We start from the raw sequence: 61,113 nt of genomic DNA, 5'->3' as shown, positions 1-61,113 counted from the left end.
CCCCCAGCCCCTAGCCTAGCTAACGTTAGCCAAAATAAATTTCAATACGTAGCATATTATACGAATTGCATTTTGAAACATATATGAAATGGACAACTACATATGAATAAAAACCATACGTAACATATGATACTCATTTGAATGTTACAGCTTTACGTTTACTATGTTCCGTCTACCCCTGAGTCCAGGTTGGAAGGACCTGTGGAAATGGAGGGGAGAGGGGCTGTCAAGATCAGGGATGGAGATGTTTTATGTGAGTCTGGAAGGAGAGTTTACAGTCAAACCAGACACCTAGGTATTTGTAGTTGTCGAGGAAGAGGAAGAGGCTAGGAAGAGTCTTGGTACTTCCAAACTTCTTCCATTCAAGAATGATGGAGGCCACTGTGTTCTTGGGAACCTTCAAAGCTGCATACATTTTTTGCTACCCTTCCCCAGATCTGTGCCTTGACACAATCCTGTCTCGGAGCTCTATGGACAATTCCTTCCACCACATGGCTTGGGTTTTTGCTCTGACATGCACTGTCAACTGTGGGCGCTTATATAGACAGGTGTGTGTGTGTGTGCCTTTCCAAATCATGTCCAATAAAAAAAATTATAATCAGATCCTCAGAGTTCTTTGCCATGAGGTGCCATGTTGAACTTCCAGTGACCAGTCAGTATGAGGGAGTGTGAGAGCGACGACACCAAATTTAACACACCTGCTCCCCATTCACACCTGAGACCTTGTAACACTAACGAGTCACATGACACCGGGGAGGGAAAATGGCTAATTGGGCCCAATTTGGACATGTTCACTTAGGGGTGTACTCACTTTTGTTGCCAGCGGTTTAGACATTAATGGCTGTGTTGAGTTATTTTGAGGGGACAGCCAATTTACACTGTTATACAAGCTGTACACTCTCTACTTTACATTGTAGCAAAGTATCATTTCTTCATTGTTGTCACATGAAAAGATATACTCAAATATTTACAAAAATGTGAGGGGTGTACTCACTTTTGTGATATACTGTATGTAAACAAAGTATTTCCGATTTTAATTTTATTAGATAGATAGATAGATATATATATATAGATATATAGATATATATCTATATATATATATATAGAAGAAAAACATTATTTAATCAATTTTGTAATATTTCTGTAACAACAAAATGTGGAAAAGTCAAGGGGTCTGAGTACTTTCTGAATTCACTATATTTATTATGCTGATCTCTTCAGATTTAGGATGAAACTATTTACTTTTTTCATTGAATAAACTATTATTTGCAGTTCACTGAAAGTCTACTTTCAATGTAGAAAGCTAACAGCCACAACGGGTTAAAACTATGATGTACAGTAGTCTCTATAACAGAACAAGGCATCTCTATAACAGAACAAGTCTTCTCTATAACAGAACAAGGCTTCTCTATAACAGAACAAGGCTTCTCTGTAACAGAACAAGGCATCTCTATAACAGAACAAGGCTACTCTAGAACAGAACAAGGCATCTCTATAACAGAACAAGGCTTCTCTATAACAGAACAAGGCATCTCTATAACAGAACAAGGCATCTCTAGAACAGAACAAGGCATCTCTATAACAGAACAAGGCATCTCGAGAACAGAACATCTCTATAACAGAACAAGGCATGTCTCTCACGTCCTGCTCTACAAGTCGGTACTGATCTGGATTCTCTCACGTCCTGCTCTACAAGTCGGTACCGGTCTGGTTTCGGCAAGAGAGCTGCGAGTGGTTCACATGTCTAGTTTTGACTATAAATCAACCACAGGAATGTTGATGCTATTCATTTCACACACCTTCCACAACACACCTTCCACAACACACCTTCCACAACACACCTTCCACAACAGCTTTCTCGTGTGTTGAAGTGTACTACCGCTCCAGGCAGACTAAGAAGTCTCAGTTTCTTATGTTGGTGTAATGTTTTAGTTGTCCTCCACGTCTGCTTATTACTGCACTATAGCATCCAACATTACTGTGATGCAGAAGTACAACGTGAAACGTGACACCATTCTGGTCTTGTGTTTCTCAGCGTCTGCTACGCTGCCCAGACCTCCCAACGTGACCGTGCAGTGAACACTCCATACATCCTGAGATTGGACCGCTCCCTTGACATCCAGGACAACGATACAAGGCGGCGTTAGCGGAAGAGGCCCTAAACATTTTAAAAGACTCCAGCCACACAAGTCATATATGGCACACGGCACGCGGTACCGGGAGCGCCAAGTCTGGGACCGAAAAGCTCCTGTGAAGTTTTTACCCCCCAAGCCATAAGACTGCTGAACAGTTCATCAAATGGCTACCCGGACTATTTACATTGACTCGCTTGTTATTTTGTTTTGCGCTAATTCTCATGCGCTGACCCTATTCACACTCACTGGACTTTACCCACTTACACATACTACACTGACACTCCTTCACACACACACACACACACACACACACACACACACACACACACACACTCTACACACGCTCACATACACAAAACAGGCACACTCATGCATATTGACGCGACACACTTTCACACTCTCCACATACACTGCTGTTATTCTGTTTATTATCTATCCTGATTGCCTAGTCACTTTTAGCCCTACCTACATGTACATATTACCTAAACTACCTGGTACCCCTGCACATTGATTCGGTACTGGTACTCCTTGTATATAGCCTCGTTATTTTATTGTTATTCACTTTTTAGCAAATTTTTCTTACTGTTTTTTAACTGGTATTGGGAAAGGGCTCGTAAGTTTGCATTTCACGGTAAAGTCTACACCTGTTGTATTTGGCACATGTGACAAATAACATTTGATGAACTTTGATTTGATTTGAATCACTCCCTAACCAATCACAATGTCACGTTCAATGTACCAAACACTTTGTGAATACACTCTTAGAAAAAAGCGTTCCAAAAAGAGAAACTCTTTGGTTCCGGGTGGAACCCTCTGTGAAAAAGGAACACATGGAACACAAAAGGGTTCTCCTATGGGGACAGTCGAAGAGCCTTTTCAGTTTCTAGATGGTACACTCTTATAAAAATTAAAAAAAGGTGCTAAGATCCTTTCTTACTCCGGGACTGTAAAGAGTACATGTTTATTTGAGGAAAACAGAGGAGAGGAGCGACTTCTCTGGGGAGATGGACAACTCTGGCTCATACAGCACGTACTGAGATTGAGGGCAAGGGTCAGATGTCTAGCTGGTCCTGGCTGAAGTTCTATCCTTATCAACACGGTGAGGCCAACAGCCTCCGTTACCTGGACAATCACACTGTGGCTGTGTCCAAGCTTTTGTTTCAGCCCAGCTCCAACACACCTGATTCTAATAACTGTGGTCTAAAATAAAGACTGTTTGTTGATCATTTGAATCAGGTGTGTAAGTGCTGGGCTGGAACAAAGCTAGCCGACAGTACAGACTAAAAACGGAGCTTGCTCACAACTGCCATATGTTGTTGTTCAGAAGGCTGGGGTGTAACCATGACAGCAGATTGTGTTCCTGTGTTACAGTGGCCCTAAAATTGTACATTTGGACAGATTTCCAACAGTCTAATGTCCATTGCCTGTATTTCTTGGCCCAAGCAAGTCTCTTCTTCTTATTGGTGTCCTTTAGTAGTGGTTTCTTTGCAGCAATTCAACCATGAATGTCTGATTCACGCAGTCTCCTCTGAACAGTTGATGTTGAGATGTGACTGTTACTTGAACTCTGTGAAGCATTTTTTGGGGCTGCAATCTGAGCGTATCCTCTGCAGCAGAGGTAACTCTGGGTCTGCCTTTCCTGTGTGGTCCTCGTGAGAGCCAGTTTCATCATAGCTGTTGATTGTTTTTGTGACTGCACTTGAAGAAACTTTCAAAGTTCTTGAAATGTTCTGCATTGACTGACCTTCATGTTTAAAGTAATAATGGACTGTCATTTCTCTTTGCTTACTTGAGCTGTTCTTGACATAATATGGACTTGGTATTTTACCAAATAGGGCAACCTTCTGTATTCCACCCCTACCTTGTCACAACACAACTGATTTGCTCAAACGCTTTAAGAAGGAAAGAAATTCCACATTCCAGGTGATAATGTGATCGTGAACGTGCTGCAGCAGGGTGAGAATTAGAACAGAACACAATGCAGCGGGTTGTTTTTTCAGAGCGCTTCTTGTCAACGTGACAGAAGGATCAGCCTGGCCTCAGACGAGACATAACATAGTAACGAAGTTGAATCAGACTTTTTACATCTGTTTTTTTTGTGCTATCTTGGACCACCATGCTTGAGTTTCCATCTGTATCATTTTAACAGTTTTTGTTTCCACAGGTCATCCATTTACTAAAATAGTCAATGTTGCCTGTTCTTTATGAGTATGATGTGTAAGTTACGGTTGATATGATTAGGGAGGTTGGTTGGGTGCATAATGTGAATGTCTAGCAACCCAAAGGTTTCATGTTTGAATCACATCATAGATAACATTTCAGCTAATTAGCAACTTTGCTTACCATAACCTGAGGTTTAATAGCCTAGCCTAGCTAATGTTTTTTTAAATTTTATTTTACCTTTATTTAACTAGCTCTGTCAGGTTGTAAGGGGAGCTTCGCTGCACAGCTATTATCAAGTCTCTCCAGAGATGTTCGATCCTGTGTCTGGCTGGGCCACTCAAGGACGTTCAGAGACTTGTCCCGAAGACACTCCTGCATTGTCTTGTCTGTGTGCTTAGGGTTTTTATCCTGTTGGGAGGTGAACCTTCGCCCCAGTCTGAGGTCCTGATACTCTGGAGTAGGTTTTCATCGAGGATATCGGGGTGAACAGGCAGTTGCTTGGGTGGTTGATGTCCTTGATTATCTTTTTTGGCCTTCCTGTGACATCGGGTGCTGTAGGTGTCCAAGAGGGCAGGTAGTTGGCCCCCGGTGATGCGTTGTGCATACCGCACTACCCTCTGGAGAGCCTTGCGGTTGATACAGGATGCTCTCAATTGCTCTCAATTGTGCATCTGTAAAAGCCTGTGAGGGTTTTAGGTGACAGCCTCCTGAGGTTGAAGAGGCACTGTTGTGCCTTCTTCACCACATAGTCTGTGTGGGTGGATCATTTCAGTTTGTCTGTGATGTGTACGCCAAGGAACTTAACTTTCCGCCTTCTCTAGCCTTCTCCATTACCGTCCCATTGATGTGGAGTGCTCCCTCTGCTGTTTCCTGAGGTACACAATCATCTCCTTTGATTTGTTGATGTTGAGTGAGAGGTTGTTTTTGAGTGCCCTCACCTCCTCCCTGTAGGCTGTCTCGTCAGTGTTGGTAATCAAGCCCAATACTGTTGGGGGAGAAGGGCCTTGGTCACCTCCCTGACTAAGGCCCTTCTCCCCCGATTGCTCAGTTTGGCCAGGCCTCCAGCTCTAGGAAGAGTCTTGGTGGTTCCAAACTTCTTCCATTTAAGAATGATGGAGGCCACTGTGTTCTTGGGAACTTTCAATGCTGCATACATTTTTTCGTACCCTTCCCCAGATCTGTGCCTTGACACAATCCTGTCTCGGAGTTCTACGGACAATTCCTTCCACCACATGGCTTGGTTTTTGCTCTGACATGCACTGTCAACTGTGGGACCTTATATAGACAGGTGTGTGCCTTTCCAAATCATGTCCAATCAATAGAATTTGCCACAGGTTAGTTGTAGAAACATCTCAAGGATGATCAATGGAAACAGGATGCGTCTGAGCTCAATTTCGAGTCTCAAATCAAAAGGGTCTGAATAATTATGTAAATAAAGCATTTCCGTTTTTTTTTTTTTAAACATTTGCAAAATTTTCGAAAAAACAGTTCATTATGAGGTATTGTGTGTGTGTGTGTGTACTTTTTTTCAGCGCTCTTTTTTCAGCGCTGATCTGATTGGTCAGTTAGTGAAAAAATATCAGAATTGAGCTGCGTGTCTAAACTGAGCCATCTTTACCCATGCTGTTATGAGTAAACTTGAAATTACTTTTTTTTCATGTCATCCTTCTGTCAATAGTGACATTTTCTCCAGTGTTGCAATGATTATTATTTTATTTTTTACAGAACTGAGAACCTCAGAAGCACATGTCTCATTCCGTCCGTTCCACTCCTTCCGTGGCCTCCAATTGCTCTTAAATACAAGTAAAACTAAATGCATGCTCTTCAACCGATCGCTACCTGCACCTACCCGCCTGTCCAACATCACTACTCTGGACGGCTCTGACTTAGAATACGTGGACAACTACAAATACTTAGGTGTCTGGTTAGACTGTAAACTCTCCTTCCAGACCCATATCAAACATCTCCAGTCCAAAGTTAAATCTAGAATTGGCTTCCTATTTCGCAACAAAGCATCCTTCACTCATGCTGCCAAACATACCCTTGTAAAACTGACCATCCTACCAATCCTCGACTTTGGCGATGTAATTTACAAAATAGCCTCCAATACCCTACTCAACAAATTGGATGCAGTCTATCACAGTGCAATCAGTTTTGTCACCAAAGCCCCATATACTACCCACCATTGCGACCTGTACGCTCTCGTTGGCTGGCCCTCGCTTCATACTCGTCGCCAAACCCACTGGCTCCATGTCATCTACAAGACCCTGCTAGGTAAAGTCCCCCCTTATCTCAGCTCGCTGGTCACCATAGCATCTCCCACCTGTAGCACACGCTCCAGCAGGTATATCTCTCTAGTCACCCCCAAAACCAATTCTTTCTTTGGCCGCCTCTCTTTCCAGTTCTCTGCTGCCAATGACTGGAACGAACTACAAAAATCTCTGAAACTGGAAACACTTATCTCCCTCACTAGCTTTAAGCACCAACTGTCAGAGCAGCTCACAGATTACTGCACCTGTACATAGCCCACCTATAATTTAGCCCTATCAACTACCTCTTTCCCAACTGTATTTAATTTATTTATTTTGCTCCTTTGCACCCCATTATTTTTATTTCTACTTTGCACATTCTTCCATTGCAAAACTACCATTCCAGTGTTTTACTTGCTATATTGTATTTACCTTGCCACCAAGGCCTTTTTTGCCTTTACCTCCCTTCTCACCTCATTTGCTCACATTGTATATAGACTTTATTATTGACTGTATGTTTGTTTTACTCCATGTGTAACTCTGTGTTGTTGTATCTGTCGAACTGCTTTGCTTTATCTTGGCCAGGTCGCAATTGTAAATGAGAACTTGTTCTCAACTTGCCTACCTGGTTAAATAAAGGTGAAATAAAATAAATAAATAAAATTACACAAGGCAATTGTCTATGTTAATTCCCATAACAGACGGATAATTAAGAGGCTGGTTTGTGTGTCATAATAGCCCTGTTATATACCAGTTTTTTTCCCCCCATGCGTCCTGTGTTCTGATCGTGCCCACATTCTGATTGTACACACATTTTCAGACGGGTGTAGACAATTAAAACACGCATTGGGAACCTATTGTGAACCGATCTTCTTGACCACCTCAGGAGGTAATCAGCGATGCTTCATGCATTGTATCTGGAAATCTAACCTCATCCTCAGGCTACATTGCTAACAAGAGAGAGCCGGCTGGTGGACGAGATTACTTCAATTGTATAATGAAAACCACATGTTAATGCAAAGGTGTAACCAGTGTTTATATAACTGTGGTTTGTCACACATATATATGTTCCATTAGCTATCTTGGCCTACTAACAGCTTGATTGCCTGCTGTGTCTTAGATTACTGGCCCTGAATAGTGGGTAAGAGCTGCTTGGTATGTACACCACACACAAAAACCTAATTTGGCTTCCTCAGGGTTAAGTGCTGTTGTCTTTAGTAATTATCTTTTTAGATCAGATATGCCATTTCAATTGGTACTGTATTTCTGTTAACAGGTGGCAGAATTTCAGTATCAGATTAAATCTCTCCAGAGCCAGCCACACAGCAGACACCTGCCTTCATACTAAGAGCAGAAAACCCCTGTCCACTGCTTGGATTAACCGAGGACTGGTAGACTTCCAACCCACATTCAGTGCCTCTGTAGCACATGGGGATGTGTGAAACTCACTCATCAGCCTGAAGTGTCCCGACTTGCGCTGCTGAATAGCTAGCTTTTCGGGGTGTCAGAACTGGGTGAGATGCTTCAGGAGGACGGTCATGTGTGTTTGCGAGGCAGAGCTCCTCGGTATGAGCTGAATCAGGTGGAAGTGGTAGGCCTATTCGCTAAGCAAGAAACTGGGCAAAAATGGGTTGTACTGTGATGTTGAACAAGGAAAACGACTTGGATTTGCAAAAAGTCATAAATGTGAATTTAGTCTTTTTTTCACCCAACTTTTAACCTAAATCCAATTTTTGGGGGGTTTGATTTCACCTTAGCTGATAACTTAACCAAATGTAAATCCAAACTAGACGTTGTGCCCACTGTGTTACACCTGTACTGTTTAGCATAATTATCATACAGTCCAGTTAGTGAACATTTCTAATACAAAGAAGTTATAGTGACGTGCTCTTCATGCTGTATGTGTCTAATCTTATCAGTAGTGGGGAAAGTACCCAAATGTCATACTTGAGTAAAAGTAAAGATGCATTAATAGAAAGTTACTCAAGTAAAAGTCACTGAGTAAAGTCATACTTGAATAAAAGTCTGAAAGGATTTGGTTTTAAATATACTTAAGTATTGAAGTAAACGTAATTGCTAAAATATACTTTAGTATCAAAAGTAAAAGTACAAATCATTTTAAATTCCTTATTTTAAGCAAACCAGACGGCACCATTTTTTTCTTGTTTTTATTTATTTATGGATCGCCAAGGGAACGCACCAACTAAACATAATTTACAAACAAAGCATGTGTTCAGTGAGTCCTCAAGATCAGAGGCAGTAGGGATGACCAGGGATGTTTTCTTCATAAGTGTGTGAATTAGACCATTTACCTGTCCTGCTAAGCATTCAACATGTAATGAGTACTTTTGGGTGTCAAGGTTAAATGTATGGAATAAAAAGTACATCATTTTCTTTAGGAATGTAGTGAAGTAAAAGTTGTCAACAACAAAAAAATAGTAGAGTACAGATACCCCCCAAAAAACGACTTAAGTAGTACTTTATAAAGTGTTTTTACTTAAATACTTTACACCACTGAGTCGTATTGTGCTGTTTATACTAGATGCTGGAGGTGTTACTTGTGTGGTTTGTTTGACTGTACCCCAGCCCTCATATATTCACCACGGAAACCACACTGATACCGCAGACTCCTCTCACTTAAGCATGAGGTGCATTGACTTACACTATTTGAAAACACATTTCTTTGTGTGGGAAACTGGTTCTATCAAAAAACGTATTTAATCTGAAAAACTGGGCACCTTTTTTTTCTTTGGAAGAGGGTTCTTTGTAAGTCAAAGGGTTCTACCTAAAAAACTCTTAAATGTTAATTCCCCTATTTTGTTTTGTCAAGGTAATTCGCTTAGAAATAACCGTATATTAAGGCCAAATCGCTTCATGACAGTTGTGGCTGACCGCCTCCTTTTCCTGCTTCAGTTTGCCTCGAATGATTCTGGGGTATCGGGTTACATATCCACAGCCATTGGAGGCTCGGGAGTCCTGTCTTAACTCTCATTCGCTGATCGGACTGTCCGTCAATTAGTGGTGATACAGCGGCATAGCGCTGCAAAACTGAGAGTGACAGGAAGTCGCACCACCGTTCTGTAACAAGCACAAATCGAATCAATTCAATCAGATACGCTTTAGCTGACATCCAAATCGAGGTTGTTTTGACGGTGTCGGGAACTGCGTTAGAGGTGTCAAATGTCTCCCGGTGTTGTGAACGGATGATGTGCTTACGTTTATACTGTTGTGGTTTAGTGGAGCAGGTGTACAACAGTTGTTGACAACTAGCATTGTAGCTAAACCTAACCCTTTACTAGCCTTAACCTCATTCCCCTAACCTGCTACCCTAACGTTGCCGCGTTAGTTATTATAACCTACTATGTAAACAAACCATCTCTGCCGACAAAATAATCAGTATCACCACACCTGTTTAACTTGATCTGATTTAATCTAGGGGTATTCAATCCATTTCGCGGTAATTCAGCGTTACAGCGTGAGTGATATGCAAAGGAAATGTTCTGCATTCACTGTAAACTCTGTGTAAATCGTCTCAGTCGGAAATTCCCTTTACATTTCTAGCACGCTGTCTCACTTTAGTGAAAGACTGAATAGAGCCCTGTTGATTTTTCAGTGTAAACTAGACCTTGAATTTACGAATGTGCCCAGTGTGTTACACCTTTACTGTTTAGCATAATTATCATATAGTCCAGTTAGTGAACATTTGATTCGGGATAAAAAAATAAACCAAGTATTGGTTTTAAAAACCAGAGTTGAGTGTGATTGTGTCATTTTTAATCTGTGTAGAGCAAAACACTCCAAACCACGCTCATCATTATCATATTTCCCAGCATGCTTCATTGCAGGTTGATTTTCAGAAGTGTTTGTTTCAATATCTGTGTTTTTCCAGGTAAATGGACTGGTTGATTAATCTTGAACTAAATTAGGATAACATATTTTTCTAAAATAAACCAATCTGTTAGTAGTTGGACATATTGCACCCCGTTACTGAGATGTTTGTTCCAGTTTAGAAGATTTAGGTAGTCTTAAAAATTCAATTTTCCCACACTGGCAGTAATTTTGTAAAAATTCTAATTGTTGGCTATGCTCACTCTGTCTGGATTCCAATAGGAATTACACTTTTACAAGCCAGCATAACCTGATTTGCAGGCATGTTGTGGCCTGTAAATCAGGAGTTTCCTAACAGCACTGTGTTAGGGTATAACTAGGCCCTCACAGAAAGGCCTTAGTTATGATATAATGTATTGTCAAAAAGTTTCATTTTAAAAGCTAATAAGGCTGGTGGAACCGTTCATAAAAAGTTATAGGAAGAACCTATAAAAGAGAAAGGGGTTGTCAGCAGAACCCTTCAGAGGGTTCTAGGTAGAACCATTTAAAATGGGTTCTATGTAGAACCCTTTGCAAAGGATTCTACCAAGCACCAAAAAGGGTTCCTCTATGGGGACAAACTGAAGAACTCTGTATGGTTATACTTACCATATATTTTTTCTAAGAGTGTCATTGGCAAAATCACATCTCTACATCAAGAGTGATCTTGCAATTGTCCAATTTATTTATTTTTATTTCACCTTTATTTAACCAGGTAGGCAAGTTGAGAACAAGTTCTCATTTACAATTGCGACCTGGCCAAGATAAAGCAAAGCAGTTCGACACATACAACGACACAGAGTTACACATGGAATAAAACAAACATACAGTCAATAATACAGTATAAACAAGTCTATATACGATGTGAGCAAATGAGGTGAGATAAGGGAGGTAAAGGCAAAAAAAGGCCATGGTGGCAAAGTAAATACAATATAGCAAGTAAAACACTGGAATGGTAGATTTGCAATTGGAGAATGTGCAAAGTAGAAATAAAAATAATGGGGTGCAAAGGAGCAAAATAAATAAATAAATTAAATACAGTAGGGAAAGAGGTAGTTGTTTGGGCTAAATTATAGGTGGGCTATGTACAGGTGCAGTAATCTGTGAGCTGCTCTGACAGTTGGTGCTTAAAGCTAGTGAGGGAGTTAAGTGTTTCCAGTTTCAGAGATTTTTGTGCAGTTTCAGAGAATTTTTCAATTTATATTGTTTTTAAAGATGAGCCTACTCTCATTGATAATACAATTATGACTATGTGTTCTGTAATGATTTCTACACAGGAGCATAACATTTTTACTCTGATATTTCATAATGAATGTTGCCATTGGGTTGTTCCTTTAAATGGGCGTTTCTACTTTGCCTAGGACTAAGCGATTGGACAGGAGAAGGGAAGTTAGTTTCTCTCAGATTCTGGGAATTGAATGTAGGTTTCGTTGAAGGTTGTTACTAATATAGTGATCTATAATAGTATGTTGCAATCCCATAAATGATCCTGATCTACTGAAATGTTGTGTCTGAACGGCGTTTTGTTGTTTTGGACTCTCTGTCATGTCCTCAGACAAGGTAATCTATTTCCCCCCCAACATTGGCTATTATTCCTACTTCTTCGGTTTCGATTTAAAGGCTACACTTTTTTCATAATGTTTGTAAGTAGCTAGCTGGTCAGCAGTCTAGGATTTCCTTTTCTAACGTTAGCTAGCATAAAATCATGAGCATTTTGATCTAACTGTAAATGTCTAGAGACATTCCTGATGGACACTCTTACTGACAGTTGTGTCTGCTTTGCGTGATGTATTGTTGTCTCTACCTTCTTGCCCTTTGTGGTGTTTTCTGTACCCAACAATGTTTGTACCCTGTTTTGTTCAGCTACCATGTTGTGCTGCTGGCATGCTGTGTTGTCATGTGTTGATGCCATGTTATCTTCTTAGGTCTCTGTTTATATAGTGTTGTCTCTCTTGTCCTATATTTTTATTTGATTTATTTTTAAATCCCAGCCCCCATCCCCGGGCAGGAGGCCTTTTGGGAGGCCGTCATTGTAAACAAGAATTTGTTCTTAACTGACTTGACTTATTTAAAATAAAAAATAAATGTATTAGGCTCCAGAAAGTGATGAATCTTTTGCCTGTAGCATGGTCTGAGGATGAGCTGTCATCTCCACGGGACGTGCGCGTTGACTCTGCTGTGCATTGGAGCCCCGTCACAGACAGGCCAGGGATAAAGTACACGGTTCAGTACAGGACGTGAGTATGTCTAGTAGCTGTAGTACATGGGTTAAATCAAATCAAAGTTTATTTGTCTACAACAAAAAGGTATTAAGTGAACAAAAAGTAAAGAAATAAAAACAACAGTTAAAAATACAGTGAAAAACAGTAGCAAGGTTTTATACAGTAGAGAGGCTATATACAGTAGAGAGGCTATATACAGTAGTGAGGCTATATACAGTAGTGAGGCTATATACAGTAGTGAGGCTATATACAGTAGTGAGGCTATATACAGTAGAGAGGCTATATACAGTAGAGAGGCTATATACAGTAGAGAGGCTATATACAGTAGAGAGGCTATATACAGTAGAGAGGCTATATACAGGCACTGGTTAGATATTTTTTAAAACAAATGTATTGTTAATAATGACAATTTCAACAATACTGAATTAACACTTACTTTAACTTAATATAATACATCCATATAATCAATTTAGCCTCAAATATATAATGAAACATGTTCAATTTGGTTTAAATCATGCAAAAACTAAGTGTTGGAGAAGAAAGTAAAAGTGCAATATGTGCAACATACGGCTCTCGAACTTTGCCTCTCCCGATTCCGTAGAGTTGTAACTTTAAAACAAATATGAAGTAATATCTTGTTAGATTTTCCCCCAAACAAAATGATTTGTATTCAGGACAAATAGTTACTTTCTTTCCTACATTTTTGGCAGTATTACTTTAGTACCTTATTACAGACAGGATGGATGTTTTGGACTATTTTTTATTCTGTACAGACTTCCTTCATTTCACTCATTTATGTTAGTATTGTGGAGTAACTACAATGTTATTGCTCCATCCTCAGTTCTCTCCTCTTACATCAGGTTTAAAATCACCATTGGCCTCATGGTGAAATCTCTGAGTGGTGTCTTTTCACTCACGACAACTTAGTTAGGAAGGATCTTTGTAGTGACTGGGTGTATTGATGCACCATCCAGAGTGTAATTAATAACGTTCCCCATGCTCAAAGGGATATTCAATGTCTGCCTTTTTTTTTTTTTGCCCATCAACCAATAGGTGCCCTTCTTTGCAAAACATTGGACAACCTCCCTGGTCTTTGTGGTTGAATATGTGCTTTTAAATTCACTGCTCGACTGAGGGACCTTACAGATACATTTATGTGTGGGATACAGAGGTGGTGCAGTCATTTAAACAAATTATGTTTAACAGCATTATTGCACACAGTTAGTCAATGCAACTTAATAAATGACATATTAAGCACATCAAATCAAATCTATTTATAAAGCCCTTCGTACATCAGCTGATATCTCAAAGTGCTGTACAGAAACCCAGCCTAAAACCCCAAACAGCAAGCAATGCAGGTGTAGAAGCACGGTGGCTAGGAAAAACTCCCTAGAAAGGCCAAAACCTAGGAAGAAACCTAGAGAGGAACCAGGCTATGTGGGGTGGCCAGTCCTCTTCTGGCTGTGCCGGGTGGAGATTATAACAGAACATGGTCAAGATGTTCAAATGTTCATAAATGACCAGCATGGTCCAATAATAATAAGGCAGAACAGTTGAAACCGGAGCAGCAGCACGGCCAGGTGGACTGGGGACTGGGGACAGCAAGGAGTCATCATGTCAGGTAGTCCTGAGGCATGGTCCTAGGGCTCAGGTCCTCCGAGACAGAGAAAGTAAGAGAGAAAGAGAGAATTAGAGAGAGCACACTTAAATTCACACAGGACACCGAATAGGACAGGAGAAGTACTCCAGATATAACAGACTGACCCTAGCCCCCCGACACATAAACTACTGCAGCATAAATACTGCAGGCTGAGACAGGAGGGGTCAGGAGACACATCTTTACTCCTGTTTTTTAGGCTTGCCATAACACAGGACTTATTGACTTCTTATTTTCTGATCATTTAAATCAAATTCCACTTTAACATCATTGTGTATTGTGTGTAGATCAGTGACATAAAAACCTAAATCATATCCATTTTAAATTCAATTCTGTAACACAACAGAATGTGGAAAAAGTCAAGGGTGTGAATACTCTCTGAAGGCAATGTTGATCGGTGTTCCAGGTCAGTTGACCAGCAAAAACTCCTGGCCCCCCGAAGGATATATGTTTTGCTCGGTTATGACACAGTTATTTCCTCATCTGAGCCTTCTTTTTAATCCACAGCAGTGACCGCGAGAAGTGGCACAACATTTCGGGCTGTGTTCAGACCGAGCTCACCACCTGTAATATACAGTCTGGATGTGTGATGGCGCGAGTCCTGGCTCAGGAAGGGAACCGCACGTCCAGACCCGTCGAAGCCTGTCGACATGGTAACGGATCATTCTACTTCAGTCATGATACACTGTGTATACAATTTGGATCTGGCCTGTTTCATGTCATGTCCAAGGCCTAGTCTTCTTCATCAGTAGGCCAGCGCACTGGTAGCATTGTGGTTTGCTGCGAAAGCTTGAGCAACGGTATTTTTAAATCAAGTTCCCCACTCCTTCTCTTTCTGACCCACCCACCCCTCTCCTTCTGACCCACCCCTCTCCTTCTGACCCACCCCTCTCCTTCTGACCCACCCCTCTCTTTCTGACCCACCCCTCTCCTTCTGACCCACCCACCTCTCTCCTTCTGACCCACCCACCCCTCTCCTTCTGACCCACCCACCCCTCTCCTTCTGACCCACCCATCCCTCTCCTTCTGACCCACCCACCTCTCTCCTTCTGACCCACCCACCCCTCTCCTTCTGACCCACCCACCCCTCTCCTTCTGACCCACCCACCCCTCTCCTTCTGACCCACCCACCCCTCTCCTTCTGACCCACCCACCCCTCTCCTTCTGACCCACCCACCCCTCTCCTTCTGACCCACCCACCCCTCTCCTTCTGACCCACCCACCCCTCTCCTTCTGACCCACCCACCCCTCTCCTTCTGACCCACCCACCCCTCTCCTCCTGACCCACCCACCCCTCTCCTTCTGACCCACCCACCCCTCTCCTTCTGACCCACCCACCCCTCTTCTTCTGACCCACCCACCCCTCTTCTTCTGACCCACCCACCCCTCTCCTTCTGACCCACCCACCCCTCTCCTTCTGACCCACCCACCCCTCTCCTTCTGACCCACCCACCCCTCTCTTTCTGACCCAACCCTCTCTTTCTGACACACCCACCCCTCTCCTTCTGACCCACCCACCACACTCCTTCTGACCCACCCACCACACTCTTTCTGACCCACCCACCCCTCTCCTTCTGACCCACCCACCCCTCTCCTTCTGACCCACCCACCCCTCTCCTTCTGACCCACCCACCCCTCTCCTTCTGACCCACCCCTCTCTTTCTGACCCACCCCTCTCCTTCTGACCCACCCACCCCTCTCCTTCTGACCCACCCACCCCTCTCTTTCTGACCCACCCACCCCTCTCTTTCTGACCCACCCCTCTCCTTCTGACCCACCCACCCCTCTCCTTCTGACCCACCCACCCCTCTCCTTCTGACCCACCCACCCCTCTCCTTCTGACCCACCCACCCCTCTCTTTCTGACCCACCCCTCTCCTTCTGACACACCCACCCCTCTCCTCCTTACCCACCCCTCTCCTTCTGACCCACCCACCCCTCTCCTTCTGACCCACCCCTCTCCTTCTGACCCACCCACCCCTCACCTTCTGACCCACCCCTCTCCTGACCCACCCACCCCTCTCCTTCTGACCCACCCACCCCTCTCCTTCTGACCCACCCACCCCTCTTCTTTTGACCCACCCACCCCTCTCCTTCTGACCCACCCACCCCTCTCTTTCTGACCCACCCCTCTCCTTCTGACCCACCCACCCAGCTGATTCTTGCAGCCCTGAAGTCCAGTTGACCTCCAAGGAAGGACTTCTGATGGTCCACATGGTAAAGAACAACCGTCTACTGGAGGATAACGGAGGCCATTTTGAATACAACGTTCAATATGGCCGAGACGGGGAGGAGCTCAAAGTGAGTAGCAACGGGTTTAAAATAAATAAATACATTTAAATTAAAAATGAATGCAGGTTTTCTTTATCCAGCACTGAAACACCGTATTCATCCAAGGTTTGGGCAATTCATTGGGACGTTATCAGGCGTTTTGGTGATCCCCACTGTAGGATGTTAGTGTGATCGAAGATGAGTTGATGTGTCTCTCTCTACCCTTGTTTTAGCAGGATCTTTACACCCCCACATCCCGTATGACCATCAAACATCTGGATGTGGGCCGGAGGTACTGTGTACAGGTCCGGTATTTCTGTTACCAAAAACCCTTTGGAAACCCCAGCGTTCAACATTGTGAGTCCATCCAAGAGTCAGGTGAGGCTCATCCAGGCGTTCTCTGTATTAGTTGACTTGCTGTTACCGTTATCCTATCCTCTAATGCAGGTATTCCCAAACTGGGGTACCCCCCCCCAAAAAATATATATATATTCTTCACATTTTCAAACAGTTCATTTTATATTTTACAACGGGGCTATTATACATTTGGGTGAGTTTTTTTCTCTCTCGCCTGGGTAGCCTTGTTTCACTGCCAAAAATAAAATTAAACCATCTAGTGTTCAGCGAAATGACAACACAATGTCAAATACAGGTAGCCTTGTCAAATAATTAACATCCAATCACATTAAACGTTACTCTCTCGCGGGAATTCCACTAACGTTCCGTAGGTAGCTAAACGTAGCTGCTGCTCGTGTTGGTATCTGTACTGATGGCGCGAAAGCCATGACAGGGAGACAGTGGCGTGCAAGCAGTTGCTCCCGACGCCACTTGGGTACACTGCAGCATCCACCGAGAGGCTGTTGCTGCCAAGGGAATGCCTGACAGCTTGAAAGACGTTTTGGACACTACAGTGAAAATGGTTAACTTTGTTAAAGCAAGGCCCCTGAACTCTCGTGTATTTTCTGCACTATGCAACGATATGGGCAGCGACCATGTAACACTTATACAACATACAGAAGTGCGCTGGTTATCAAGGGGAAAAGTAGTGACACATTTTTTTTTTTAATTGAGAGACGAGCTTAAAGTTTTCTTTTACTGACCATCATTTTCACTTGTCTGATGAGGAGTTTCTCACACGACTGGCCTGTCTGGGTGAGGTTTTTTTCTCGCCTGAATGGTCTTAATCTAAAAAATGGATTTACAGCGACTCTCCGCAACTATTATCAATGTACGGGACAAAATTGAGGCTGTGATTTAAGAATTTGGAGCTCTTCTCCAGGTCTTTCCATCATTGTATGATTTTTTTGTTGTTGTTGTGTTTCCAATGAACTCGAGCTTACGGACAATGTCAAATGTGATATAGCGACGCACCTGAGTGAGTTGGGTGCGCAATTACGCTGTTACTTTCCCAAAACGGATGACACAAATAACTACATTCGTTATCATGCCTTGCCTCCAGTCCACTTACCGATATCTGAACAATTGCAACAAGCGGTTCTGTGAAAATTGTATTTCATCAGAAGCCACTGCCAGATTTCTGGATTGGGCTGCGCTCAGAGTATCCTGCATTGGCAAATCGCGCTGTTAAGACACTGATGCCCTTTGCAACCACGTACCTATGTGAGAGTGGATTCTCAGCCCTCACTAGCATAAAAAAATACAGGCACAGACTGTGTGGAAATTGATTTAAGTCTGAGTTTTACATGTAAGATGGTTAAATAAAGAGCAAAATGATTGATTATTATTATATTATTTGTGCCGTGGTCCTATAAGAGCTCTTTGTCACTTCCCACGAGCCAGCCTGTGACAATAACTCACACTCATTCTTGTGTTTAGTGTGTGTGTGTGTGGCAGGCTTACAATGATGGCACACAAAAAACATTTGAGAGTGCGCTGACCCTGGTTCTAGAGGGCGTGCGCAGCTGGAGGTTGAATGTTTGAAGGGGTACGGGATGATAAAACGTTTGGGAACCACTGTTCTAATGATAACACCTAGTAACTCCTCATTCTCTCTCTCAAAACACTCAAAGGCCAGTTATAAGTACACCACCTCGCTCGCGAAAATGGTTCGCTCCTACAGACAGTGAGTCACGTGGCAGTGCATTCGGATAGTAGACCCCTTGACTATTTCCACATTTTGTTACGTTACAGCCTTATTCTAAAATTGATTACATACTTTTTTCCCCCCGCCTCGTCAATCTACACAAAATACTCCATAATACATCCAGAACAGCCTGACTTCTTCGGGGCATGGAAACGTTTCCAAATTGGTATCAATAGACCTAATGCGTGCCATGAAAAAAATCCCCCACACCATTACACCACTGCCACCAACCTTGGCTTTTTCCTCATCTTGGTACGTTACAGCCTTTTTATAAAAACAATTAAAAAATCTTGCAAAAATGTAAAAAAGTTTGGACACCTACTCATTTAAGGGTTTTTCTCTACTTTGACTATTTTCTACATTGTAGAATAATAGTGAAGACATCAAAACTATGAAATAACACATATGGAATCATGTAGTAACCAAAAAAGTGTTGAACAGATATTTATATTTGAGATTCTTCAAAGTATCCACCCCTTTGCCTTGATTACAGCTTTGCACACTCTTGGCATTCTCTCAACCAGCTAGACCTGGAATGCTTTTCCAACAGTCTTAAAGGAGTTCCCACATATGCTGAGCACTTGTTGGTGGCTTTTCCTTCACTCTGCGGTCCAACTCATCCCAAACCATCTCAATTGGGTTGAGGTTGGGTGATTGTGGAGGCCAGGTCATCTGATGCAGAACTCCATCACTCTCCTTCTTGGTCAAATAGCCCCATACACAGCCTGGAGGTGTGTTTTGGGTCATTGTCCTGTAGAAAAACAAATGATAGTCCCACTAAGCGCAAACCAGATGGGATGGCGTATCACTGCAGAATGCTGTTTAAGTGTACCTTGAATTCTAAATAAATCACTGACAGTGTCACCAGCAAAGCACTCCCACACCACCTCCTCCATGCGTCAAGTACTGAGTAAAGAGACTGATATTTCAGGCAAGCCACACTGCTTCTTGACACAATGCCCACATAACCCGGAAGCCAGCCGCATCGAAGGAAACACCTGGCAACCGTGTCAGCATGCACTGTGCCCGGCCCGCCACAGGAGTCAGTAGTGCGTGATGGGACAAGGACATCCCCTAACCTGGACGACGCTGGGCCAATGGTGTTCTTCGGCTTGCAAGCTTTTTCCTCCAAACATAACGATGGTCATTATGGCCAAACAGTTATATTTTTGTTTCATCAGACCAGAGGACATTTCTCCAAAAAGTACGATCTTTGTTCCCATGTGCAGTTGCAAACCGTAGTCTGGCTTTTTTATGGCGGTTTTGGAGCAGTGGCTTCATCCTTGCTGAGCGGCCTTTAGGGTTATGTCGATATAGGACTCGTTTTACTGTGGATATAGATAATTTTGTACCTGTTTCCTCCAGCATCTTCACAAGGTCCTTTGCTGTTGTTTTGGGATTGATTCGCACTTTTCGCACCAAAGTACGTTCATCTCTAGGAGACAGAACGCGATTCCTCCACATTCAACTTAGTGTATGTAAACTTCTGACCCACTGGAATTGTGATACAGTGAATTACAAGTTAAATAATCTGTCTATTAACAATTGTTGGAAAGATTATTTGTGTCATGCACAAAGTAGATGTCCTAACCGACTTGCCAAAACTATAGTTTGTTAATAAGAAATTTGTGAAGTGGTTGAATAACGAGTTTTAATGACTTCAACCTAAGTGTATGTAAACTTCCGACTTCAACTGTATCTATATGAATCTATATTGATAGATGGATATATCTATATCGCTCCCTATTTCTCTGTGTGAGATGTATGTTATCTTCTTGTACAGAAAGGACAAAGAAAAAGAAGATTGTGGCGATTGGTGTGACCTCTACCATCCTGTTGGGTGTCTTGGTAGTGGGCCTTATGCTCTTCATCTACAGGCACCATAAGAAAATCAAACAGTTCCTTCAGCCCCCACTACGGTTACCAGACCACTATTGTGAGGTACGTCTTTCCACGGATACAGTGATCATAGATGTGTTGTTTCATGTGATAACGGCGTCTGTTCATATGGGTGCCTGTCAACTAAATGCCCTTTTCATTTGAGTCAAATTTGAGTCTCATCACAGTTTGTAATACCTCCTTTACCTATAGTAAACACACAGTGTCTCCTGAAAGTATTCTTACCCCTTGACCTATTCCACGTTTTGATGTTGTTACAGCCTAAATGCTAAATGGATTAAATTTATTTTTCACACGATACCCCATAATGACAAAGTGAAAACATGTTTCTAGAAATGTTAGCAAATGTATTGACAATTAAATACAGATGTAATTTTCTTAACTATTAAGTATTCACAATCCTTTGGTATGAAACTCCAAACTGAGCTCAGGTGCATCCAATTGACTTTTATGGTCCTTGAGATGCATGGAAGAATTTGAGAAAAATCCACAAATCCAGATGTGCAAAGCTGATACAGACATACCCGAGACGAATATGTCGAGGGGTTTGAATTCTTTCCGATGGCATTGTATGTTTACTATAGGCAGGGTTTACTAGGCTGCCTATAGGCCTAGTGGTTAGAGCGTTGGACTAGTAACCTAAAGGTTGCAAGTTCGAATCCCCGAGCTGACAAGGTACAAATCTGTCGTTCTGCCCCTGAACAGGCAGTTAACCCACTGTTCCTAGACCAGTTAACCCACTGTTCCTAGACCAGTTAACCCACTGTTCCTAGGCCGTCATTGAAAATAGGAATTTGTTCTTAACTGACTTGCCTAGTAAAATAAAGGTAAAATTAAATTTAAAATTAATGAGGCAAATGTGATGTGACAAAAACAGAGGGCATTTAGTTAACTAATATGACCCTGGTTTCATGATTTTGAAAATAACTAGACTAAATCTGCTATTTAATCTATTTATTTTAGTCTAAATTATTCAGATTAGATTAAATCTAAAAAAAAAAGTGCCAAAATTAACAGGCATCTGTTAATGTGACTCCCTTGCGTAAATAAAATGCATCAGTTGCCTTGTGCGAGCCAGAATGGCCCATAGGGCAGGAGACTATCTCCTGTTTCTGTGGCGTTAGGCCCCTTGATGTACAAGTAGCTTACAACCCCTGGACAAAGCACTAACAACTTTCACGATTGGGTTGATTTTCCAGTACCTGTCAGGGGTGTTCCCCCAGCAGGCCCTGTCCCTCACAACCAGTCCCTGTGAAGAACGCCATGATCTCATCTCCATCATCTGCCTTGAAGAGGACCTGATTCCTGAGTCTGACAGAGAACAGGATTATGACTCATCTAATGGACTGGATTTCTTAGATCATTATGAATGATCCTGTTTGAGATGAACTTGATAGCGTCAGAACATTAACTAGGGGCGGCAGGTAGCCTAGTGGTTAGCGTGTTGGGTCAGTCACCGAAAGGTTGCTGGATCGAATCCCCGAGCTGACAAGGTGAAAATATGTCGTTCTGCCCCTGAGCAAGGCAGTTAACCCACTGTTCCCCGGTAGGCCATCATTGTAAATAAGAAGTTGTCTAGTGAACTGATTTGCTTAGTGAAATAGTTTTATAGTAGGCCTGGCTATTGCACTGTTTCCACTCCAAAGGCTTTGCTTAGCATCAGCTACCAACATTATTGTTGATCAAAAGAAAACAACTATTTTACTATAAAGTAAACATCTGTGGGTATTTCAGTTTGCTCTGCAACCGGGGCCAGAGAAAGGTGCTTGTGTCTCAGTAATTACACCTACCCAGTAGCTGGATATTCATTGGATAATAATAGGTGCAATCAGGTAGTCCAGCTAAAAATAGAACCACTATACATTTCTAAATCATTTTAGGAAAGTGCTGAGGTTTTCTGGAAAAGTAAGAAAGTGTCCTTGGGCCAGGACTTAAATTGGGGATTTTTTGTTTGTTACATTACTGCTGTATATTACAAATCTGTACATTTCACACTATTTCTAAGTATAAAAAAAAATTATTAGAATGTTTAATGGGGTACTTTGGGATTTGAGCAATGCTAACTACCGTTAGTGCAATGACCGGGAAGTTCATGGGTATCTGCTAGCAGGTAATGTTACGAACCAATTAAATGACATTTTCCCTGGGGTGTACTGTATGTATGTTCAAAGTTGGTTATGTCTTAAGTGTAAAAAGTGTGTTGAGACCTATATGCTGTCACTTTATACGTTCTCCTCGTACTAATTGAATTTATTTTTTATATCGATTGTATTTCTTCTGTCAAATCCTTTTTATTACTTCATGCTGTTAATAAACGTTTGGACACAGTCAAGGGTGTTTCTTTATTTTGACGATAGTGAAGACCAAAAAAACACTGAAATACCACATAGAATCATGTAGTAGCCAAAAAAAGTGTGAACGAATCAAAATATATTTTATATATTAGATTCTTTAAAGTAATGTTCGGTTTGGGGGAATATGAAATATACTTATTCATGTCACTGAGGGAGAGAGGGTAATGTAACGTTTACATTATGTCAGGATATGTCACTGAGGGAGAGAGGGTAATGTAACGTTTACATTGTCAGGATATGTCACTGAGGGAGAGAGGGTAATGTAACGTTTACATTATGTCAGGATATGTCACCGAGGGAGAGAGGGTAATGTAATGTTTACATTATGTCAGGATATGTCACTGAGGGAGAGAGGGTAATGTAACGTTTACATTGTCAGGATATGTCACTGAGGGAGAGAGGGTAATGTATAACATTTACATTATGTCAGGATATGTCACTGAGGGAGAGAGGGTAACGTAATGTTTACATTATGTCAGGATATGTCACTGAAGGAGAGAGGGTAGTGTAACGTTTACATTATGTCAGGATATGTCACTGAGGGAGAGAGGGTACTGTAACGTTTACATTGTCAGGATATGTCACTGAGGGAGAGAGGGTAATGTAACGTTTACATTGTCAGGATATGTCACTGAGGGAGAGAGGGTAATGTATAACATTTACATTATGTCAGGATATGTCACTGAGGGAGAGAGGGTAATGTAACGTTTACATTATGTCAGGATATGTCACTGAGGGAGAGAGGGTAATGTAACGTTTACATTGTCAGGATATGTCACTGAGGGAGAGAGGGTAATGTATAACATTTACATTATGTCAGGATATGTCACTGAGGGAGAGAGGGTAACGTGTAATGTTTACATTATGTCAGGATATGTCACTGAAGGAGAGAGGGTAATGTAACGTTTACATTATGTCAGGATATGTCACTGAGGGAGAGACGGTAACGTGTAACGTTTACATTATGTCAGGATATGTTATTGTTAGCCATCAGGGATCCTCTGGGAGGAGAAGAGACAGTCTGGTACCAGGCACCATGACAGCCGTGAGTTGGGCAGGCAAGCGATCACATGTGGCAGGCATTGATAAGAGGTGAGACCTCCGGTACTACAACCATCTATAGTACTACACCTCCACTACTACTACTAATACTACTACCATCTATAGTACTACCACCTCCACTACTACTACTACCACCTCCACAACAACTACTACTAATACTACTACCATCTATAGTACTACCACCTCCACTACTACCACCTCCACTACTACTACTACTACTACTACCACCTCCACTACTACTACTACTACTACTACTACCACCACCTCTACTACTACTACTACTACCACCTCCACTACTACTACTACTACCACCTCCACTACTACTACTACTACTACTACTACTACTACTACTACTACTACCACCTCCACTACTACTACTACTACTACCACTACTACTACTACTACTACCACCACCTCCACTACCACCACCTCCACTACTACTACTACTACTACCACCTCCACTACTACTACTACTACTACTACTACTACTACTACCACCTCCACTACTACTACTACTACTACCACTACTACTACTACTACTACCACCACCTCCACTACCACCACCTCCACTACTACTACTACTACTACCACCTCCACTACTACTACTACTACCACCACCTCCACTACTACTACTACCACCACCTCCACTACTACTACCACCTCTACTACTACTACTACTACCACCTCCACTACTACTACTACTACTACTACTACTACCACCACCTCCACTACTACTACTACTACTACTACCACCACCTCCACTACTACTACTACCACCTCCACTACTACTACTACTACTACTACTACTACTACCACCTCCACTACTACTACTACCACCTCCACTACTACTACCACCTCCACTACTACTACTACTACTACCACCACTACTACTACTACTACTACCACCACCACCACCTCTACTACTACTACTACTACTACCACCACCACCTCCACTACTACTACTACTACTACCACCACCTCCACTACTACTACTACTACCACCTCCACTACTACTACTACTACCACCACCTCCACTACTACTACCACCTCCACTACTACTACTACTACTACTACCACCACCTCCACTGCTACTACCACTACCACCTCTACTACTACCACCTCAACTACTACTACCACCACCTCCACTACTACTACTACCTCCACTACTACTACTACTAGGAAGGTCATTTTGGCTGTACTATGAAAGAACCATGTAGAAAGAGAGGGAGAGAGAAATAGAAAGCCATCAGACTCACTAGGATCACAGGATCCAGATGGAATCGATGAGGGAACCAAACATCATCATGAAACCAATGAACGTCCATAGACGAGCTCCTGCAGGGTCACAGCAGAGACACACGACTTAAAATAACAAAAAACTACACAAAAACACACACAAATATCCTTGACATAGAACCTTTATGGATATCAAGACAAACAAACCTGTCCTGCCAATGCAGCCCTCTCCATAGATGTCCCTTGTGGTAGATATTAATTAACAAATGAGGAGAGCCAGAACCAATCACCAAATCTAGTTATACTTGATTTTATACAATCGTTATTTTACTTATTAATAAGGGAGCCGTCACAACATGCACACAGAGTGGATATAGTGAGAGCTCAATGATGCTGAGTTGGGGCAAGCCCGTGTGAATTTCACAATTTCCTGTTCTGCTAAGCATTCAAAATGTAACAAGTACTTTTGGGTGTCAGGGAAAAATTTATGAAGTAAAAAGTACAATATTTTCTTTAGGAATGTAGTGAAGTAAAAGTAGTCAAAAAAATATAAATAGTAAAGTACAGATGCCCCAAAAAAATGACTTAAGTAGTACTTTAAAGTATTTTTACTTAAGTACTTCACACTACTGCGGTGAAGTAGAATTCAATCTTAGTCCTGGCGCTTTGCCTGTTCGATGGTTCGTCTGAGGGCGTAGCGGGATTTCTTATAAGTGTCCTGCTCCTTCAAAGCGGCAGCAGATAGGATTCCTTATTGATTTCTTCAATATCATATCATTTGTCCCATACCCATTGCAGTTTTAGATATCAAAGAATGAGACAGGTAGCTGTAACGGCTTTCTTCCTGGGAAGGAGAGGCGGACCAAAACGCAGCGTGGTTAGGGTTAAACATCTTTAATAAAGACGAATACCGAGAAAACACTACAAATATACAAAACAATAAATGTGAGAACCCGAAACAGTCCTGTGTGGTGAAACAGACATGGAAATAATCACCCACAAAAACCCAACACAAAACAGGCTACCTAAATATGGTTTCCAATCAGAGACAATGACTAACACCTGTCTCTGATTGAGAACCATATCAGGCCCAAATACAGAAACAGACAAACTAGACACACAACATAGAATGCCCACCCAGCTCACGTCCTGACCAACACTAAAACGAGGAAAACACACAAGAACTATGGTCAGAACGTGACAGTAGCTGTTCAGTGTAAAGGAAAGAAAAGATGTGCCAAGTGTGGAGGGGAACATTATTATGGTGAATGTGGGAGGTTAAGGTTAAGTGTTGTAACCCTGAAGAAAGAACAGTGTTTTACCCAATTAATTACTGGGAGTTATACAATATACTGTACCAGTCAAAAGTTTGGACACGTCTACTCATTCAAGGGATTTTCTTTATTTGTACTATTTTCTACATTGTAGAATAATAGTGAAGACATCAAAACTATGAAATAAAACATGTGGAATCATGTAGTAACCCAGAGATGTAGTAGTCGTTTAAGAAAAGTCATTGTAAACACTAGTATTGCACACTTTTTATTTTACCTTTATTTAACCAGGCAAGTCAGTTAAGAACAAATTCTTATTTTCAATGACGGTGGGTTAACTGCCTGTTCAGGGGCAGAACGACAGATTCGTACATTGTCGGCTCGGGGATTTGAACTTGCAACCTTCCGGTTACCAGCCCAATGCTCTAACCACTAGGCTACCCTGCCGCCCCACGGAGCGAGTCCATGCACATGTTTACTTCCAAACCTATTTAGGCTTGCCATAACAAAACGGTTGAAAACGTATTGACTCAAGACATTTGAGCTTTTCACTTTTAATTCATTTTATAAACATTTATAAAACGTAATTCCACTTTGACATTATGGGCTATTGTGTGTAGAGCAGTGACGCAAAATCCAAATGTCATCCATTTTTAAATTCAGGCTGCAACAACAATATCTGGAAACAGTCATGGGGTGCGAATACTTTCTGAAGGCACTGTAGTTAATTACTCATCAAGAAACAGTAAAAACACCTGGATCCCTTCCATATTGAAACCAAGAAGACTGAATAAGAAAGGAGAAATAAACCAGTTTACTGTTGTGCAATGTCACAATGCAATGAAGTCAATTACTATTGTAGATTCTCAAATTGAAATAAAAACTAAACGTTGGTTCTGGAAGTTCCAAGTTAACTCATAGATTTTAGGGTTTGTTATTAAGAAGAGAGAGGAAAGAGAGGGGATATTGTGCATCTCAGTTCTCCTTACAAGCCTTGCTCAACTTTTTTTCCCCTCTGCAAACCCACAGCTACTGAGGACTGGGCCAAACCAAAAGCATAATTAATGGGGGGGATCCAATCATAAAATTAGGAAATGAGTAGCACTGTGTGATGCAAAGACACAGAAAGCCAGTAGCAGCCTGGTGCTTTAGAGTGGGGGAAAAAATTAATCACGGTATATTGTTGAGGGGGGCAAATTGAGTCGTCAACTTTCAACTCTCTGAAATGGCAACTGCTCACGAATGCGGGTGTGCGCATTTTTCGACCACTTTGTGGAGCCTTTAGCGACGATGCTAATGTAATGACAACCATCTTCTGGTAGATGGAAAGGCTCCCAAAAACTTTTTTGATTAAATGATAACTAAAAAGTAGCCTATAGGCGCCAGCTAATGTGAGCTAGCTATAGATGTTTGCTGTTATCAGCTGCCTACTTGACTAGCTAAGATTGCTACTGTTAGTTAGCTAACATGCTGACCATTGCACCCACACATTTGTGATGCTTAATGTTCTGCAAGTCCCGCCTCTCCCATCTCCTCATTGGTTTTTAGGAGCATATACCCATGTGGGTGATTGAAAGATGAATTGTGGTAACAGCTAGCTAAATTGCCATAAATTACAAATGCTTTTCGACCTGTCACCAAATTAATATAGTTGGTTCAGAGTTAATTCAACCTGCATGTCCTGATTGCGTCTGGTTCAGGTGGCGCGCGGACGATGGTCAGCATGCAAGACTACAAGCTTCAAGCTAGTCATATGAGTAGCACGTAAAACCTACACTGCGAACTCTAAACAGATATTTAGTGAAATATTGTATTAATTATCATTAATTATAACAAGGTTTGCTGTTCATCTAGTTAGCTAGCGGAAATTAGAATGCTAGCTAGTGTTACGTAGCTAGCACTGATGCAGTGTCTCTGCTTCATCTATTCAACAGCCAGGTGCTTTATGGCAACAACAGGGCATAAATGTTTTGAATGAACTGAATGACTCGTAGAAATGTTTCATTTTGCTCACCTCAACGGTAAAGTTATCAGTTTCCATTTAGCAACGCTACAACAACGTCGCTACAATTGTACCAAGGAGGCGTGCTTACCAATCACAGCAAGGCAATCAATCACTCTTTGCTTATAGAAAAGTGACTATAGATATCAAGTAATGTACAGTGGCTTGTCAAAAAAGTCAAACTAAGTGGAGGATTTGCTTTGCTTTCAAAATCAGACTCTCCAATAGCTGCTCTTTGTTGTATAAATAGTCATGTCACTACCAATACAAATCACATTTTACAGTGAAATGGTTACTTACGAGCCCCTAACCAGAAATACAGTTTCCAAAAAAATACGGATAAGAATAAGGGGGGGGGGGGCTGTAACAGTTGGGACATGAACCGGTGTTGTGTTTTCTTATCTTATCTTTTGCTGTCCCCAGACCACCTGGCCATGCTGCTGCTCCAGTTTCAACTGTTCAGCCTGCGGCTATGGAACCCTGACCTGTTCACCGGACTTGCTACCTGTCCCAGACCTGCTGTTTTCAACTTTCTAGAGAGTAGAGAGAGATACTCCTAATGATCAGCTATGAAAAGCCAACTGACATTTACTCCTGAGGTGCTGACTTGCTGCACTCTCGACAACTACTGTGATTATTATTTGACCATGCTGGTCATTTATGAACATTTGAACATCTTGGCCATGTTCTGTTATAATCTCCACCCGGCACAGCCAGAAGAGGACTGGCCACCCCTCATAGCCTGGTTCCTCTCTAGGTTTCTTCCTAGGTTTTGGCCTTTCTAGGGAGTTTTTCCTAGCCACTGTGCTTCTACACCTGCATTGCTTGCTGTTTGGGGTTTTAGGCTGGGTGTCTGTACAGCACTTTGAGATATCAGCTGATGTACGAAGGGCTATATAAATTGATTTGATTTGATTTGATTAATTGAGGCCTTCGTGTCCTTTGCAGTGACACCACTCCTCCCCATGAGGAGTCATCATGACATTGGGGGATGTGTCAGGCGAGGGGTTAAAAAAAAGTTTTGACAGAGAGAAGCCACAATAGTTCACAGTGCAGGAGAGAGACCAGAAGGACACTATAAATGCCCACTGGGCACACACTGGTTGAGAATCAACGTTGTTTCCACGTCATTTCCATTAAGTTACGTTGAACCAGGGCATTTCTAGGACAGCGAGATGTTTCATACGTAATTGCCCAAGAGGAAGGCAGGTCTGTACTTCACGCGCTGAATGATACACCCTATGACGGCTTCCGGTGGGGGCGGTCCTGCTTTGTAGCATTTCGCAAAAGGCTGTGTGTTATACTGATTGCACTATAGGTGTTTGTGAGTTTAGATATGGTTGTCCTTGTTCCATCGGATGTCTTTCAGCAATGTTCCTATTGGTGGATTCATTACAACAACAAAAAATAATCCGGTCTCTGAAAGACTACAACTTGTGTTTCGTCTTCTGGCCCCAGTCTGTCCCCCAAGGCAGGCTTTTTTTTTTTAAAGGAGGCAGACACTAACAACACAAACCTTCGGGTAAAATTGAAAGTACTGACCAGAAGCAATGGCTTCAAGTGATCCTCTCATGAACACGAATTTGATGATGGAGAATTAGTTTTTACTGTTCTATTAGCTACATGGCGACATTCCCAGCAGCATACCACCCTGCACACCACCCTGCATACCACCCAGCATACCAGCCAGCATACCAGCCTGCATACCACCCTGCATACCAGCCAGCATACCACCCTGCATACCAGCCAGCATACCACCCTGCATACCAGCCAGCATACCACCCTGCATACCAGCCAGCATACCACCCAGCATACCACCCTGCATACCACCCAGCATACCACCCTGCATACCACCCTGCATACCACCCAGCATACCACCCTGCATACCACCCAGCATACCACCCTGCATACCACCCAGCATACCACCCTGCATACCAGCCAGCATACCACCCTGCATACCAGCCAGCATACCACCCAGCATACCACCCTGCATACCACCCAGCATACCACCCTGCATACCACCCAGCATACCACCCTGCATACCACCCTGCATACCACCCAGCATACCACCCTGCATACCACCCAGCATACCACCCTGCATACCACCCAGCATACCACCCAGCATACCACCCTGCATACCACCCTGCATACCACTGCTGGCTTGCTTCTGAAGCTAAGCAGGGTTGGTCCTGGTCAGTTCCTGGATGGGAGACCAGATGCTGTTGGAGGGCCAGTAGGAGGCACTCTTTCCTCTGGTCTAAAAAAAATATATCCCAATCCCCCAGGGCAGTGATTGGGGACACAACTCTACCGACATGTACATACTACCTCAACTAACCGGTGCCCCCGCACATATACTCTGTACCGGCACCCCCCTGTATATATTGTTATTTTTTAATGCTGCTCTTTAATTACTTGTTACTTTTATCTCTTATTCTTATCCGTATTTTTTTTAAACTGCACTGTTGGTTAGGGGCTCGTAAGTAAGCATTTCACTCTAAGGTCTGTTGTATTCGTTGCATTTGACTAATAAAATTGGATTTGAATTTTGATTTGATGTCCAAGTAGATTTAAGTCAAAACTCTACTGTCTTCTTGGAACATCGACTGTCTTCTTGGAACATCGACTGTCTTCTTGGAACATCGACTGTCTTCTTGGAACATCGACTGTTCTCTTGGAACATCGACTGTCTTCTTGGTAAATCGACTGTCTTCTTGGAACATCGACTGTCTTCTTGGAACATCGACTGTCTTCTTGGAACATCGACTGTTCTCTTGGAACATCGACTGTCTTCTTGGTAAATCGACTGTCTTCTTGGAACATCGACTGTCTTCTTGGAACATTGACTGTCTTCTTGGAACATCGACTGTTCTCTCGGAACATCGACTGTCTTCTTGGAACATCGACTGTTCTCTTGGAACATCGACTGTCTTCTTGGAACATCGACTGTCTTCTTGGAACATCGACTGTTCTCTCGGAACATCGACTGTCTTCTTGGAACATCAACTGTTCTCTCGGAACATCGACTGTCTTCTTGGAACATCGACTGTCTTCTTGGAACATCGACTGGCTTCTTGGAACATCGACTGTCTTCTTGGAACATCGACTGTTCTCTTGGAACATCGACTGTCTTCTTGGAACATCGACTGTTCTCTCGGAACATCGACTGTCTTCTTGGAACATCGACTGTCTTCTTGGAACATCGACTGTTCTCTCGGAACATCGACTGTTCTCTTGGAACATCGACTGTCTTCTTGGAACATCGACTGTTCTCTTGGTAAGCAACTCCAGCGTAGATTTGGCCTTGTGTTGTAGGTTATTGTCCTGCTGAAAGGTGTATATTTTTTATTGCAGTCACTGCAATGTTGATCCATTCACAGTTTTCTTCCATCACAGCCATTGAACTCTGTAGCTGTTTTAAAATCACCAATGACCTCATGGTAACATCCCTGAGCAGTTTCCTTCCTGTCCTGCAACTCAGTTCTGAAGGATGACTGTATCTTTGATGTGTCTGAGCGGTTTAATACATAATCCGCAACATAATTATTAACTTGACCATGCTTAAAGATATATTCAATGTCTGATTTGTTATTGTTGCCCATCTACCAATCCCTGCCCTTCATTATGAGGCTTTCGAAAAGCTCCCTTGTCTTTGTGGTTGAACCAGTGCTTGAAATGCAATACTTGACTGAGGAACCTTACAGATGTTATATGTATGACAGACAGAAGAAGGGGCAGTCATTACAAAAATAATTTCAACCCCTATTATTTCATACAGAGTGAGGTCAGAAAAGTATTCATACCCCCTTGACTTATTTGTATGTGCATTTATTATTGATCTCCATTAGTTCCTGCCCAGACAGCAGCTATTCTTCCTGGGGTCCAGCAAAAAAATAAAGCAGCTACAGGGCATCCAGAAAGCATTCAGGCCCCTTCCTGATAGTAATTATTATTATTTATACATTTGCAAACATTTCTAGAAACCTGTTGTTGCTTTGTCATTATGTGGTATTGTGTGTAGATTGATGAGGATAAAAAAAAATCCATTATAGAATAAGGCTGTAATGCAACAAAATGTGGAAAAAGTCAAGGGGTTTGAGTACTTTCTGAATGCGCTGTATATACCATTTCATAAACCTTGTTTTGGTTGTAATAGTGTTATATTGGAGTAAGGTTGGTTGTTGGTGCAATTATTATTATTTTTTATCCCTTTTTAATTTTTGTATCACAAATGTAATGTGATTGAACACGCACTAACGCTGCGACGCGCACAAACAACATGTGCGAACGTCATAATACCAAGGAAGAAGAAGGGATCCAATCCCATGACAGGTCCATGGACTCCACCCTGCAAAAAAAAAGAGGCTTTCCAGGGCCTGGTAGATATTTCACTGATATGTTGAAAGAATCCGGGCAACACCCTATTACCAAACCCACGCATCCTGTACAGACTTGTCACTCATTCTTCCTGCTCCCGCGTCGAAACAAAATGGCGACGGGTGGTTTATCTCGGGAGCATTTTATCTGCTCTGTCTGTCTCGATGTCTTCTCCAACCCCGTCACTATTCCCTGTGGACACAACTTCTGCCAGGGATGCATACAGTCCTACTGGAACAAAGGGGAGTGCAGCTGCCCTCTGTGTATGAGAAAGTTCGCTGAGAGACCTGAGCTGGCCATGAACCATGTTCTAGACGCCCTGTCCAACACTCTCAGATTGGCGGAGCCACATCGTAAACCAGCGAAAATCTCCATTCTTCCCAGGAAAATGGCAGGGAAGTGTACATCTATAGTTGAAGAACTGGCCCAGCCAAGGGATGTGAACACATTATGTGGTGAACATGGTCAACCTCTGTCTCTGTTCTGCCTGGATGATAAGGCTCTGATCTGCGCTCAATGTGACTCTCTGGGTCATAAGACCCACAAAACCACACCTGCAGAGGAACAGATCCCCCAAATGAAGGTAAGGAGAGAAATGAGTATGAATAATGACCAATAATTACTCTAGAGTATAATGTCTACTGTAACTTTAAACGGCAGTATCTCTGTGCGTGTAAATAAAATGCCCTGAATTTACAGCAGAGAGTGCTGAAAGAGCTGCTTGCCAAAAAGAACAATGTGTGCACGGTAAAGACGGAGATTCTCAAAGCCAAGAACACCATGGAGTCATTCAAGGTACGGTACTAACCAGGTTTCCATCCAACCTCTTAGTGAGTAAAGTACATGTTGGATAAAATGTTTTAATGACAGGCCTGATGGAAACCGTTTTATTGTTGTTGTAAACTTTCCAAATGTCGACAAAAACTAAATGCTTCAGAGAAGGTGGGATTTTTTTTTGTGTCGGTAAAATGAATTATGCTAGAAATATCGGTGGAAACTTTTTTCTTTATATGCGCAAATATTGATATAATAACCTTCATATCGAAGTAAACTTGGAGTCAAGCGATGACGTGTTGTGTGGTTTTCCCACTACGACTCGTCGGCAAAGATGAATGTCGCCATTTGGATGGAAACCTAGCTACTGTTTAATGTATTTATATGAAAAAGACTGTGGATGAGTTGAGCCACAGTGAAATGTCATGGTTACAGAGTTCTTTCCATCTACAAACCCTCTGATTCTATTCTAGAATATGATTACGAGGCCATTTCATATGTAATAGGAAGCCTCTGTAACATATAAAACTGGTTATTGGGAGGAAGATGAACTAAAACAAGAGCAAGAAAACAAACACTAGAAAACATCCACTGTGTCATGTCTTTTTTGTTCCGACACCTCTTCCTGTCAGATCTCTGCCAGTCTACAGAAACAAGAACAGCAGACAAATTTCATCATGCTGATCTCAGCCATCACAGAGGAGCAGAAACAACTGCTGACCTCAATGGAGGAGAAAGAGAAAGAGATGCTGCTGAAAACAGAGAGTGAGGTTCAGAAGATGGAGAAGAGATTCAAGAGCTTGGAGGATGAGGTCACTGGGATGGAGCTGGCATTGCAGGGTGAAGAACCTGGGAGGTTGCTTCAGGTGAATTTACACTTTGTTTCAACAAATATTTATCAACTTGAGCCCAAATGGTCAAAGTGGACTTTGAGCTGACGTCTGCCTTACTGGTGTCATATATATATATATTTATATATATGTATATATATTATTTTCAGGATTGTCTGTAAAACCCTGATGAAGGCCACAAGCTGAAACATGTTGGTTTTTAATGACAACACAGCAGTTCTAGGATCAACTTCCATTGTCCTCCAAGAGTGGCTAAATATCCTCCTGTTTTCAGGATTACAATGCCCTGCAGAAAGGCTCAGTTGATGCATCTCCATACTGTGTCAGTCTGGACCAAGAGGAGAGACTTGTTCAGGCAGGAGAACTCAAAGAGAGGCTCCACAAGGAGATTGACAGGATCTGGAAGGGTCAGTACATTCATTTAATAAGTACCGTGTGATTAGACTATTTCCAGTAATTCAGGAAGACAAACTGCAGCTATTCATAAAAACATTATTGTCTTCCATGACTATTTTCTTTGATCCACAGACCAAGGTTCTGGCGCTAGGACAGCTTTACGTGTAGATCCCACAGCCTGTCGGTGTTCACTGTCAACACTGAAACAATGTAAGTATAATGAATCTGATTTGATTTTAACATGTATGTTATATTCACTGTGAAAGTCTCTGGTATTGAGCAATACGTCCATGTAGTCTAATGGTTCAGTACTAGACATACACAATATCTGATATCAGAGCCTATTGTGTACAGTTGACACACAACACTAATCAAACTGTTAAGAGTGGGTAAACACTCCACAATAGATCTTGCACAACAGTTCTGGTTTTATGCTCTGTCATATCTGACACTGACCTCGAATTAAATCCTAATTTCTAGAACATTTGGAAATTGTGATACTCAAAATAGTAAAACAATTATTGTTTTTAACTTAAAGGCGTTAACTAATTTCAGTGTTTCTTTTTTTGGGGGGCCGGGCAGGCAGACGCATTTGGGAAGTTACGCCTTCATCAGAGCATCTAAAGATGTGCCAAAACTGTTGTATTTTTATATGCAGGTGCCTAGGTGATAATTACAATTGCCTCACCTGTGTGAAGGTGGTACATAGTGGTAATAAAAACATTAGTGAACAAATTATTGTTACTATATATATGTGTGTGTGTGTGTGTGTGTGTGTACACACACACATATCACACATTTGAGAATTGTGGTGCATTTAGTTCCTATTGCACAGTAATGCCTACAAAAATAGATGTTTTTGGGAATAGAAAAATAAACATCTGGATAGAAAGATTGTGATTGAATGTAGGAAATTATACATATTGTATAAGCATTAAAAATACAGTGCAGCTATATAATCTATTAAAAAAAAAGGTCTGAATGAGAAATCATCACTTGGACCTCAAGGATGAGAGTATTTTAGGGAGGTTACCCCCTCTGATAGGTGTGACCTGTTCTAGACCCACAAAAGCATAAAGAGGACGGTGGGCCGTGTTTGCCTTCCAAATAGTGTTTTACCATAGCATATTCAATATTACCATTAACGATGACTGTTTTTAAGTATTCTTGACTGAATCAACAGATGAAAAGACCATCACCTTGGATCCCAATTCTGTCGGGAGACATATCTGGCTATCTCTGGACATGACCAGTGCTAGGAACACATACCCACACATCCAGCCCCACACCCTGCACCCAGAGCGACTCAAACGGAGTGAAATGGTGAGGGGTGCTCAAGGCTTCAGTAGAGGCTGTCACTACTGGCAAGTGCACTTTAAGAATCTTCCCAGTGGATCACAGGAGGACTCGTATTGTGAGGTTGGGGTGATGTACAAGGAAAACGCTGGCGAAATGAAGGAGAGTTGGCACATACGGTTTTCCACCTCTCAGACTACGCTATATGCAAATTCAGGTAAAACAGTTCATACCATAACCACTGGTAACAACTCTCTTAGCAGCATTCATGTGTATTTAGACTGTGACTCTGGAATCCTTGCTGTGTACGGTAATGTATCGAGTACTGTAGTAAATATACGTAAAATTAACTTAGTTTACTCTTTCAACACCAAATTCAGTGAACCTCTGTACCCCATGTTTGTAATCCCTAAAGGGGCAGATATTAGGTTCAATTAGGGGACCCAGAATGATGAATATACCCATCTGTAGATTTGTAGTCATGGAAAAGTTGCATAATCTAAATTGTTAAGTTGGAATGCAATCTGTTTTTTGTACACTGTTATAAGAAAAAGTAAAACGGCACAATTGATAGTTGTGTACTTATTAAGCACGATGCTTGCTGTGACTGCACAGGAAATGGGACTTTACCTCATTGACGTATTAAAAGATCAATATCTTGTTTTTGCTTTTTGTTGGTACAATTTTTATCATAGATTTTCTGTAATGTCAGATTGCTGGGTGGGTGAGGGTTTAAACACTCAAAAATGTGCACTTGATGAAATTGATGGATTGAAATATCAATAAAAATGCAACGTAACAAAAAACGATTTTCGTTCTTTAACCCTGTTGTCTTTTACTAACACATATTCAAATATACTGGAAGTTTCCTGGATCGAATCCCCGATCTGACAGAACCTGTCGTTCTGCCCCTGAACAAGGCAGTTAACCCACTGTTCCCCGGTAGGCCGTCACTGAATAAGAATTTGTTCATAACTGACTTGCCTCGTTAAATGAGATATATAGTGTTACAGCAGTGCCCCCTGCTGGTAGTTTAGTGTATCTATTCCTTCCTGCTTGTACAGCACCCTTGGAGCACACATCGACAGATTATAGATTTTTAAAAAAAAAACAGTATTCAAACCAGCAACCTTTCGGCCCAACACTCTGACCTCGAGGCTACTGTGCCCAGCCCGTGCCCCCCCCCCCCTCTCTCAATGTGAACTGTTGATGTGGTGAAGTATTTTCACTTTAGAGTTCTGGGTCACCTAGGTTACATACTGCTGTGGTATTACACATTAAGGTTACCATGACTTTCAAACTGGTGCATATTCTTTCCTCTGTATAGAAATACAAGTCAACATAATGGAAACACTGAAGTAAATGAGGGAAACAAAAGTACTTAGAAAGAAGGTGATTCCATCCCATCATGCTTAGTCATGTATAAAAATACCCAGTTGACCATTATGTTTGCAAACAGACATCTCAGTGTCTTTGAAAGAGGGGCCTCAAAGGAGCATAGGGGGTTTAAAGTGTGCGACCATATTATCTCCCAAGATAATTCTCCTCCGTCATCTTTACATCCCACCTCAAGCTGATATCTCGACGGCACTCAAAGAACTTCACTGGACTTTATGCAAACCTGAAACCACATATCCTGAGGATGCATTTATTGTAGCCGGAGATTTTTAACAAAGCAAATCTGAGAACTGCCCAAGTTCTATCAACATATTGACTGTACTACTCGCGCTACAAAGACTCTCGACCATTGCTATTCAAACTTCAAGAATGCTTACAAGGCCCTCCCCCGCCCTCCTTTTGGCAAATCTGACCATGACTCCATCTTGCTCCTCCCGTTCTATAGGCAGAAACTCAAACAGGAATTAACCGTGGTTCGTACTATTCAACGCTGGCCTGACCAATCGGAATCCATGCTTCAGGATTGTTTTGATCATGTGGACTGGGATATGTTCCGGGTAGCTTGCCAAAATAATCTAGGCGCATACACAGATACGGTGACTGAGTTTATAAGGAAGTGTATAGGAGATGTAGAACCCACTGTGACTAAAACCTACCCTAACCAGAAACCGTGGATAGATGGTAGCATTCGTGCGAAACTGAAAGCGCAAACTATCGCCTTTAACCATGGCAAGGCGACTGGTAATATGGCAGAATATAAACAGTGTAGTTATTCACTCCGCAAGGCAATAAAACAAGCTAAACGTCAGTATAGAGATAAAGTAGAGTCACAATTCAACGGCTCAGACACGAGATGTATGTGGCAGGGTCTACAGACAATCATGGACTACAAACTGAAAACCAGCCACGTCACCGAGACTGACGTTTTGCTTCCGGACAGGCAAAACATTTAAACGTGTTAACCCTCGCAAGGCTGCCGGCCCAGACGGCATCCCAAGCCGGGTCCTCAGAGCATGCGCAGACCAGCTGGCTGGTGTGTTTATGGGCATATTCAATCTCTCCCTATCCTAGTCTGCTGTCCTCACATGCTTCAATATGGCCACCAATGTTCCTGTACCCAAGAAGGCAAAGGTAACTGAACTTAATGACTATCACACTAGCACTCGCCTCTGTCATCATGAAGTACTTTGAGAGACTAGTCAAGGATCATATCACCTCTACCTTACCTGCAACCCTAGACCCACTTCAATTTGCTTACCCCCCCCCCCCCCCCCCCCAATAGATCCACAGACGATGCAATCGCCATCACTCTGCACACTGCCCTATCCCATCTGGACAAGAGGAATACCTACGTAAGAATGCTGTTTATTGACTATAGCTCAGCATTCAACACCATAGTACCCTCCAATCTCATTATTAAGTTTGAGGCCTTGGGTCTGGACCCCACCCTGTGCAGCTGGGTCCTGGACTTCCAGATGGGCCGCCCCCAGGTGTTGAACGTAGGAAACATCACCTCCACTCCGCTGATCCTCAACAATGGGGCCCCACAAGGGTGCGTGCTTAGCCCCCTCCTGTACTCCCTGTTCACCCATGACTGTATGGCCAAGCACGCCTCCAACTCAATCATCAAGTTTGAGTGTGGTGCCTGGAAAAAAACCTCTCACTCACCGTCAACAAAACAAAATAGATGATCGTGGACTTCCGGAACAGCGGAGGGTGCGCCCCCCTATCCACATCGATGGGACCGCAGTCAAGAAGGTAGAAAGCTTCAAGTTCCTTGGCATACACATCATTGACAAACTGAAATAGACCATCCAAACAGACAGTGTGGTGAAGAAGGTGCAACAGAGCCTCTTCAACTTCAGGAGGCTAAAGAAATTTGGCTTGTCACCTAAAACCCTCACAAACTTTTACAGATGCACCATTGAAAGCATCCTGTTGGGCTGTATCACCGCCTGGTACGGCAACTGCACCACCCTCAACCGCAAAGCTCTCCAGAGGGTGGTGCGGTCTGCCCAACGCATTACCTGGGGAAAACTACCTGCCCTCCAGGACACCTACAGCACCCAATGTCACAGGAAGGCCAAAAATATCATCAAGGATATCAACCACCCAAGCCACTGCCTGTTCACCCCGTTATCATCCAGAAGGCGAGGTCGATATCGGTGCATCAAAGCTGGGACCGAGAGACTGAAAAACAGCTTCTATCTCAAGGCCATCAGACTGTTAAACAGCCATCACTAGCACATTAGAAGCTTCTGCCTATATGCAAAGACTAGAAATCACTGGCCATTTTAAGGAATGGAAACTAGTCACTTTAATAATGTTTACATACCTGGCATTACTCATCTCATAAGTACATACTCTGTTCTATACTATTCTACGGTATCTCATTCACTTAATGTTTACATATCTTGCATTACTCATGTCATATATACACTACCAGTCAAAAGTTTTAAAACACCTACTCTTTCAAGGGTTTTTCTTTATTTTTACTATTTCCCCATGAAACATCCTGTTTTTACAGTACCAGTCAAAAGTTTGGACACAACTACTCATTCAGGGGTTTATTGTTAATTGCAAAGTTTTCTACATTGTAAAATAATAGTGAAGACATCAAAACTATGAAATAACACATATGGAATCATGTAGTAACCAAAAAAGTGTTAAACAAATCAAAATATATTTAAGATTCTTCAAATAGCCACCCTTTGCCTTGATGACAGCTTTGCACACTCTTGGCATTCTCTCAACCAGCTTCACCTGGAATGCTTTTCCAACAGTCTTGAATGAGTTCCCACATATGCTAAGCACTTGTTGACTGCTTTTCCTTCACTCTGCGGTTCAACTCATCCCAAACCATCTCAATTTGGTTGAGGTCAGGGGTTTGTGGAGGCCAGGTCATCTGATGCAACACTCCATCACTCTCCTTGGTAAAATAGTCATTACACAGCCTGGAGGTGTGTTGGGTCATTGTCAATTTGAAAAACAAATGATAGTCCCACAAAGCCCAAATCAGATGGGATGGCGTATCGCTGCAGAATGCTGTGGTAGCCATGCTGGTTAAGTGTGCCTTGAATTCTAAATAAATCACAGACAGTGTCAACAGAAAAGCAACCCCACACCATAATACCTCCTCCTCCATGCTTTACGGTGTGAAATACACATACGGAGATCATCCGTTCACCCACACAACATCTCACAAAGACATGGTGGTTGGAACAAAAAAATCTCAAATTTGGACTCCAGACCAAAGAACAAATTTCCACCGGTCTAATGTCTTTTGCTTGTTTTTTTTGGCCCAAGCAAGTCTCTTCTTATTATTAGTTTCCTTTAGTAGTGGTTTCTTCTGTAGCAATTTGACCATGAAGGCCTGATTCACGCAGTCTCCTCTGAACAGTTGATGTTGAGATGTGCCTGTTACTTGAACTCTGTGAAGCTATTTCTGAGGCTGGTAAATCTAATGATCTTATCCTCTACTGCAGCAGAGGTAACTCTGGGTCTTCCCATCCTGTGGCGGTCCTCATGAGAGCCAGTTTCATCATGGCTCTCTACTGCAGCAGAGGTAACTCTTAGTCTTCCCATCCTGTGGCGGTCCTCATGAGAGCCAGTTTCATCATGGCTCTCTACTGCAGCAGAGGTAACTCTGGGTCTTCCTGTGGCGGTCCTCATGAGAGCCAGTTTTATTACAGCAGAGGTAACTCTGGGTCCTCCTTTCCTGTGGCGGTCCTCATGAGAGCCAGTTTCATCACAGCAGAGGTAACTCTGGGTCTTCCTTTCCTGTGGCGGTCCTCATGAGAGCCAGTTTCATCACAGCAGAGGTAACTCTGGGTCTTCCTTTCCTGTGGCGGTCCTCATGAGAGCCAGTTTCATCATAGCAGAGGTAACTCTGGGTCTTCCCATCCTGTGGCGGTCCTCATGAGAGCCAGTTTCATCACAGCAGAGGTAACTCTCGGTCTTCCCATCCTGTGGCGGTCCTCATGAGAGCCAATTTCATCACAGCAGAGGTAACTCTGGGTCTTCCCATCCTGTGGCGGTCCTCATGAGAGCCAGTTTCATCACAGCAGAGGTAACTCTGGGTCTTCCCATCCTGTGGCGGTCCTCATGAGAGCCAGTTTCATCATAGCAGAGGTAACTCTGGGTCTTCCCATCCTGTGGCGGTCCTCATGAGAGCCAGTTTCATCATAGCAGAGGTAACTCTGGGTCTTCCTTTCCTGTGGCGGTCCTCATGAGAGCCAGTTTCATCACAGCAGAGGTAACTCTGGGTCTTCCTTTCCTGTGGCGGTCCTCATGAGAGACAGTTTCATCACAGCAGAGGTAACTCTGGGTCTTCCCATCCTGTGGCGGTCCTCATGAGAGACAGTTTCATCATAGCACTTGATGTTTTTTTGCAACTGCACTTGAAGACACTTTCAAAGTTTTAAAGGCTTTATTTAAACTATGTTGTCTGGTTCTACATATTATCACATTTTTATGGTACAAATTGGAGCTCTTGAGTATTAAACTTCTCTTCTAACCTAAAATCAATGAAGACCTCCTCTTCTTGGGCAACAAGAGACACCATATTTCTCTCTGTACTCAACACCTCTTCCAATAGGAGACACCATATTTCTCTCTATACTCAACACCTCTTCCAATAGGAGACACCATATTCCTCCTATGTCTGTGTTTATCATGATTTTAATGATTTATTTAATGGGAATAAAATACACAACATGGAATGTTTTCACCGTAACCTCAGCAGGATTAAAAGAGAAGCATGCAACAGTATTTAACAGTGAGATATTGTCAGGGACATCGTGCCTGAACCTGACTGGTTAACTTGCTATTCGGCTCCTGTCACCTGACCCGGATGAGTCATGATGCGTATGGTGTGGTAGCTTGACTAGAAATTAAATGTAGGATTATGATCCTTTTGTTGCACATGATGTACAATTATATATTGTTTTATATGTTTTCTACTAAAGTGTGTTTTCTCTTCATAAACTATTACATTTCTTAAGTTATTCAGATGTTATATACTATGTTAATTCATGGCATCTTCAAGTACTCCTCTATGATGGTACTGCAGTAACTAAACCGGTTCTACAACGTCAACGTACACAAACACAGGAAGTAAGCCATTTCATCCACATATCTGATTTAGGTTCAGGGTTGTTGCTACTTATCCTCACTGTTTCACTTGGGGAGGAGAGAGAGAGAGATCTTATATTTGTCATTAGTCAGAAATTGACCTTAGGAGGGGATGAGGAGTTTCCATAAGGGGGGTTCCAGCATCAGGTGACCCAGAGAGGGAGGGCTGTTTGAGATGGGGAGGGAGCTTTTTTTTTTATTTAAGTGTTTTACCCCCTTTTTCATGGTATCCAATTGGTAGTAGTCGGGAGAGGCGGACTCGGGAGAGGCGAAGGTCGAGAGCCATGCGTCCTCCGAAACACCACATCCAACCCAGAAACACCAATGTGTCGGAGGAAACACCTGGTGACCTGGTCAGAGTGCACTGCGCCCGGCCCGCCACAGGAGTCGCTAGTGCGCGATGAGACAAGGATATCCCTGCCTGCCAAATCCTCCCTAACCCGGATGACGCTGGGCCAATTGTGCGCCGCCCCATGGGCCTCCCGGTCATGGCCGGCTGCAACAGAGCCTGGGCGCGAACCCAGAATCTCTGGTGGCACAGCTACGCAGTGCCTTAGACCACTGCGCCACCCGGGAGGCCCCGGGGAGGGAGCTTTTTAGATCAGGAGGGAAGGAGGGGAGGGAGCTGTTTGAGATGTGGAGGGAAGGAGGGGAGGGAGCTGTTTGAGATGTGGAGGGAAGGAGGGGAGGGAGCTGTGATTTGCTTGTGAGCAGTGAACATATGGCTGACAAGCATTTCTCATAGGACATCACAGACAGGCCATGGGGTCAAACATGCCTATTATCAAGAGGAGTGAGAGACATGTCTGGTAAGGTCAACCATTATACTCCCTGTGATCAGTGTGTTGATGAGCATGATACTGATCCTCCTGACAGGAATGGGTTTTTATGAAGCAAGTATCCTCCATGCAAGCAGATGGTAATGATGGCAAAACCTGCCATGTACTGCATCCTCGTAGCATGTTTTATGTAGTGTGACCCGACTAGCTCCTTCGTGGTGGTAATAGACTGTATTAGAAACAGAAAGCTTTGACACCGCAGACACACGACACAGTGAGTCATACATCTCAGACAGTGGCTGACGAAGACGATGACCAACACGTTATGGTGAAATACTGATACTAGCGTTGTGTTGAACGTGTTTGTTAGGATTTTGTAAATACGGATGTGACGGAATGACCCCTGAACCGGATATGATACTGTTATAAGGAAAACTGTTTCTCTTGTCGGACAACTCATTTACTTTTTCCCTTCGCTCAGGAGCATTTTACACAGTGTACAGTAAACTCCAAGCTACTTTGTTGTTTCATTTTCCGTCCTATTTTCCATCTTGTTTTCCACCAGTATCAATGGCCAACCTGATATTAATAATCAGTATTTTGTTGTTGTCTGGTAAGTTTTATATTCTCTATCGGGTCACTGTGGTCGTGTCCCTCGTAGGCTTCCTCATCTGTCCCTGGGCATTTTATCCACATGCCTTTAACTCGCAGATACAACATACAACCAAAGGCACATTTTATGATGTATTTATTTAGAACACAATGTGCGACAAGTAATGGCTATTTGGATAGGGCGTGGTTGTTCACTTGTCTAAACAGAAAATTGTCTCCTCGTGGTCACCTCGAGGCCATCGAATCATTCATTCAGTCTCCCGGCTTGTACACACACATTCCACACACACTTTCCCACACATTCCACACACATTCCACACACACTTTCACACAGAAACTCATGGCTCTGATAAATTAATAAATTAATCATATATATCAGATAAAAAAATGTAGTTGTGATTTACATGTGGTCGTAGCATTGTTAGCATGTGGTTGTGATTTACATGCGGTTGTAGCATTGTTAGCATGTGGTTGTGATTTACATGTGGTTGTATCATTGTTAGCATGTGGTTGGGATTTACATGTGGTTGTGGCATTGTTATTCATGTGGTTGTGATTTGCATGTGGTTGTGATTTGTGTGTGGTTGTAGCATTGTTAGCATGTGGTTGTGATTTACATGTGGTTGTAGCATTGTTAGCATGTGGTTGTGATTTGCATGTGGTTGTAGCATTGTTAGCATATCGTTGTGATTTGCATGTGGTTGTAGCATTGTTAGCATGTGGTTGTGATTTGCATGTGGTTGTAGCATTGTTAGCATGTGGTTGTGATTTGCATGTGGTTGTAGCATTGTTTGCCTGTGTTAGCAAACCGCAAGGACGATAACATTATAGCAGGCCTACATGCATACTGTTGGAATGGAGGTTACAGTATGTGTTGATAGCCATACCTGCATCCAGAGATATGTAGAGAGACGTAAGAGAAAACAAAGTGTTTATTGAAGAGTGAAGCAGATAACCCAACCTTAAGGCCTTGTTAGAACCTGGGTGAAGTAGGCCTTGTGGTGCTAATGTGAATTTCCAATATTTTTCGGCCTGCCTACTTCTCACTTGAAACATAGTTTGGCTGTTTAATAGACAATCATGAATAACGATGATAAAGACATTCTAAATAGTAAGAATTCTCTCCCCCCAAGTCATTACCCCTCTCATGTTACTATTTTTTACATTGTATTTTACCTTTATTTAACCAGGTAGGCCAGTTGAGAACACCTTTATTTAACCAGGCAGGCCAGTTGAGAACACCTTTATTTAACCAGGTAGGCCAGTTGAGAACACCTTTATTTAACCAGGTAGGCTAGTTGAGAACAAGTTCTCATTTACAACTGTGACCTGGCCAAGATAAAGCATAGCAGTGTGAACAGACAGCAACACAGAGTTACACATGGAGTAAACAATAAACAAGTCAATAACACAGTAGAATTTGTATTTATTTTTTAATTTAAAAAAATAGTCTATATACATTGTGTGCAAAAGGCATGAGGAGGTAGGTGAATAATTACAATTTAGCAGATTAACACTGGAGTGATAAATGATCAGATGGTCATGTGCAGGTAGAGATACTGGTGTGCAAAAGAGCAGAAAAGTAAATAAATAGAAACAGTATGTGGATGAGGTAGGTAAATTGGGTGGGCTATTTACCGATGGACTATGTACTAGGAGACAAAACCACCGTCATTCATTTCCTGGAACTAATACATACGTTCAGATAAATTATTTCCCCTTTTATGTGAAAAAAAATCTGATGTTAGTATTATTTAACATCACTGAATGTTTTTAAAGAAATGAGGAACATGACCTCAGCTCTGTCATTATCGCCCATGCTGTGGTCCATGCTGTGGTCCATGCTGTGGCCCATGCTGTGGTCCATGCTGTGGCCCATGCTGTGGTCCATGCTGTGGCCCATGCTGTGGTCCATGCTGTGGCCCATGCTGTGGTCCATGCTGTGGTCCATGCTGTGGTCCATGCTGTGGTCCATGCTGTGGCCCATGCTGTGGTCCATGCTGTGGCCCATGCTGTGGCCCATGCTGTGGCCCATGCCATCGCCCATGCCTTCGCCCACGCTGTGGCCCACGCTGTGGCCCACGCTGTGGCCCACGCTGTCGCCCACGCTGTGGCCCATGCTGTGGCCATGCTGTCGCCCATACTGTGGTCCATGCTGTCGCCCATGCCATCGCCCACGCTCTAGTCTAGTAGCTGTAAATGCAGACAGGCCTAGTTGACGTCTCTTCATGAATGGAGACATTATTACATTTACATTTGAGTCATTTAGCAGACACTGTTAGCCAGAGTGACTTGCAGGAGAAATTAGGGCTAAGTTCCTTGGTGAATGGCACATCGGCAGAGTTTTTGGTTAGTCGGCTTGGGATTGGTCCAATGCTCGTTACCTCTATGCTGTCGTGGTGTTTTTCTTTCACTCAAAGATCTTTAATATCTCTCAATATGCATGAACCAGATGTTCAGAGATATATTTAAACACGCTGTCCCTTTGTCCATAGTTTGGTTCTTCTTTCTGAAGAAGACTCAGTTTCAAATTAACTTTCCAGGAACATGTTTTTTCAGGGGAATTTTCTTCATTTGTGTGCACTGTGCTTTCTTAAGCTCTTTCATCAACTTCCTTTATTTTAGGTAATTTCCTGTCAGTGAGCACATGATGTCATTATTGTCTGTGTTGAATTCTGAGCTTAGTTTGTAACTTTGACATATTGGTACGTTTCAGCACCAGCTGCATCTGAGAATGAAGTCACTGGGATTATAGGAGAGTCTGTTCTCCTGTCCTGTGACCTGAAATCATCCACGGCCATCGACACAGCAAGACTCCGTTTCCATTGGCAAGACGAGTCCGAAAGAGTGTTGTACTCGTTCAACAAAGGAGAAGAGAATCAACATCAGGATAGCCTTTACACAAACAGAACTAAAGCCTTTCGGTCTGAGATGAGTTCTGGGAATATCTCTGTCAAACTCAGCCAAGTAACACTTGAAGACAAACAGAACGTCTACAGGGCTTTCGCTACACTGTTGGGCGAGAATGATAAGCATATCCGCACGTGTCCCACTACCCTACTTGTGGCAGGTATGGTTGAGTTAATAACACAGAGGGGGCTTCTGAGGGGAGGCTAGCTCATAATAATGTCTGGAATGGAATAGCATCAACCACATGGGAACCATGTATTGGATGTGTTTGATACCATTCCATGTCCACCTGTGTGAATCATTCACAGCATTAATACGGTCATTGTAGGAAATCATCAAACATTACTATGGCACTTTTCTAACATCTTGTTCTATTTATTTTGTTCACTTTCAGCACGGTTCCCGACACCCAGTGTGACTGTGAACAAGACAAATATGAATGCCACGTGTTCAACCCAGGGGGGATACCCACAACCAGTGGTCACATGGACCATCCAGGACCGTGGGAACCACACTCTGGACCCGTGGGAAGTACAGACCAATATTACCCTGGATTCTGAAAGTGGACTGTACAGCGTCTGGAGCCAAGTGAATATAACAGAAAATCAGACGGTGACCTGCCATATCTTCAACCCCGTTCTGAGAGAGACTGTGAGCAACACAACCATCGTCAGCCCCAGTAAGAGCATTAACACAGACCCTGCAGGTGCATGTGACAGGACGCAACACCACCACTCACTGCCTAATATTCATGAACTGAAAACTGAATCACTCATCTTGTCTTTTCTTCACAGGTGATGTTCAGGAAGGCTTTACTGCCATCAATATTACTGCCATCATTATCACAATAGTGATCATTGCAGTATTGAGTCTGTTTTCCATCGGGGGTTATTTTGTGAACAAAAAACGTAAGTTACAATTTCCGATGTTTTACTTCTTGTAATGACATCAGATTCAGTACTGTATAAAGTTGTCTCAGTCTGTAATTACTCTGTCAGTGCCACATCTAAAGATTTTATTTCCATGTACATCCAAACACTATATTATTTCACATTGGAGGAGTGACCAGAATGTGAAAATCAGCTGGCCCTACATTCATTTTATTCTGTAGCTAGATGTGCTTCAGTGCATTGTTAATTATGACTAAAAACACTGAACTATGTTGATCTGGTTAAATATGACTAAAACACTGATCCATGTTGATCTAGGTTGTGGAGCCAGCGGTGGAACCATAGAAGTTGAAGGAAATAACCATCAAAGAAATGGTCATGTTGAGACAGAGCTTTTGGACAGGTGTAGCCCGACACCAGACAATCTAGAGGCAGACTGATGGGACATTTCTTGATATACGGGTCCATAAATTGGACACATCGGTGTACTGCATCCCAACGAAATCTACCTCTTCTAATTGACAGTATTTGCATGTTTTTTGCAAATATTTTCTTATTAATAGCCAGCTATTAGAAAAGTGTTAGAATGTGTACAGTAGAGCATGGTAAATAATGTGTCTGGAAATGTTCTACTGTAGAAGTTCTAAATCATGGGAGTATTTACCGGGGGCAAACTACCTGCCCTTTCAGGACACCTACACCACCCGATGTCACAGGAAGGCCATAAAGATCATCAAGGACAACAACCACCCGAGCCACTGCCTGTTCTCATATGTATATACTGTACTCAATACCATCTACTGTATCTTGCCTATCCCGCTCTGTACCATCACTCATTCATATATCTCTATGTACATATTCTTTATCCCCTTACACTTGTGTCTATAAGGTAGTAGTTTTGGAATTGTTAGCTAGATTACTTGTTGGTTGTTACTGCATTGTCGGAACTAGAAGCACAAGCATTTCGCTACACTCGCATTAACATCTGCTAACCATGTGTATGTGACAAATAACATTTGATTTGATTTGATTTATTTAAAAAACAATACATTACAATTTTAAAGTACTTCTGTATTCAAATGAAAACAAATCCTAATATTTTCTTACAAATGTCTTGGAAAGTACTTGAAAGGCCCTACAGTAAATAGTTTACCGTGAATGCAGTCTCTGCGAATGCAGGAACGATGCATTTCATTTTCACTAATGCAGATCTTCAGTGGTCCAGATTGAATCCAGGCCTAAAACCATGTAAACCTCAACACACTGGTACAGTTGTGAACTCTCAGACTGACTTAGAGGAGACATTTTCACTCTGCTAAACAGACCTCACGGTGTTCAACATTAGGGACAGCTGCTACAGATCTGTAACCAGATTTAGATTACATTTAGATTTAGATTACATTTAGATTTAGATTACATTTAGATTTAGATTACATTTAGATTACATTTACATTTAGATTACATTTAGATTACATTTACATTTAGATTACATTTAGATTACATTTAGATTACATTTAGATTTAGATTACATTTAGATTTTGATTACATTTAGATTTTGATTACATTTAGATTTAGATTACATTTAGATTTTGATTACATTTAGATTTTGATTACATTTAGATTACATTTAGATTACATTTAGATTACATTTAGATTTTGATTACATTTAGATTACATTTAGATTACATTTAGATTACATTTAGATTTTGTCTTTAATAAATATTGTTGTGAATATTCAAAAAGGTTAATGTATTATATTTATTTAAATGTCAAACTTTTTATTCTGGTGTTTTCCTATACAGTAGGTGTATTGAAATTTGGCCATTCTATATTCGTATTATTTGGGGAAATTGTATTTGAAACTCATTTGAAGAAATGTCCTAATTGTGTCCTAGATGTGTCCTAGATGTGGCCTAGATGTGTCCTAGATGTGTCCTAGATGTGGCCTAGATGTGTCCTAGATGTGTCCTAGATGTGTCCTAGATGTGTCCAAGATGTGTCCTAGATGTGTCCTACAGTCAATCACGGACTACAGGAAGAAATCCAGCCCAGTCACGGACCAGGATGTCTTGCTCCCAGGCAGACTAAATAACTTTTTTGCCCGCTTTGAGGACAATACAGTGCCACTGAGATGTGTCCTAGATGTGGCCTAGATGTGTCCTAGATGTGTCCTAGATGTGTCCAAGATGTGTCCTAGATGTGTCCTAGATGTGGCCTAGATGTGTCCTAGATGTGTCCTAGATGTGTCCTAGATGTGTCCTAGATGTGGCCTAGATGTGTCCTAGATGTGTCCTACAGTCAATCACGGACTACAGGAAGAAATCCAGCCCAGTCACGGACCAGGATGTCTTGCTCCCAGGCAGACTAAATAACTTTTTTGCCCGCTTTGAGGACAATACAGTGCCACTGACACGGCCTGCAACGAAAACATGCGGTCTCTCCTTCACTGCAGCCGAGGTGAGTAAGACATTTAAACGTGTTAACCCTCGCAAGGCTGCAGGCCCAGATGGCATCCCCAGCCGCGCCCTCAGAGCATGCGCAGACCAGCTGGCCGGTGTGTTTACGGACATATTCAATCAATCCCTATACCAGTCTGCTGTTCCCACATGCTTCAAGAGGGCCACCATTGTTCCTGTTCCCAAGAAAGCTAAGGTAACTGAGCTAAATGACTACCGCCCCGTAGCACTCACATCCGTCATCATGAAGTGCTTTGAGAGACTAGTCAAGGACCATATCACCTCCACCCTACCTGACACCCTAGACCCACTCCAATTTGCTTACCGCCCAAATAGGTCCACAGACGATGCAATCTCAACCACACTGCACACTGCCCTAACCCATCTGGACAAGAGGAATACCTATGTGAGAATGCTGTTCATCGACTACAGCTCGGCATTCAACACCATAGTACCCTCCAAGCTCGTCATCAAGCTCGAGTCCCTGGGTCTCGACCCCGCCCTGTGCAACTGGGTACTGGACTTCCTGACGGGCCGCCCCCAGGTGGTGAGGGTAGGCAACAACATCTCCTCCCCGCTGATCCTCAACACTGGGGCCCCACAAGGGTGCGTTCTGAGCCCTCTCCTGTACTCCCTGTTCACCCACGACTGCGTGGCCACGCACGCCTCCAACTCAATCATCAAGTTTGCGGACGACACAACAGTGGTAGGCTTGATTACCAACAACGATGAGACGGCCTACAGGGAGGAGGTGAGGGCCCTCGGAGTGTGGTGTCAGGAAAATAACCTCACACTCAACGTCAACAAAACTAAGGAGATGATTGTGGACTTCAGGAAACAGCAGAGGGAACACCCCCCTATCCACATCGATGGAACAGTAGTGGAGAGGGTAGCAAGTTTTAAGTTCCTCGGCATACACATCACAGACAAACTGAATTGGTCCACTCACACAGACAGCATCGTGAAGAAGGCGCAGCAGCGCCTCTTCAACCTCAGGAGGCTGAAGAAATTCGGCTTGTCACCAAAAGCACTCACAAACTTCTACAGATGCACAATCGAGAGCATCCTGGCGGGCTGTATCACCGCCTGGTATGGCAACTGCACCGCCCTCAACCGTAAGGCTCTCCAGAGGGTAGTGAGGTCTGCACAACGCATCACCGGGGGCAAACTACCTGCCCTCCAGGACACCTACACCACCCGATGTCACAGGAAGGCCATAAAGATCATCAAGGACATCAACCACCCGAGCCACTGCCTGTTCACCCCGCTATCATCCAGAAGGCGAGGTCAGTACAGGTGCATCAAAGCTGGGACCGAGAGACTGAAAAACAGCTTCTATCTCAAGGCCATCAGACTGTTAAACAGCCACCACTAACACTGAGTGGCTGCTGCCAACACACTGACACTGACTCAACTCCAGCCACTTTAATAATGGGAATTGATGGGAAATGATGTAAATATATCACTAGCCACTTTAAACAATGCTACCTTATATAAATGTTACTTACCCTACATTATTCATCTCATATGCATACGTATATACTGTACTCTATATCATCGACGGTATCCTTATGTAATACATGTATCACTAGCCACTTTATACTATACTATGCCACTTTGTTTACATACTCATCTCATTTGTACATACTGTACCCGATACCATCTACTGTATCTTGCCTATGCTGCTCTGTACCATCACTCATTCATATATCCTTATGTACATATTCTTTATCCCCTTACACTGTGTACAAGACAGTAGTTTTGGAATTGTTAGTTAGATTACTTGTTATTACTGCATTGTCGGAACTAGAAGCACAAGCATTTCGCTACACTCGCATTAACATCTGCTAACCATTTTATTTTTATTTTTATTTCACCTTTATTTAACCAGGTAGGCTAGTTGAGAACAAGTTCTCATTTGCAACTGCGACCTGGCCAAGATAAGGCATAGCAGTGTGAACAGACAACACAGAGTTACACATGGAGTAAACAATTAACAAGTCAATAACACAGTAGAAAAAAAGGGGAGTCTATATATACATTGTGTGCAAAAGGCATGAGGTAGGCAAATAATTACAATTATGCAGATTAACACTGGAGTGATAAATGATCAGATGGTTATGTACAGGTAGAGATATTGGTGTGCAAAAGAGCAGAAAAATAAAAATAAATAAATAAAAACAGTATGGGGATGAGGTAGGTGAAAATGGGTGGGCTATTTACCAATAGACTATGTACAGCTGCAGCGATCGGTTAGCTGCTCAGATAGCAGATGTTTGAAGTTGGTGAGGGAGATAAAAGTCTCCAACTTCAGCGATTTTTGCAATTCGTTCCAGTCACAGGCAGCAGAGAACTGGAACGAAAGGCGGCCAAATGAGGTGTTGGCTTTAGGGATGATCAGTGAGATACACCTGCTGGAGCGCGTGCTACGGATGGGTGTTGCCATCGTAACCAGTGAACTGAGATAAGGCGGAGCTTTACCTAGCATGGACTTGTAGATGACCTGGAGCCAGTGGGTCTGGCGACGAATATGTAGCGAGGGCCAGCCGACTAGAGCATACAAGTCGCAGTGGTGGGTGGTATAAGGTGCTTTAGTGACAAAACGGATGGCACTGTGATAAACTGCATCCAGTTTGCTGAGTAGAGTGTTGGAAGCAATTTTGTAGATGACGTCGCCGAAGTCGAGGATCGGTAGGATAGTCAGTTTTACTAGGGTAAGTTTGGCGGCGTGAGTGAAGGAGGCTTTGTTGCGGAATAGAAAGCCGACTCTTGATTTGATTTTCGATTGGAGATGTTTGATATGGGTCTGGAAGGAGAGTTTAGAGTCTAGCCAGACACCTAGGTACTTATAGATGTCCACATATTCAAGGTCGGAACCATCCAGGGTGGTGATGCTGGTCAGGCGTGCGGGTGCAGGCAGCGAACGGTTGAAAAGCATGCATTTGGTTTTACTAGCGTTTAAGAGCAGTTGGAGGCCACGGAAGGAGTGCTGTATGGCATTGAAGCTCGTTTGGAGGTTAGATAGCACAGTGTCCAAGGACGGGCCGGAAGTATATAGAATGGTGTCGTCTGCGTAGAGGTGGATCAGGGAATCGCCCGCAGCATGAGAAACATCATTGATATATACAGAGAAAAGAGTCGGCCCGAGAATTGAACCCTGTGGCACCCCCATAGAGACTGCCAGAGGACCGGACAGCATGCCCTCCGATTTGACACACTGAACTCTGTCTGCAAAGTAATTGGTGAACCAGGCAAGGCAGTCATCCGAAAAACCGAGGCTACTGAGTCTGCCGATAAGAATACGGTGATTGACAGAGTCGAAAGCCTTGGCAAGGTCTATGAAGACGGCTGCACAGTACTGTCTTTTATCGATGGCGGTTATGATATCGTTTAGTACCTTGAGCGTGGCTGAGGTACACCCGTGACCGGCTCGGAAACCAGATTGCACAGCGGAGAAGGTACGGTGGGATTCAAGATGGTCAGTGACCTGTTTGTTGACTTGGCTTTCGAAGACCTTAGATAGGCAGGGCAGGATGGATATAGGTCTGTAACAGTTTGGGTCCAGGGTGTCGCCCCCTTTGAAGAGGGGGATGACTGCGGCAGCTTTCCAATCCTTGGGGATCTCAGACGATATGAAAGAGAGGTTGAACAGGCTGGTAATAGGGGTTGCGACAATGGCGGCGGATAGTTTCAGGAATAGAGGGTCCAGATTGTCCAGCCCAGCTGATTTGTACGGGTCCAGGTTTTGCAGCTCTTTCAGGACATCTGCTATCTGGATTTGGGTAAAGGAGAACCTGGAGAGGCTTGGGCGAGTAGCTGCGGGGGGGGGGGGAGCTGTTGTCCGAGGTTGGAGTAGCCAGGCGGAAGGCATGGCCAGCCGTTGAGAAATGCTTGTTGAAGTTTTCGATAATCATGGATTTATCGGTGGTGACCATGTTACCTAGTCTCAGTGCAGTGGGCAGCTGGGAGGAGGTGCTCTTGTTCTCCATGGACTTCACAGTGTCCCAGAACTTTTTGGAGTTGGAGCTACAGGATGCAAACTTCTGCCTGAAGAAGTTGGCTTTAGCTTTCCTGACTGACTGTGTGTATTGGTTCCTGACTTCCCTGAACAGTTGCATATCGCGGGGACTATTCGATGTTAGCGCAGTCCGCCACAGGATGTTTTTGTGCTGGTCGAGGGCAGTCAGGTCTGGAGTGAACCAGGGGCTATATCTGTTCTTAGTTCTGCATTTTTTGAACGGAGCATGCTTATCTAAAATGGTGAGGAAGTTACTTTTAAAGAAAGACCAGGCATCCTCAACTGACGGGATGAGGTCAATGTCCTTCCAGGATACCCGGGCCAGGTCGATTAGAAAGGCCTGCTCACAGAAGTGTTTTAGGGAGCGTTTGACAGTGATGAGGGGTGGTCGTTTGACTGCGGCTCCGTAGCGGATACAGGCAATGAGGCAGTGATCGCTGAGATCCTGGTTGTAGACAGCGGAGGTGTATTTGGAGGGCCAGTTGGTCAGGATGACGTCAATGAGGGTGCCCTTGTTTACAGAGTTAGGGTTGTACCTGGTGGGTTCCTTGATGATTTGAGTGAGATTGAGGGCATCTAGCTTAGATTGTAGGACTGCCGGGGTGTTAAGCATATCCCAGTTTAGGTCACCTAACAGAACAAACTCTGAAGCTAGATGGGGGGCGATCAATTCACAAATGGTGTCCAGGGCACAGCTGGGAGCTGAGGGGGGTCGGTAGCAGGCGGCAACAGTGAGAGACTTATTTCTGGAGAGAGTAATTTTCAAAATTAGTAGTTCGAACTGTTTGGGTATGGACCTGGAGAGTATGACATTACTTTGCAGGCTATCTCTGCAGTAGACTGCAACTCCTCCCCCTTTGGCAGTTCTATCTTGACGGAAGATGTTATAGTTGGGTATGGAAATCTCAGAATTTTTGGTGGCCTTCCTGAGCCAGGATTCAGACACGGCAAGGACATCAGGGTTAGCAGAGTGTGCTAGAGCAGTGAGTAAGACACACTTAGGGAGGAGGCTTCTGATGTTGACATGCATGAAACCAAGGCTTTTTCGATCACAGAAGTCAACAAATGAGGGTGCCTGGGGACATGCAGGGCCTGGGTTTACCTCCACATCACCCGCGGAACAGAGAAGGAGTAGTATGAGGGTATGAGTATGATTTCACATTTTGTTACGCTACATCCTTACATGTATTCTACAATTGACTAAATTGTTGCTCCCCCCCCCCCCATCAAGCTGCACACAATACCCATAATGACAAAGCAAAAACAGGTCTTTAGAAATGTATATATATATATATATATATATATATAAAAAAAATTAAAAAATATCCCATTTACATAAGAATTCAGACCCTTTGCTCAGTACTTTGTTGAAGCACCTTTGTCAGCGATTATAGCCTCGAGTCTTCTTGGGTATGACTCTACAAGCTTGGCACATCCAGTCCCTGCCGTTGAAAAACATCCCCACAGCATGATGCTGCCACCACCATGCTTCACCGTAGGGATGGTGCCATGTTTCCTCCAGACGTGACGCTTGGCATTCAGGCCAAAGAGTTCAATCTTGGCCACTCACTGACCAAGGCCCTTCTCCCCCGATTGCACAGTTTGGGCAGGCGGTCAGCTCTAGGAAGAGTCTTGGTGGTTCCAAACTTCCATTTAAGAATGAAGTGTGTTCCTGGAGACCTTCAACGCTGCAGACATTTTTTGTCTTGGTTTCTGCTTTGACATGCCCTGTCAACTGTGGGACCTTATATAGACAGGTGTGTGCCTTTCCAAATCATGTCCAACCAATTGAATTTACCACAGGTGGACTCCAATCAAGTTGTAGAAACATCTCAAGGACGATCAATGGAAACAGGATGCATCTGAGCTTAATTTCATGTCTCATAGCAAAGAGTCTGAATACTTATGTAAAATAAGGTATGTCTGTTTTATATTTTTTATAGATTTGCAAAAATGTCTAAAAACCTGTTTTCACTTTATCATGATGGGTGTCACGCTCGTCATAATGAAGAGACCAAGGCGCAGCGTGAATAGAGTTCCACATATTTTTTATGAACTGAAACTCACCAAAACAAAAACAAAACAACAAACTACCAAACGAAACGTGAAGCTACTAGTGTGCAACCTGAGTGGGTTGGCGCCCCCCCTTTGGGTTGTGCCGTGGCGGAGATCTTTGTGGGCTATACTCAGCCTTGTCTCAGGATGGTAAGTTGGCGGTTGAAGATATCCCTCTAGTGGTGTGGGGGCTGTGCTTTGGCAAAGTGGGTGGGGTTATATCCTTCCTGTTTGGCCCTGTCCGGGGGTGTCCTCAGATGGGGCCACAGTGTCTCCTGACCCCTTCTGTCTCAGCTTCCAGTATTTATGCTGCAGTAGTTTATGTGTCGGGGGGCTAGGGTCAGTTTGTTATATCTGGAGTACTTCTCCTGTTTTATCCGGTGTCCTGTGTGAATTTAAGTGTGCTCTCTCTAAATTCTCTCTTTCTTTCTCTCTCTCGGAGGACCTGAGCCCTTGGACCAGGCCTCAGGACTACCTGACATGATGACTCCTTGCTGTCCCCAGTCCACCTGGCCGTGCTGCTGCTCCAGTTTCAACTGTTCTGCCTTATTATTATTGGACCATGCTGGTCATTTATGAACATTTGAACATCTTGGCCATGTTCTATTATAATCTCCACCCGGCACAGCCAGAAGAGGACTGGCCACCCCACATAGTCTGGTTCCTCTCTAGGTTTCTTCCTAGGTTTTGGCCTTTCTAGGGAGTTTTTCCTAGCCACCGTGCTTCTACGCCTGCATAGCTTGCTGTTTGGGGTTTTAGGCTGGATTTCTGTACAGCACTTTGAGATATCAGCTGATGATCGAAGGGCTATATAAATACATTTGATTTGATTTGTGCACACAGGCACCTAACTGTAGACAAGATCCCACACCAGAAAGTGGGAAAAAGGGCTGCCTAAATATTATCCCCAAAACAGCTGTCTCTGATTGGGAACCATATCAGGCCAACATAGAAATACAAAACCCCTAGACATACAAAAACCCTAGACATACAAAAACCTAGAGTACCCACCCTAGTCACACCCTATACCTAACCAAAATATATAGAAAACGGAGATATCTAAGGTCAGGGCGTGACAGTGGGGTATAATGTGTAGATTGATAAGGAACATGTTTATCTAATTCATTGTAGAATAAGGCTGTAACGTAACAAAATGTGGAAAAAGTCAAGGGGTCTGAATACTTTCTGAATGCACCGTATGATTATCTTACTGACTTAATCACTGTGAATCATTTATCAATTAGAGTAAACTATTTGTGTGAACACCATGTGTCTTTTATTTTGATATGCTATTCTAGAGGTTGGGAGAAGAGCAGAGGTTATTGGGAAATGGCGGTCAGTCTAAGGATTGGAGTGTTTTGTCAGTCCCTAAGTTGTAGTACTCGGTGATTAAACATTCAAGTCTTGTAATACAGAGTCGCATTGTCCCTGGTCATCATTCATGCTATCTGTCTAACAGTATAAAGCTGAAAAATAATTTACTCTCTGCCCACAGAGAGTCGGGACACCTGTTTAACATCCCATCTGAAAGACATCACCCTACACAGGGCAGTGTCCCCAATCACTGCCCTGGGGCAATGGGATATTTTTTAGACCAGAGGAAAGAGAGCCTCCTACTGGCCCTCCAGCACCACGTCCAGCAGTAAATGGTCTCCCATCCAGGGACTGACCAGGACCAACCCTGCTTAGCTTCAGAAGCAAGCCAGCAGTGGTATGCAGGGTGGTTTGACAATGACCCTGGATTTCTCCCCTATCTCCCTTCTAGATGATGAGACAGAGCTTGTGTACTCATACACCAGTAAGTTCAGTCAGCCTGTCACAGGCGTCCTCCTCTTCATCTGAAGAGGAGAGGCGAGAAGGATCGGAGGACCAAAATGCAGCGTGGTATGTGTTCATGATGATTTTTTTTTATTAAAGAATACACTGAATACAAACTATACAAAACAATAAAGGAATAACAACCGTGACGCTATAATGAGAACTGTGCTGACACAAGCAACTAACATAGACAACCACCCACAAAACCCAACACAAAACAGGCTACCTAAATATGGTTCCCAATCAGAGACAATGACTAACACCTGCCTCTGATTGAGAACCATATCAGGCCCAAACACAGAAACAGACAAACTAGACATCCAACATAGAATGCCCACTCAGATCACACCCTGACCAAACAAAACATAGAAACATACAAAGCAAACTATGGTCAGGGTGTGACACAGCCTCTGTTTCCTGTGTTTGAGATGCCTGATGTATTGTATTTGGGACAAATAATTCACTAAACTCTAAACCTCAACTGAATGTAATGAATCATGTGGACATTGAACAAGTTGAGATGACTAAACTGCTTGGAGTAACCCTGGATTGTAAACTGTGATGGTCAAAACATACAGTAACTAAGGTGGGGAGAAGTCTGTCCATAATAAAGGCACTGCTCTGCCTTCTTAACAGCACTATCAACAAGGCAGGTCCTACAGGCCCTAGTTTCTACCTTCTTAACAACACTGTCAACAAGGCAGGTCCTACAGGCCCTAGTTTCTACCTTCTTAACAACACTATCAACAAGGCAGGTCCTACAGGCCCTAGTTTCTACCTTCTTAACAACACTATCAACAAGGCAGGTCCTACAGGCTCTAGTTTCTACCTTCTTAACAGCACTATCAACAAGGCAGGTCCTACAGGCCCTAGTTTCTACCTTCTTAACAACACTATCAACAAGGCAGGTCCTACAGGCCCTAGTTTCTACCTTCTTAACAACACTATCAACAAGGCAGGTCCTACAGGCTCTAGTTTCTACCTTCTTAACAACACTATCAACAAGGCAGGTCCTACAGGCCCTAGTTTCTACCTTCTTAACAACACAATCAACAATGCAGGTCCTACAGGCTCTAGTTTCTACCTTCTTAACAACACTATCAACAAGGCAGGTCCTACAGGCCCTAGTTTTGTCGCACCTGGACCACTGTTCTCAATTTCCACATTTAGTTGTGCTTTAGGGTTTAGTGGTTTTCGTTAAGACTGACATACATTTTGTTGTGTTACAGCCTGAATTCAAAAATCAATTAAATATTTTTTAAATCTCACCCATCTACACACAATACCCCATAATGATGATAAAGAAAACATGTTTTCACTTTGTTGCAAATTTATTGAAAATGAAATATTAAATTGACATAAGTGTTCACACCCCTGAGTCAGTACTTTGTAGAAGCACCTTCGGCACCGATTACAGATGTGAGTCTTTTTGGGTAAACCTTGAAGAGCTTTCCACAATTCCTGGATTGTGCAAAATTTGACCATTTGTGTAACGGTATTCCTGTGGTGAAGTAGAGGCGGACCAAAACGCAGCGTGGTTATATTGATTCATGTTTAATAACAAAAAGATAAACACGAAAACTAACAAAACAATAAACGTGGAAAAACCTAAAACAGTCCTATCTGGTGCAAAACACAGAGACAGGAACAATCACCCACAAACACACAGTGAAACCCAGGCTACCTAAGTATGATTCTCAATCAGAGACAACTAACGACACCTGCCTCTGATTGAGAACCATACTAGGCCGAAACATAGAAATACCCAAAACATAGAAAAACAAACATAGACTGCCCACCCCAACTCACGCCCTGACCATACTAAATAATGACAAAAGAAAGGAAATAAAGGTCAGAACGTGACAATTATTCTTTTAAAAATTCTTCATACTCTGTCAAATTGGTTGTTGATCAAGTATACCCATAACATGATGCAGCCACCACTATACTTGAAAACACGGAGAGTGGTATTCAGTAATATGCTGTAATGGATTTGCCCCAAACTAAGCAATTTGTATTCAGTACAAAAAGTTCATTGCTTTGCCACATTTTTTGCAGTATTACTTTAGTCCCTTGTTGCAAGAAATATGCATGTTTTGGAATATTTGTATTCTGTACAGGCTTCCTTCTTTTCACTCTGTCAATTAGGTTAGTATTGTGGAGTAACTACAATGTTGTTGATCCATCCTCAGTTTTCTCCTATGACAGCCATTCAACTCCGTAACTGTTTTATAGTCACCATTGTTCTCATGGTGAAATCCCTGAGTGGTTTCCTTCCTCTCCGGCAACTGAGTTAGGAAGGGCGCCTGTTTCTTTGTAGTGACTGGTTGTATTGATACAACATCCTAAGTGTAATTAATAAATTCACCCTGCTCAAAAGGATATTCAATGTCTGCTTTTTAAAAATTGTACCCTACCAATAGGAGGCCTTCTTTGCAAAACATTGGAAAATCTCCCTGGTCTTTGTGGCTGATATGTGTTTGAAATTCACTGCCTGACTGAGGGACTTTACAGACAATTGTATGTGTAGGGTACAGAGATTAGGTAGTCATTCAAAAATCATGTCAGTGACTATTATTGCACACAGCGTGAGTCCATGCAACTTAATATCTGACTTGTTAAGCACATTATTACTACTGAACGTATTTAGGCTTGCAATAACAAAGGGTTGAATATTTATTGACTCAAGACATTTCAGCTTTTCATTAAAAAATGAATTAGTAGAACATTTCAAAAACATAATTCCACTTTCACATTATGGGGTATTGTGATGTCATTATGGGGTATTGTGATGTCATTATGGGGTATTGTATATAAGTCAGTGACAAAACATCTCAATATAATCCATTTTAAATT

At 42.8% G+C, this 61,113-nt stretch overlaps 3 protein-coding genes across 7 annotated transcripts; all 3 read left to right on the top strand.

Moving 5' to 3' along the window:
- The first annotated feature begins 11,753 nt into the window (after nt 1–11,753).
- On the top strand, nt 11,754–22,898 carry ifngr2a (interferon gamma receptor 2a). 4 transcript variants are annotated; one of them, XM_021598047.3, is made up of 7 exons: nt 11,754–11,974; nt 12,540–12,651; nt 14,804–14,946; nt 16,448–16,593; nt 16,797–16,941; nt 20,451–20,608; nt 21,766–22,898. In XM_021598047.3, the coding sequence occupies exons 1-7, from the start codon at nt 11,917–11,919 to the stop codon at nt 21,937–21,939; spliced, it is 936 nt and encodes a 311-aa protein (XP_021453722.3). In that variant the 5' UTR covers nt 11,754–11,916; the 3' UTR covers nt 21,940–22,898.
- Nucleotides 22,899–32,177: 9,279 nt separating this feature from the next.
- On the top strand, nt 32,178–36,994 carry LOC110520634 (E3 ubiquitin-protein ligase TRIM17). Its single transcript, XM_021598044.3, has 6 exons — nt 32,178–33,454; nt 33,571–33,666; nt 34,278–34,511; nt 34,771–34,903; nt 35,025–35,102; nt 36,076–36,994. Exons 1-6 carry the CDS (start codon nt 32,774–32,776, stop codon nt 36,624–36,626), a joined length of 1,773 nt encoding a protein of 590 aa, XP_021453719.3. The 5' UTR covers nt 32,178–32,773; the 3' UTR covers nt 36,627–36,994.
- Nucleotides 36,995–42,719: 5,725 nt separating this feature from the next.
- Nucleotides 42,720–48,966, top strand: LOC149984718 (CD276 antigen homolog). Of its 2 annotated transcripts, none has more exons than XM_090230748.1 (5): nt 42,720–43,528; nt 46,827–47,180; nt 47,415–47,699; nt 47,815–47,928; nt 48,229–48,966. In XM_090230748.1, exons 1-5 carry the CDS (start codon nt 43,522–43,524, stop codon nt 48,348–48,350), a joined length of 882 nt encoding a protein of 293 aa, XP_090086874.1. In that variant the 5' UTR covers nt 42,720–43,521; the 3' UTR covers nt 48,351–48,966. The 2 variants fall into 2 exon arrangements, with proteins under 2 accessions (XP_090086874.1, XP_090086873.1); XM_090230747.1 differs by having other exon boundaries at nt 42,842–43,528; nt 47,415–47,726.
- The last annotated feature ends 12,147 nt before the right edge of the window (nt 48,967–61,113 follow it).

Source organism: Oncorhynchus mykiss, chromosome 3 (assembly GCF_057628025.1).
Source record: "Oncorhynchus mykiss isolate SJ-2025 chromosome 3, ASM5762802v1, whole genome shotgun sequence".
In the NCBI taxonomy this organism is placed as follows: domain Eukaryota; kingdom Metazoa; phylum Chordata; class Actinopteri; order Salmoniformes; family Salmonidae; genus Oncorhynchus; species Oncorhynchus mykiss.
The sequence above is the reverse complement of the archived record's forward strand: the minus strand, read 5'-3'. Positions and strand labels throughout refer to the sequence as shown.

Coding starts and splice junctions, on each gene's coding strand:
- ifngr2a (XM_021598045.3), top strand. CDS start 11,917: ATGTTGTGTCTGAACGGCGTTTTGTTGTTTTGGACTCTCTGTCATGTC. Junction 12,652..14,800: donor TACACGGTTCAGTACAGGAC/GTGAGTATGTCT, acceptor TTTAATCCACAG/CAGTGACCGCGAGAAGTGGC. Junction 16,942..20,450: donor TGAGTCCATCCAAGAGTCAG/GTGAGGCTCATC, acceptor CTTCTTGTACAG/AAAGGACAAAGAAAAAGAAG.
- LOC110520634 (XM_021598044.3), top strand. CDS start 32,774: ATGTGCGAACGTCATAATACCAAGGAAGAAGAAGGGATCCAATCCCAT. Junction 33,455..33,570: donor AACAGATCCCCCAAATGAAG/GTAAGGAGAGAA, acceptor CTGAATTTACAG/CAGAGAGTGCTGAAAGAGCT. Junction 33,667..34,277: donor ACACCATGGAGTCATTCAAG/GTACGGTACTAA, acceptor TCTTCCTGTCAG/ATCTCTGCCAGTCTACAGAA.
- LOC149984718 (XM_090230747.1), top strand. Junction 47,181..47,414: donor CACTACCCTACTTGTGGCAG/GTATGGTTGAGT, acceptor GTTCACTTTCAG/CACGGTTCCCGACACCCAGT. Junction 47,929..48,228: donor TTATTTTGTGAACAAAAAAC/GTAAGTTACAAT, acceptor ATGTTGATCTAG/GTTGTGGAGCCAGCGGTGGA.